The sequence below is a fragment of the Macaca mulatta genome, chromosome 6 (genome assembly GCF_049350105.2).
Source record: "Macaca mulatta isolate MMU2019108-1 chromosome 6, T2T-MMU8v2.0, whole genome shotgun sequence".
NCBI lineage: Eukaryota > Metazoa > Chordata > Mammalia > Primates > Cercopithecidae > Macaca > Macaca mulatta.
In genome coordinates, this window is record NC_133411.1 from 61,063,462 (window position 1) to 61,135,550 (window position 72,089).

At 37.6% G+C, this 72,089-nt stretch overlaps 1 long non-coding RNA gene across 1 annotated transcript; it reads right to left on the reverse strand.

The window, feature by feature from the left end:
- Positions 1-7,441: 7,441 nt before the first annotated feature.
- On the reverse strand, positions 7,442-46,201 carry LOC144341411 (uncharacterized). Its single transcript, XR_013418330.1, has 2 exons — positions 45,995-46,201; positions 7,442-8,501 (listed from the first exon to the last, which is right to left on the reverse strand). It is a non-coding gene; the product is annotated as an uncharacterized LOC144341411 (long non-coding RNA).
- Between the last annotated feature and the right edge of the window lie 25,888 nt (positions 46,202-72,089).

Below are 72,089 nucleotides of genomic sequence, written 5' to 3' on the forward strand. Positions count from 1 at the left end.
TGCTCCTATTTGGCCATGTTGCTCTGGGATGCTACATGTACATTCTTATGCCAACTATCTCAATTGCTATAGCTTTAAAGTAAGTCTTAAAGTCGTGTGAGTTCTTGTATATTTTTTTCCAAATTTGTTTCAACAATTTCAGGTGCTTTGCACAAATATCCGTATTTTGGAATCCATCTGAACATTTCTTCCAAAACATCTGCAAATTTTCATTGGCATAAGGTTAAATAAATGGATCCAATTGGGAAGAACTGATGTCTTAACAATCATAGACAGCGTTCTAATCCATCAGTATATCTCTCCGATTATTGAGGTCTAATTTTCATAAAAGTATACAGGTCTTGCATATATTTTGATAGATTTAGGGCTAAGTATTCCATGCTTTGAGTCTACTAAAAATCAAATTGCTAATATGTGCAGTCACAATAGACTTTTGCATATTCAGCTTCTATCCAACAACCATGCTAAATTCCTTTCTTGGTTCCAGAAGGTTTTTGTAGGTTTCTTAGCGTTATCTGAATGTAAAAACAATTTTGCTTCTTTTTCCATTATGTATGCCTCTTGTTTCATAGTCTTGACTTTTTGCCATGGCTAAGATATTGAATAAAATGATGAATAGAAGTGGTAAAACTGAAGAACCTTGTCTTATTCCCAATCTGAGGAATCAGTCCTTTAAATATGATGTTCACTACAAGTTTCCATAGATGTCCTTTTTAGTTTGAGAGAGTTCCCATCTATTCATAGTTGGCTAAATAATTTTATCATGAGTCATGTAAAACCTTGTCAAATATTTTTTTCTGCATCTATTGCAATAATCACATCATTTTTCTATTTTATTCTGTTTGTATAATGAATTATGATTGATTTTCAAATGTTAAACCAACCTTTTATTTCTGAGATAAATCCCAGAATAAAATGATCATGGTATATTGTCTTTTTTAGACATAACTAGATTTAACTTGCCAAAATTTTATGAAGAATTTTTGTTCTTGAAAAATATTTGACTTTAGTTTTTAAAATATTGTCTTTGATTTGAGGTTAAAGATAATGCTGGCCACCTAAAACAAGTTGAGAAGTATTCCCTTTCACTCTATTTTCTAAAAGAGTTTGTATAATTAGTGTTATTTCATGTTGAAATATTTGGTAGATTTCACCAGTAAAGTTACCTAGGACTGGAGTTTTCTTTGTAGAAAGAATTAATTACAAATTCGATTTCTTTAGTAGGTGTAGGGTTATTGATAATTTAACATTTCTTTTTAAAGCTGTCTTAGTAATACGTTTCTTTCCAGGAATCTGTCAATTTCGCTACACTGTTGAATTATTGGCATGATGTTTTAATTTCTATAGTATCTGTAGTACTACCTTCTCTTTTACTCCTAATATTTATAATTTATATCTCTTCCCTTTCTTCTTGATCAATCTAGCTAGAGGTCTATCACTTTCATTAATGTTTCCAAGCATTCAGCTCTTGGTTAAATTGATTTTTAAAATTTGTTGTCCATATTCTGTTTCACTGATTTCTGCTCCATCTTCATTAGTTCTTTTCTTCTACATTGCCTTTCATTTATTATTATTCTAGCTTCTTAAGAGGGAAATTTTGATTATTATTAATTAATCTAATTAATGTGTATTAACTTCCTAGTATTTTTTTTCTTTTTCCGTGGCTATTTTTAAGGGTCTACTAATTAATTTGTAAGAATTTTCCAGGTATTATTTTATTCTTGATTTCTAATTTAATTTTGTTGTGGTCAGAGAACACACTATTATTTAAATCATTTTATATTTATTGAGACTTATTTTATGTTCCAGCAGATGTTCTGTTGTATTGAACATTCCGTGTGCACTTGAAAATGATTTATAATCTCCTAATAGTAAATAGAGTGTTCTATAAAAATTTATTAGATGTAGTTTGTTGATGGCATTATTCAAGTCGTCCAGACCATTATTGGTTTTCTGCCCATTTTCTAATACTTTCTATTTTTCTTATAATCTGTCAGTTTTTATTTCATATATACTACATCTTTCTTAGTAAGTATACACACATTTGGAATTCCTTCTTAATAAATTGATCTTTTTATTAATATAGTCTCACCAATATATTATGATTAATATTTGCATGCTACCTCTCTTTCACATTTGCAATTTGAATCTGTCTTTATACTTAAAGTGTGTCTCTTGCAGACAGAATATAATTTGGTCTTGTTTTTATATCTAGGGTGACAACCTCTGTATTTTAGTAAGAATGTGTAGACAACTTGCATTTAAGTAATCATCAGTTTGGTCAAGTTTAAATCTCACTTTGCTCTATGGTTCTGATTTGTCCCCTCTGTTCTTTGTTCCTTTATTCCTGACTTCTTTTGTAGTAATTGTTTTATCACCACCATTTACTTATTAGCTATACATCTTTATTTGTGTGTGTGTATGTGTTTGTGTGTGTATGTGGCTGCTCTATGATTTGTAATATATCATTTATCTATCACATCTACCATCAAATAATATTCTACCATTTCACATGGTAGACCCTGCAAGGTAAGAGCCTGCAAGGTAATGCTTCCAGTCCCTTCTCCAATCTTTTGTGTAAATCTCATCATACATTTTCTCCTACGTATGTTTCTTCTGCAATTTGTTGTTTTTGTCTTAAGATATTGTCAATTATCTTATTAAAATTTAGAAACTAGGGAAAATATATTTGTTTTCTTTCATGTAGATCCAAATTTTTATTTGCTATGATTTTCCTTCTGTTTGACGAATTTTCCTTAATTTTTTTTTAGTAAAGATACTATAGTGTTACATCTTCTCATCTTTTGTTTGAGAAATTGCCTGTTTTATTTTCTTTTTTGAAAGAAAATGAAATTTTCTAACTTACCAGATTTATTCATTGTGAAGATTTAAGAGCCTAGATTTTTAAAGATTTATTTGTTTTTTTCTTATTTATGGTGAGAATTTTATGCTAATTCTTACCTTGCTTCTCAGTAAAGTATCTTGAACACTGGTTTCTTTTAAGATTTTTCTTTTTCTATCATAAGTTTTTAGCAATTTGGTTACAATATGCATCATTGTGCTTCTTTAAATATTTATCCTGCTTGGGTGTAATTAAGATTCATCAAATGTGAAAAAATTTTGGTCTTTTTCTTCTATTACTTCCACATTGTTCTTTTTTTCTGGGATTTGTATTACACATATGTTTTGTGTATTACACATAGGTATTACACATATGTTAGATTGCTTGATATTGTCCTAGAGGTCTCATCATTCTTTATGTACTGCAGATCTAATATGAATCCTATACAGTGAATTATTTCAGATATTGTATTTAGTAGTTCTTGAAGTTTGTATTAATCTGTTTCACACTGCTGATAAAAACATACCTGAGACTGGAAAATTTATAAAACAAAGAAGTTTATTGGACTTACAGTTCCACATGGCTGGGGAAGCTTCACAATCATGGGAACACAGAACCAAACCATATCATTCAACCCTGGCCCCTCCCAAATCTCACGTCCTCACATTTCAGAATCAATCATGCCTTCCCAACAGTACCCCAAAATCTTAACTGATTTCAGCATTAACTCAGAAGTCCACAGTCCAAAGTCTCATCTGAGACAAAGCAAGTCCCTTCCATCTATGAGCCTGTAAAATCAAAAGCAAGTTAGTTACTTCCTAAATACAATGGGGGTACAGGAATTAGGTAAATACAACTGTTCTGAATGGGAGAAATTGGCCAAAACAAAGGGGCTGCAGGCCCCATGCAAGTCCAAAATCCATTGGGGCAGTCAAATCTTAAAGTTCCAAAATGATCTGCTTTGATTTCATGTCTGGTATCCAAGTTACACTGATGCAAGAGGGAGGTTCCCATGGTCTTGGGCAGTTCCACCCCTGTGGCTTTGCAGGGTATGGCCTCCCTCCCAGCTGCTTTCACAGGCTGGTGTTGAGTGACTGCAGCTTTTCCAGGCACATGGTGCAAGCTGTCAGTGGATCTATCATTCTGGAGTCTGGAGGATGGTGGCCCTCTTTTCATAGTTCCACTAGGCAGTGCCCAAGTAGGGACACTGTGTGGGGGCTCCCACCCATATTTCCCTTCCACACTGCCCTAGAAGAGGTTCTCCATGAGGACTCTGCCCCTACAGCAAATTTCTGCCTGGGCATCCAGGCATTTCTGTACATCTTCTGAAATCTAGGCAGACATTCCCAAACCTCAGTTCTTCTGTGCACTCATAGGCTCAACACCACATGGAAACTGCCAAGGTTTGGGGCTTGCACCCTGTAAATCCATGACCCAAGCTCTATGTTGGACCCTTTCAGCTATAGCTGGAGTGGCTGGGATGCAGAGCACCAAGTCACTAGGCTGCACACCACACAAGGAATCTGGGCCTGGCCCATGAAACCACTTTTTCCTCCTAGGCCTCTGGGCTTGTGATGGGAAGGACTGCCTTGAAGACCTCTGACATGTCCTGGGGACATTTTTCCCATTGTCTTGGGGGTTAACATTCAGTTCCTTGTTACTTATGCAAATTTCTGCAGCTAGCTTGAATTTCTTCTCAGAAAATAGGATTTTCTTTTCTATTGCATTGTCAGGCTGCAAATTTTCTGAACTTTTATGCTCTGCTTCCCTTATAAAACTGAATGCCTTTAACAGTACCCACGTCACATCTTGAATGCTTTGTTGCTTAGAAATTTCTTCTGCCAGATACCTTAAATCATCTTTCTCAAGTTCAAAGTTCCACAGCTCTCTAGGGCAGGGGCAAAATGCCGCCAGTGTCTTTGCTAAAACATAATAAGAGTCACCTTCATTCCAGTTCCCAAGAAGTTCCTCATCCCCATCTGAGACCACCTCATCCTGGACCCTATTGTTCATATCACTATCAGATTTATGTGAAAATCATTCAACAAGTCTCTAGGAAGTCCCAAACTTTCCCACAATTTCTTGTCTTCTGAGCCCTCCAAACTGTTCCAACTTCTGCCTGTTACCCAGTTCCAAAGTTGCTTCCACATTTTCAGGTATCTTTTCAGCTGCACCCCACTCTACTGGTACCAATTGACTGTATTAGTCTGTTTTCACACCGCTGATAAAGACATACATGAAACTGGGCAATTTACATAAGAAAGAGGTTTATTTAACTTACAGTTCGATGTGGCTGGCAGGGCGCCTCACAATAATGGTGGAAGGCAAAGAGGAGCAAGTCACATCTTATGTGGATGGCAGCAGGCAAAAAAAAGAGAGCTTGTGCATGGCAACTTCCATTTTTAAAACCATCAGATCTTGTGAGACCCATTCACTATCATGAGAAAAACATGGAAAAGACTTGCCCCCTAATTCAACCATCTATCACCAGGTCCTTCCCACAACACATGGAAATTATGGGAGCTACAAAATAAATTTTGGTGGAGACATAGAGACAAACCATAGTAAAGTTCTTTTTGTATCTTTGTTATATCTTTCCTGTGTCTCCTCATGATGTTCATACTTTCTTTTTAATCTATTATCTTTATAATTTCATTTTCTCTAAGATTTCTGGGTCTATTTTCTCTGATTGATTTTTCTCTTGACAATGATTTACATGTATTGGCTTCTTTGCCTATCTACTAATTTTTGGTTGGATGTTGGACATTTGTGTGTGTGTGTGTGTGTGTGTGTGTGTGTGTGTGTGTGTGTGTCTGACATGCTAAGCATCTGGATTTTGTTTTTTTCCTTTAAAGAGAGATGGAGTTTATTTTAACAGGCAGCTAAATTACTTGTATATCAACTGGATTATTTTGAGGCTTAGCTTTTAGATCTGCTAGAATGTGTCTAATGTAGTGTTTACTACAGGGCTGATTCGGCCCATCTATTACAGCTTGATCTTTCTAGGTTATCTACTTAATGCCTCAGGTGTTTAATAAAAACTTTCACTCTAGTTAGCCTAATCTTAAAACTTTCTTGCCCTCTATAAGTTCTAGATATTGTTCAACTCACAAGTCCCTAGTAGTTTTTTGCTCATTTTCATGTAGATTCATTGCATGTACAAATGTCTTAGTATTCAGCAACAGATTCAAGGAAACTCCTATGCAGGTTTCTGGAGCTCTCTCTCTGCAAGATATTTTCACCTCTGGTACTCAGTCCTGTTGCTTCAACTGCTGTTAATTCTCTGTTTCCTCAACTGAGTGAAACTGATGTACTTTTTTGGTCCTCCTTCCTATGCAATAATCCATAAGTACCAGGCAGAAACCACATAAATCATTAGGTGTTTTAAATTTGTTTCTCTTCTCATAGAGATCATAGCTTTGTACTATCCGAAAAGTGCTGTTTCATATATTTTCTCAGTTTCCTAATTGTTTATATCAAGCTATAGAAGTGATAAATAACAGGCTAGAACTAGGGTGGGGTCTTTAACACGTTACTTTAAAGGAGACATTCACTCTTGAGGTGGTGCAAGTGCAGGATCATCACCCAAAAGTGAGTGCTTCCTTAAATTTTGCGCCATAAGCATCTTTCTTGCCACACGTTAGCTCTAGTTTTAGTGAATACATTATGAAAAAAAGCAAAATTATCCAAATATTTGTAATATACATAATAACCAAAAGATGGTATCCATCACATATAAGGCTCTTATAAATCTAAAAGAAAACTATAAAATTAGCTAAGTAGTGCAAAAACAAAACAAAACAAAACGAAAATGAAAACAAAAACAAAAAAAAACACGGGAATCACTATTACTCCATCATGATCAGAAGTAAAAGTCTGCACATGTAACATTTTAAAAATTTATACCAGTATACCCCTCAGGAAATATTATACCAATTTAAATTTCATCAGCACTACATGAAAGTTCTCAATTCTACATTCTTACAGATAAGTTTCTCAGTCTTTTAAATTTTTGCTCATTTGATAGGTAAAAATGTCTGTTGTTTTAAGTTATATATCTTGAGTTACTGCATTTGTTTTCAAGTCAAATGTATTCTTCTTTCTACAGTTGCTTGCTTAGGATTTTTTTGCTGATTTTCACAGGTGTTGGGCTTGTAGAGAACAAGACTAGAAGTTTTGGGACAGGATGGTTTGGAGAAAAAGTAAATGAATGAAACTATGGGAGTGTACATAAAGCATTGCCTACCAGAATTATTTCTAGAGTGTTAAATTCTATATCAAGGAAGAACCCTCCCTTGTCCAGTAGTACCCTGTGCCTTCCTTAAACCAGCATCTTCAGGATTCATTCCAATGTATACTCTTCCAAACCTGCTGGCACACATGCTTCAGCTTCTTCAGCATAGTATGCCTCTTCTTTTTATAGCAGACTGGCATCTTCCAGTCTGACTATGCTGGGTTTGATTCTTGCTCCTAGTCTCTGAAATTTGACTCTGGTTACCTAAAAGGGAATTTTATCTAGATCTTGATGAAGAAGAAACTCTTGTAAGCTCTGGCTCATTTGAGGCCTTTGCATGATCTTAAAACAAGGAAAAATCACCATTTTCTTTTTTTTTTTTTTTTTTTGAGATGGAGTTTCACTCTGTCACCCTGGCTGGAGTGCAGTGGTGTGATCTTGGCTCACTGCAACCTCCACCTCTTGGGCTCAAGTGATTTTCCTGGACTCAAGCAATTCTCCTGCCTCAGCCTCCCAAGTAGCTGGGACTACAGGCATGTGCTATCATGCCTGGCTAGTTTTTGTATATTTAGTAGAGACAGAGTTTCACCATGTTGGCCAAGCTGGTCTCGAACTCCTGACCTCCAATGATCCACCCGCCTTGGCCTCCCAAAGTGCTGGATTACAGGCGTGAGCCACTGCACCCAGCCGAGATCACTCTTTCCTAATGGGAAGCATTGACCATTTCCATAGGACCTAAGATTTCGAGAGACTCTGAGAACTCAGGATTCTGAAGTGAATCTACCCAGATTGTCCCATCCTAAGTCTCAGAGTCCCATTCCTTTCCTATCAATTTCCTGAGCTTGATGTAAAATATCTTCTGGAGGTAAGAATTCAACCTTCTCTCAAGTCTTACTACTCTTATATTAACTCTAGACCTGGTCCTCGACTCTGTCCTCTGGCTGCAGGAGATTAAGGATTTCCTTGAATGCTCGCTAGGAGACAATCTGGCTTGTACATTTTTGTCATGAACTGATGAATAATCGCTCTATGCCTGTCACCACCTCTCCAATGATTCAGTGGTATTCAGGAAGGCCAAACAAGACCACGGTTATTATAGTTATCATTTTCCTTATATACCTCAAGTGCCAAAAATATTGCATCACCTGGTGTGTCCTCTTCCAGCTGTATGCCATCTTAGTTCATCCCTGGTGAAAATTTTAACAATAGCACTTAACTTACATGCCAAGGATTATCTTCATTCCACTTACCACCAGTGATGATGTTCACAATGTCAACCTACCAGTGAGTGGTTCATCTCCAAAATTCCATTTTAGAGTATGATTTCCAGGATCCATCCTATTCCAATGGCTTGCATTCATTTTCTGAAGACAGAGATGGAAGGTTGCATGTAGGTTGCTAGGGGAGTACTCCTGTGAGATACACCTGTAAAGAAGTGAAGAAGACAGGAGTGGAGGAAAGGTAAAGGGTTGAGCTGATCTGCCACACAGTTTAACTGAGGACCGCAGACAATCTTCTGAGAAGCTCTGGAGCCATGATGGTTCTTCAGAATTGTATTAAGACAAGATTTTTGGGCTTTTAAATGTCTGAACTTTGACTGCAGGGCACCCCGTGGGAGAGAGAATAACCTTGAGTAAGGCAGTTTCCTTTTGCCAAGGGCAATTCCCATGCACAAATCAATTGTGAGGCTTCAAAAGCTGAAATGCTGAGCAACTGGGTAAGGACCTTGAAGAGAGGATCTAAATGGAACAACAAAGGATGTTTCCCCTTTTTCCTAATTTCTGCCTCTCTGCTACTCAATCATGTGGTAGTGCCTAAGGCTGTGTTTTAAGGATTTATTTTAAGACAACAGAGTAAGACACAGAGCAAAAGCATAAATTATACCAGTTATTTGACTACTGTCTCTCCAAAAACTACTTCCCATACTCTGTTCTACAGTGTTGGTACTGAGACTTCGCAAATATATTTTTTCCAGATTTCTTTGCCAGCATCTTTAGGCTGTTATCTCAACTTCATTGCATCCTTTAAGAGGTATTGGCAACACCCAGGTCACACTCCCTCTTCAGAAGTCTGAGCTCCACAGAACCCCTTCCTTGATTTTTTTTTTCCTTTTTTCTTTTTCTTTTTTTTTTTTTTTTTTTTTTTTTTTGAGACAGAGTCTCACTCTGTCACCCAGGCTGGAATGCAGTGGTGTGATCTTCGCTCACTGCAACTTCCACCTCTTGGGTTTAAGTGATTCTCCTGCCTCAGCCTCCCGAGTAGCTCAGATTACAGGTGCCAGTCACCACATCTGACTAATATTTGTATTTTTAGTAGAGACAGGATTTCACCATGTTTGCCAGGCTGGTCTTGAACTCCTGACCTCAAGTGATCCACCCACCTTGGCCTCCCAAAGTGTTGAGATGACAGGCATTAGCCACCATGCCTGGCCTCCCTTGATTTCTTACCCCTAATTTTTCTCTTTTGTTTCCTCAGCCTTAAGAGATGGTGATATGGACAGGAGACAGGGAAATACTTGGTAAAAGAGGGTACCCATGGATACCCATGGCCCTAAATGAGGACAGGCATTCCTGTTTTCAAATCCAAAAGGTTGCCTTTTGGCCCACCACACCCCCTATCTTGTTCCCACATAAACCCTGAACCCCAGACTCCAGAAGCAGACGAGGAGACAAGAGACAAACAGATGAAGAGCAGAGTGGCACAGCAGAGCAAGAGAGAAGGGAAGGAGCTTTTGAGTGCTGAGAGGAGTCAGGCTGGGGATGATCAAAGAGTGGTTCGGCCACTGGACAGCCAAAGTCCAGGGAAAGATCATCTTCCCACTCCATCCCCATTCCAGCTCCCCATCCATCTCATTAAGAGCCACCTCCACCACTCAATAAAACCACTGCATTCATCCTTCAAGTCTGTGTGTGACCCAATTGTCCCAAGATGTTGGACAAAAGCTCAGGATACAGAAAGCCATCACACTGGCCTTCTGCCCTTGCAAAAAGGCAGAGAGGGTTTACTGAGCTGGTTAAAATTCAAGCCATCTGCAGATGGCAACGTTGAAAGAGCCCAGTGTAACACACCCACTTGGGCTTTGGGAGTTACAGATACCCACCCCTAGACACTGCTGGTGGTGAAGGTGGAGCCCAAGTGCTTGCCTGGCTCCTGCACCTTGCCTGTTTGTGTGCTCCCCCTCCCATAAGAGGTTTGAGCTCCTGGAGGCTGAACAGAGAGTCACACCCCTGTCGCAAGTCCTGCAAGGGTAGGGGGGATGCAGGGAACTCTCCCATCTCAATTGGGCTATTGCTGAGTTTCCCTTCCTTTTTTTTTTTTTTTTTTTTCAGCTTTTCAATTCCTCTGAAATTAATCTCTTATATTCAATTTTCTCTGTCAACATACTTCCTGTGATTTGTTTTCTTGGCATATTCTGCCTGAAACAGTTGTTTGTAAAAAGGAAAGAAGGTAGCAGTGTTCCTTGTGCTTGAGAAGAATGTTGATAATTTGGAACAGCTCCTTTGGTGAGTTAGTGCAAGAATTTGTTGTGCTGAACTGAAAACTATCTACATATTTTCAGTAGCACCATTTGTATAATGGTATCACTGCTTCTGGCAGCCAAGTTTTAAGAGGAGCAAAGGCAAACATTTGAGTTGACTAACGGTTTGCTGAGTAGATACATATCAGAAGGGCAGGGGGCAAAGTTATTGAGGATGCTGTCAGAAAGCAGTTTTAGGTCAGATATCACCTTGAATACAGTCCAGTACACAATAAAACTTTTTTCACAGAGAAATTAAACTGTATAAGCCATATAAATGGAACTTGATATCTAACCTTTCTTATACTAGTGCTTAGAAGTGAAAAGACTATACTGTTTTTTTCATATCTGTCTAAAGTTTCAATGATGTATTTGTATTATCATATGATCAACTATTTCATAAAATATTTGTTAAGCAAAACTAGTTCATTGCTATGGAGTCATCATTTGGATTCTGTTTAGGTTACGTGCAGTTAATAAAGAAATAAATAGCTGAACTCTCTGTTTTGCCTCTTATCTCTCACTTCCTTTGCCAAACACTCAAAGCTCAGGGAGGGTCACTTGAGCACAAACTGCTGCAAATTTCCAGAATAACAGCTGATTCTGTAATCTCAAATTGTGTAATAAGACTCTGGAGAACTACCTTGTCAGAGTTAGGACTGTCTCAGCAAAACTTGCCATTTGCTATTGCAAAATATGATTGAAGACAACTCATAATCTTAGGGTACATAATTAAGGAAACTTTTTCAAATGATCTTCCTGACAAAGATTACAGCCCCATGAGCCACCCTTACCTATACTTCAATTCCTTTAAGGAAGTTAAATCATATGTAGGAAATAATCTCTTTAGGACACAGCCCAGTAGTTCCTCCTCTAATACAGACATTGTTCCTTCAAAGAGCTTGGTTCTTCCCATGGCATCACTTATCACTTATTCCTAGGATGGAACTGAAGATGTTTCTAAGGGTTGTTCCCACCTCTTATCTAATTAATTGCTCTAGGGGAAGAAAAATGTCTTGTCTTTTATTATCCTGAGAAAGCATGCCTCCTTGTTGGCAATAAACACAATTCTTTTAATCAATTAGAGACATTTCTGTTTGGTTGTGGTATTTTGGGTTGGAAAACAACAAACTCCATTTAAATAAAACCAAGAAGAATATTGCATCTTGAATTGGGCTCTTCCATACTCCCTTAAGTTCTTCCATATTCAAAAGTATTTCAGACCAATGAGTCTTTGCTGAAACTGGGCAAGGTGGGAAAGCAAGAAAGCATACTGGAGAACGGCAAAGTCTCCACACCATGAGCAACCTGAAAGATAGTAAAATGACACACCCTGTGAGATTTTTCATGTGAATGGCACCATAGACTGGGTGTTGGAAGGAACTTGAACCTGGATTATTATTAACCCAGGTGTTCATGTTATCCATTAGTGTGAAACAAACTACCCCAAAACACGGTGATCTAAAACAACAATCATCTGTTCAGGATTCTGCAATCTGAGGCTGAATGCAACTCAATGTTCTGTTGGTTTCATCTGGGGTCTCTCACGCGTCTACAGTTGTCTGCGGAATTGACTGAGACTGGAAAATCCAAAATGGACTCACTCATACCTCTGGTGCTTCATTTGTCAGTGGATCTCCATAGATTGTAAATATTACATCTTCTTATAATTCTATGTTTTCTTCTTCCTCTTATTTCTTAGTTTCATTTAAGTGAACTATCTCACCTGAGATATTTTTTTCTACCCTAAGTATTCCAAAGCACCCTGTGCATTGGCCCCAAACCCCAGTATCATGGCTGCATTTTAACTGCCCTTTACCTCTCTGTATCCTCACTTCCCACCTGTCCTACTTTGGCTTCAGCTTCTATCCCTACCCTTCTGCTAAGTAAAATACAGATTAGATGTCAGTTTCTTAAGAGTAGACTCTTTTTGTTCATGGTTTTATTCCCAGTTTCTGACATAGTGGCTGGAACAGAATAAGGGATCAGTATGTACCTGTGGAGGAAGTATTACTAAATATCAAAATCATGAATAGAAAGTAAAAATGAAAATTACATTCCACCCAAATGGAATTTCCACAAATAAATAACAGAAGTCATTCAAACAGATGTAAAGTCCAGGGGTTCAAATGCAGAGTCATTACAATGAGGTAATGGCAGCATTTGATAAAAATCCATTGTTTCATAAGCATATTTGATCCAACTAGTTTTCTTCAAGAAAAACAAAAAGTACAGAATGAATCATTTAATAGAGATGAAGCAATAATATTAGTGTAGAATTTTCACCATGTTTGAGTATATGAAAAACCTAACAATGTCATTTTAAGCCAAAGAGGTTTTTTTCATCTAAGCTTATTTTCACCATTTATGTGATTATAAACTAGTCTCTAATTCTTATTTTCTGGACATCATGATATATAAAGCAGTGAATGAAAAAAAAAACCAGTAAAACAAGAGAAAGCAAGTGGTTATTGTCCAGTCTTTTACTCTCTAAAGTTATAAAACCTTCCCAGGATTTTATATTTTGCACTGAAAGCCTTTTCTCCCAGCTACCTCTTTACCCACTTAGTTAACTTATATTCTTTCTTCAATATTCAGCTAACTTTTCATCCATTTTAAGAAGTCTTCTAGAAATTATTCTGACTGTATTAGGTAATATCACACAGGCTCCCCAAGTACTATCTCCTAGCATTGTGACACCCTGTTAAAATGATATATTCACTCATCATTAGATTACAACCTCCTTGAATGCAAGGAGAGTACCTAATATGCAATAGACACCCAATAAATGTTTGTGGAAGGAAAGATTGATGGGAGACAGACCATGTACGGACCATGTACGGACCACATACGGACATGGTTACTGGGGAGACCATAGGGTGGTACACTAGGGTACTGATAATCATTCAGTACAACTGGAAGGATGTCTATGAGTCATGGCTTTTGTTCATCTTGCCTGAATGTGTTGTTCTGAATGTAATTCCACATTCTCCCATCCAATCATGATCCATGAGTCTGCTTTCACAAAGAATGATCCCCTCAGGGGATGAGGGAGAGCAAGGGCATAGGGAATGAGAAGACTGGGGAGGGAGAATGAAAAAGGAGTGGAGAATAACCCAGGAATCATCCCCTCCTAAGTGAAGATTACTTCCAACCCTTACCAATGATGATAAATTAACATTTATTTATTGAAGACTTCTGTAACATACACTGTGCTAAGCAACCGCAAGCCTTGGTTCTTTTCATCCTCATGAAATGCCTATGAGCTACATGTGCATGAGAAAAACAGCATTGAGTTATATGTTGGGGAAGGAGCAGAAACTTGGATTGAGTTTAGTTCTGGCTGAATCCATCAACTTATGGTCCCTTTTTGCCACTACACTATGTGGCTCCAGCATCCCTAAGGCAGCAAGGAAATTCTTATCTTGCTACTAAATGCTGCCCGGAGTCTAGTAATAGCAAGTAAAAAAGTTTTTCAAAATATTGGGATTATTATTCTATTGTTTCCTAATAATTTATTTACTTACTTTTACAACAAACACACCCTCAGACTTTGAGGTCTATAGTCTATTTAAGAGATAGAAGGCAAAATTCTCTGTTGAAATTTTAGTCTATTTCCACTTCAGAAGGCAGCACTAGGGTCAATAGTGATCAAATTGTACTTTGTTATTGGTACAGCTAGATTGGAGAACATGGCATGGAATCAAAAGTCTACTTCCCCATCCCAGTACTGAACTTACCACCCAGTCACTGGCAAAAGAGATGGACAACCAGGCAACTGTGGCCACTCTCCTAGCCCACCCCCAACTTCCCATCTCACCTATTCCCAGAAAGGGTGGCAGTGTGCTTGTTTGTTGATCCTTTTGCCAAATAGAGGTAGGAACAGGATCAGCTACACAATTTGCAAGGTCCAGGGCAAAATAATATATGAGACCCTTTGGCCAAAATCAGGAAGAAGTGCTGTTAAAGATAATATACAAACCATTTTTCTTTCTTCTGAGACATCGCTCTTAACTTGTGGTTTTATTTGCTACTTAATATATTTCTCAGTAAAGAAAAATGAGAATTTTCTATTATTAGCAGTGCCAAATAGTGATCATTACCAAAAATTATTTTGGTCTATGAGCTGACAACTTGTTTAAGAACTCCTGAAATGTTGTTAAATGCAAAGAATTGAAAACATCTGATTGCAAAATCTATTACCAGTTCATTTGAGTCATTCATTTTCTCATAACTAACATTTATCAAATTATTAATAATTAAATCTGTTATCCTTTCAGCTAGAGGCCTCTTGTATAGCATGATACATTAAGAGAGAATAGAAAACTTAAATTATCATGAATTGTATAATCTTTTTACAATATAATTTTTATTTTATTTATTTATTTATTTGAGACAGGGTCTCACTCTGTTGCCCGGGTTGGAGTGCAACTTCAAACCTCCAAAGCTCAAGTGATACTTTCACCTCAGCATCCCCAGTAGCTAGGACCACAGGAATGTACCACCAGAACACTTGGCTAATTGTTGCTGTTGTTGTTGTTTGTAGAGGTGGAGTTTCACCATGTTGCCCAAGCTGGTCTTGAACTCCTGGGCTCAAGCTATTCTTCTACTTTGGCCTCCCAAAGTGCTGGTATTACAGGTGTGAGTCACCATGCCTGATCTCCAATATAATTTTTTAAATAGATTCTTCTTATTTTATATATTTTGAATACATTTTTGTCATGTCTTTAGAGCTGCTGATTTATCATTTTTATCACATAACTTATGTAGAAAGTCTCCAACATACAACTTTATTGGCAAACCCAATAATGGTTGTCAAGTGCTTCCTCTAAGTCAGACTTACTTTCTTGCAGAAAAGAAGCTAACTTCAAGTAAAAATAAATATGTTAATATGAGCTTTATAGACTATAAAATCATGGAGAAATAAATATAAAGGGAACATATTAAAGGTAGATTACAAAAAGCAATTAAGTCAAACTTATTATGGTATAATCCAATGTAAGAAATTCAGCCATTTATAATATGTTTTTAAAAAGATTAATCTCATGACTTCATTTGTAACACATGCAATGTTTTGTCTAACTAAAGTATAAGTTGTTCATTAATCAGGGAGTATAATTGTGTGTGTTTATGTATCACACTTCAGTGTTTGCCTTCAAGGAATAATTAAATGAGAACCATTTATAAAAATCAAAAATAATTTTAGTAATTATATATCATGATCAAAACCTTTCCATGTGGTAGTAAAGGATAAAGGTATATAGAGTTAAAAACTGTTAAGATTAGCACATGGCAGGTACATTTTTTCTTAATAAAAAATTGAAAATATTAAAATATTAATAAGGGATTGAGAATATAAAATGAACATTGTTTAATGTTAGTGTGTTAAATAAATGTTAGTTAATGTTAAACATTAAATGAAATTCATTTTATAAAATGAAATAAGAAAATTGACTAATTGGAATAAGTATTTTATGATAAGATGTGTTATACAAATGTTAACTACCATGTTAAAAAGACACACTGAATCTAAAATAAGTCACATAAGATTTTTTATCTCTTGGTTTTAGTCAAGTTATCTGAAATATTTCTGTAGTCTTATAAAATATCTTACTTACATGTAAAAGAACTACCAGTATTGACATCTTTGGCATTGACTATGCCAAAATATCATTCCAACAAATATCACATCCTAGAGATGAACATTGAGACTAAAGAATAATTGCTTCCATTTATTGGTATTTCCCCCACAAGAATGTATGTTCCACAAGAGCAGGGATCTTTGTTTTTGTTGTTGTTGTTGTTGTTTCTTGAGACAGAGTCTCACTCTGTCGCCCAGCTGGAGTGTAGAGGCACCATCTCGGCCCACTGAAGCCTCCACTTCCCGGGTTCCAGTGATTCTCCTGCCTAAGCCTCCTGGGTAGCTGGAATTACAGGCACGCACCACCATGCCCGGCTAATGTTTGTATTTTTAGTAGAGATGGGTTTCACCTTGTTGGCCAGGCTGTTCTCGAACTCATGACCTCAGTTGATCTGCTGACCTCGGCCTCCCAAAGTGCTAGGATTACAGGCGTGAGCGACTACACCCGACCAGGATTTTTGTTTTGTTAACTGATGTTTCTCATGTGCATAGAATATGCCTGACACTTAATCAGCAGTCAAAAACATTTGTTTAAAGAAAGAAGGAATGTCTTTAAATATTCAATATATTGTATCTATGAGATCAATTCTTAGCAGTGAGATCCTGGTTCTTTAGGTTATTTAAATTTTATATTAATAGAAATGATAAATTAATAGACATATCCAAAATATTTTTTAAAGTTTGTATCAATCTATCTACAGGACTGTAACAGTTTATAGTCCTTTCAACAAAAAGCTAAATTATAATTTTCCTACATCCTCATCAATATTTGGTACTTTCACTTACTTTTTAATTTTTTTTGCCAATCTGATAAGCACAATTTTTAAAATGGCATTTCATTCTGGCTTAGATTTATTTTTCATTACTTATTACTGATGTTCAATCATCTTTTTATATGTATATTAGTCATTTGCATTTTTCGATAACATGTTTCATGTCATGTTCTCTTTCTTAACGTTTTTGAAAGCAGCCTTGATATTCAGGTTTTATATATTTTGGTACTACAAAAATTCTTTTGCCTAAGTCATTTGTCTTTTTATTTTGTTTATGGTTTATCTAGTAATGAATAAATATTGTTCCATAAAAGGTGTTTTTCCACTCCTCTTTCTTTTCTCTCTACATCTTTCTTCTTAGGGTCATGGAACTGAGTCTTTGGTTAAATGAAGAAAAGAGACAAAGATTGTGTTAGAGCAAATAATTCATCAAAAGTATGTTGTAAAAGTTTGTCAGTATTGACAAGAGAAAGTTTTGTGTTATCTATTTTCAGTCTGAATGACTTTCAGTCTTATGACCCTCACCAACAATGCAGAAGAATTGAGGAACCTTAAATTACTCCTGCTGCCAACTCACCCACTCCACTGCAGGGAGAGAGAAAAATGAGATGAAGCTGATTGGGAGCTGGGAGGCTGCAGACGGGCATGTGGCAAGGAAGAACAGGGAGGGATATCAGAAAGAAAGGTGATGTTCTTGTCATCCTAGAAGGAGAAGTATACATGCTGATTGACTCTAGCTTTTGACTTTTTTTTTTTTTTTTTTAACTTTTATTCCAAGTTCAGGGATACATGTGCTGGTTTGTTATATAGGTAAACTCATCTCATGAGGGTTTGTTGTACAGACTATTTCATTACTGAGGTATTAAGCCTAGTACCCATTCATTATTTTTCCTGATCCTCTCCCACCTCTCATCCTCCATCCTCCAATAGGTCCCAGTGTCAGTTTTTCCACTCTGTATGTCCATGTGTTCTCATTGTTTAATTCCCACTTGTAAGTGAGAACATGTGGTATTTGGTTTTCTGTTCCTGTGTTAGTTTGCTGAAGATAATGGTCTCCAGGTCCATCTATGTTCCTACAAAGGACATGATCTCAGCCTTTTTTAATGGCTGCCTAGTATTCCATGGGATATATTTACCCCATTTTCTTTATCTAGTCTACCATTGTGGGCATTTAGGTTGATTCCATGTCTTTACTGTTGTGAATAGTGCTGTAACAAACATACTCATGCATGTCTTTATAATAGAAAGATTTATATTTCTTTGGGTATATATACCCAGTAATGGGATTGCTGAGTCAAATGGTATTTCTGTTTCTAGGTCTTTGAGGAATCGCCACATTGTCTTCCACAATGGTTAAACTAATTCACACTCCCACTAACTGTGTATAAGGGTTGCTTTTTCTCTGCAATCTCTTCAGCATCTGTTATTTTTTGACTTTTTAGTAATAGCCACTCTAACTGGTGTGAGATGGTAGGTATCTCATTGTGGTTTTCATTTGATTTTCCATATATATTTAAGCATACTTATTAAAGACTTGAGGTTAATCACTGAGAATTAGGATACCTTACTCTCAAATCATTTGGAGGACAAAAAGGAACAAATAACTTAATCACATAAGCAGTTAAGAAAAAGAGACAGCAAGAAAGCATATAAAAGATATATGGCTCTGCCATAGTCAATTTTATCAGTAATCAATGTACTCTTTCCTGGAATAAATTTATATTTTAAAAGACAAAGATTCTCCTACTGGAGAAATGTTACAGCCATATGTTATTTTTCAAAAATCCAAATCAACATAGGGAATTTGAAAATAAAAGAAGGCAAAAAGGTATTGAAAGCAAAGGCTAACAAAAGGAGAGCATATATAGGGACATTAAAATGAGATAAAGTAGAATTCAGGATAAAAATTACTGAAAGGGGACAAAGATGGATATTTCATATTAATAAAATGTAAACGCCATTAAAACTTTACTATTGTCATGAATATTTGTGCTCCTAACAACTTAATTTTGAAATAAAAATCTTATTAAAAGAAAAATAAAGCAATTTCGTAATCACAATGAGAAAATTTAACAAGTGTATCTTTAAATATTAATTAACAAATTAAAGATATTGAGAATTAAGGATGCAGAATTCAATTGCTTGATCTATAAATTGTGGTAGAACTTTGTACCAAGAAACAAAATACATGTTATTTTCAAACAGATGGAACATTCACAAATTTACCATATATTGGGAAAATTTTAAATGATGACAAATTTTCAAAGTAGAACTCATGCAGACCCTTTTAACTTATTGAAATATAATAAAATTTTATTAAAATCCAGTAAATTAAAATCCAATTAAAATTCTAATTTAACGTCAAAGGGTCAGGAACCAAAAGCTAACAACAAAAGACCGGCAACCATTCCAAAGTATCAGCAGGAAAACTAAGGTCTTCTAAATACATTTTGGATTCAAGAAGAAACAAGGCAGAATTTTTAAAAAATACTATTTAGAAAAGTGGCCCTATGTGGTACAGATTCCTAACCAGATGTAAGTTCCATATAGGAAGTAGAAAAGAGGAAAAGGTGAGGCAGGCAGATTAACATTGGCTGGGCATGTCTCCTACATGGCCAAGCTGATATCCAAGAAAAAAAAAATGCTTTTATTAGAAAAAAAAAGTTGCATAAAAACCAAATAAGCATTCAACTCTAGAAGCTAAGCAACAAAATAAACCAAAGAGAGATGATAGAAAGTAATAAATATTAAAAGGAAAAATAGTAAAATTGATAACAAATATATTGACAGAATTATCAGTAAAATAGAAAGATGATTCTTTTTTTAGAGACTAGTACAGAATACAAAACAAAGGTCAGCAAGTTTGGTCAAGAAAAAATATGAGAGAAAAAAATAAATATATCCAAAGAAGATTTTTTAAACTTTAAAAAACACTCTGTCCAACTTAATATCAATAAACCTGAAAATCTGGCAGAAATTAATTTAGGTTTAAATCAGAATATTGAAATGGGACAATTTCTGTTTCAGTTTTCACAAAAGCTCCAAAAGTCAGAAACTAAAAGAACAGGTGCAGTATTTCCAATGTCCAAAGTGAGGCACTAAATGACTTGTGCAGATCCTGCAATAGAGGCCTCTTATTCACACAGCCTGATGCCAATGAGAAGCTCTGAAAGGGTTGAAGCTGTTAGAAATGAAAGGGTGTTGGCTCAATGTCAGTTCTTTCCCCTGACCCAATGAGGGAAAATGTGTCCCCTGCAGTCTGGGACACACAGTGGGCTGCTACCTGACTCATTCTTGAAAACAGAGCCCAGTGGCAAAGCTGGGAAATTACTGCTTTCTCATTTATGGTGGGTCGTATGCACATAATTCCTGGACACTGTATGGGAAATGCTCAGTGATAATATCATGATGGAGTCATTGGAAGGGATACCATCCATGGTAGTCTCCCGGACCTGCTGTTACAAAGTAGGAAAAACTGGGTGTTTCAAACAAAACAAATGTGTTCTTTCTGGAGGCTAAAAGTTTGAAATCAAGATGTCAGCCTGGCCTGGCTACTCAGTTCCCTCTAAGTCTCTGACAGAACTCTTTTCCTTGACTCTTCCTAGCTTCTGTAATGGCAGTCACTGGAAGCGGTGCAACTGTATCATACAATCTATATAAATATGGATAGCTCTGTTTCCTAGGGCTGCTATAACAAGAAAACTTGCCACAAACTTTGGTGGCTTAAAACAACAGGTATTTATTATCTTACAGTTCCAGAGATTAAAAGTTCAAAGTTAAGTTGTCAGTAGGGCCATCTTTTCTCTGAAGGTTCTAGGGGAGGGTCATTCCTTAAGTCATCCTAGCTTTGGTTTTGCCAGCAATCCTTTGTGTTTCTCAGCTTGCAATAACATCAGTTCGGTGTCTGCCTCTGTTGTCACGTGGCACGCTCCCTGTGTATTTCTGTCTTCTCTTATTATAAGGACACCAGTCATATTGGATTAGGGTCCACCCTAATGAACTCATCTTAAGTGAATTACATTTGCAAATAACCTATTTCCAAAAAAAGGTCATATTCACAAGTACCAAAAGTTAGGGCTTCAACATATCTTTTTAGGGCACGCAATGCAGCCCATAACAACACCCAAGAGCATGCCTCCCAGGGCTGTAAACCTTAGCAGAAACAGATTTGAGATATCCACGCACAGGGAGATCATATGACCAACTGCTTTAGTCTACAGAGGTGCCACAAAAGGCCCTGCAGCATCTCTGGAAAGTCCACACAGCACTCCCAGGGTAGAGTTTGATTTAAACAATGGCCTCAACTTCAGGAAATGAGTGCCAGATGGCAGCTGTGTCTTGTAAGTATGACTCTCCTTCCCTCATCTTTCATATACCTTGCAGGAGTCCAACACCACCTGGGGAAATGAGAGCAGAGGAAGAGAAGAACAAGGCAGGGGAACTAGAGAAGCCAGCAGCATACACTTCACTCTGTAGGCTGGCCTGAAGCAGCACTAAATTAGGGAAAGACCCAGCCTTTATTTGCTTTTTAATTGTTACAACAGGCATGACATATTAATTCTAAAATATAACTCTTCTTATAACTGAAAAGGACGTGATTTCTAGGAGTCAGTGGGGGAAAATATGGGGCCAAGGGCAGAGAAGAACTAGACCTACAGAATGGGGTTTTGCTGGGAGCATGTCAAAATGATAATGTTGTTTTGATGATAAGCCATGAGTCCCACTTTCCAGTACTCTGGCATCATATGTTATTTTACTAAATTGGCTCAAGAGGAAGTTGAAATCCTGAAGAGCCTTATAATTCCAGGAGAAATTGTACATGTTTCCAAAAAACTGGCTCAGCTATTACAAACTTTTAAGAGAAAAATTAACATTAAAAACAAATTATCTTTAACTGGAAAAAATGAAAGTACTGAGATACTAATGGTGAGTAATAATACATAAAGATATCAAGTACTTAGAATTTTACATTGACATGTAACCTTCCTAGTCTGTAGGCAGCATATTGTAACACTTAAATATCAACCGAGATTATAACAGCCTTTGATTTCACAACCAGTAAAACATCCACTCTAGAGCCTTCCAGTAATCCATTCAGTTATTCAGCCAGCATATTTGTCTCTCACAGAGCCCAAACTGCTTAAAATCTTTTACTAGTATGTTTATCAAAACAAACGTAACCCATGTTAAGATGGTTAGATAGGAAGATTAAAGGCTTCTAAGCCCAAGAGGCTTTGACAACCAAGTTTTATGTCTAGAAACAAACCACAGAAATTCAGCTTCTAATGACATGCAAATGAACCTTTAGCAGGAAAAGGAAAAGTCTGATGTCCACTGTAGAGTTGCTGTGTAAAAACTCATTCCTCAATCATATACTATAACCTTTTATTATAAAAATCCTAAGTGGTTGAAATAAGGTTAAAAGGCAGTATATCCACAGTCATGCAATAGCCTCAAGAAACTCTGCCAGTATTAATAAATGTCCTTGCACTTCTGAGTTAACCTATAGGAATACTGAAGATCAATTGTAGTACTTTGCTCTAGATGGGCCCAGATTGATAGCCTGGAACCTTATTAAAATAGGCACGTGGCACCAAGATGTTTCCTAGAAGTGCTCTCACTTCCTAGTGGATGTATTTCATTGTAACTCAGGACACATCAATGATTCAGAGTACTGTGGTTTCGAAATGATTAATATGTAAGGGTTGTAACAATGTGAGTCAGATGAAGAGGAAAAGGTGTGAGGAAATAAAAACATTATAGGAAAGTACACCACACATCTGTGGATATAGTCAGTGAAAAAGAGTATAATAGAGCGTGCAACCTTAGTCATTCACATTTTCTCCTAATCTGGCAAATGCAAATTACTTAGAGGATTCATGTAATGAATCACAAATGAAAATCACCATTGATTTTACTTTACATTATTTTCTTAACATGTTTATTTAAGTCCCAATATGTGCCAGAAATTGTGCTAGGTTCACAATTGGATAGATGATAAGTAGGTAGGTAAATAGATAGGTAGATTAATAGTGTCAGGGTTTGAATGTGTCTGCAAAATTCATACATTGTAAACTTCATCCCCAGTGCAACCACGTTGAGATGTGGGACTTTCAAGAGGTAATTTGATTATGAGGGCTCTGCCCTCATGAATGAATTCCTGATAAAAGGATGAGGATGTATTCAGCCCCCTTTCCCTCTCTTCCACCCCCTCTCTTTCTCTTGCACAAATATTCTCTTGCCCTTCTGCCTTCTGCTATGAGATGACACAGGAAAAAGTTTCTCATCAGACGTGGGTCCCTTCATCTTCTACTTCCCAGTTTCCAAAGTTGTAAGAAATAAGTCTCTGGTTTTATAAATTACACAGTCTCAGGTATTCTGTTATAGCAGCACAAAATAGACTAAGACAGATAGGTACGCAGATAGAATATGATAGAAGATAGATAGATAGATAGATAGATAGATAGATAGATAGATAGATAATAGAAAATAGATAGATAGATAGATAGATAGATAGATAGATAGATAGATGATTGAGGATAGATAGATAGATAGATAGATAGATAGATAGATAGATAGATAGATAGATAGATACTCTTGGCCCTCAAAGAATTCCCAATTCAGGAAAGGCTTCAGACAAGTAAACATTTTCTACTGACTAAAAGTCCAAAGACATAATTAAGCATTCAGGGCCAGAACATGGATTTTGAAACTCCCCTGAGGAATTTATGTGCCCAAGCCATTGAATTGGATTGGTCCTTGATATATTTATAGCACTCAGTGTCAATTTTTTTCCATGAGGCACGAAATAATATTAAGTTCTTAAGTCCCTTAGGGATAACTTATTGCAAGTTAGTAATGTGAATTTAAAATACTCCCTCATTTTGTTCACCTCTAAAATGATGGAATATGGGAAAAAACTCACATATTTTATGAAAGCTGTTTGGCATAGCTAAAATGATAAATTTTTAAACAAATACTTTTAACTCTTTAGTTGTGTAAGATCATAGGTTACTGAACAGCATGATGAGTTATTTTTTTCTTTTTGAAACTGGTACACAGAAAATTGCAATTCATCTCTAACTTAGGAACCACTAAAACTAAGGTCATTTAGAGCAATAATTGCGTCTTTATTCAATGTGATATACCTGTAGTACTTAGCACAATCCCTTATTTATATTAAGTACTCAGTAAATATTGGATGAATCAAGTAGTAGAAGTTTAATACTAATAGATCATGTGACTATAATAAAGTAACATTTCGGACAGTGCCAGCTTGCCAAATTTTCAGATCAAAAAAGGAAACTTGCTTTATATGAGTTTTCATTCTTCTCTTCATTCATTTGTTTCTTTGTTAATATATTGATTCATTCAACCCATGGAGTGAGTGCCTATTGTATGCAAAATGCTGTGCGGGGGAAAAAGACAAATCATACAGGGATCCCATCCTCAAAGTTGACAGTCTAATGATAACATATCTGTAACACTTACATAAATACTTCAAATACAAGACACACACATGAAAGGTATAAACCAGTGTTGGCCAATACTGTAGCTACCAGCCACATGTGGCTATTGCACACTTGAAATGTAATGTACCCAAATTGAGATGTACAGTAAGTGTAAAGTATGCACTGGGTATTGAAGATTCAGTAGAAAAAAAAAAAAAAAGATGTAAAACAGCTCATTAATTTTTTTTATTATTATACTTTAATTTCTTGGATACACGTGCAGAACATGCAGGTTTTTACATAGGTACACACGTGCCATGGTGGTTTGCTGCACCCATCAACCCGTCATCCACATTAGGTATTTCTCCTAATGCTATCCCTCCCCTAGCCCCCCACCCCCCAACAGGCCCCATTGTGTGATGTTCCCCTCCCTGTGTCCATGTGTTCTCATTGTTCAACTCCCACTTATGAGTGAAAACATGTGGTGTTTGGTTTTCTGTTCCTGTGTTAGTTTGCTGAGAATGATGGTTTCCAGCTGCATCCATGTCCCTACAAAGACAATGAACTCATCCTTTTTAATAGCTACATAGTACTCCATGGAGTATATGTGCCACATTTTATCATGTCTATCATTGATGGGCATTTGGGTTGGTTCCAAGTCTTTGGTATTGTGAATAGTGCTGCAATAAACATACATGTGCATGTGTCTTTATAGTAGAATGATTTATAATCCTTTGAGTATATACCCAGTAATGGGATTGCTGAGTCAGATGGTATTTCTGGTTCTAGATCCTTGAGGAATTGCCACACCTTTGTCCACAATGGTTGAACTAATTTACACTACCACCAACAGTGTAAAAGTGTTTCTATTTCTCCACATCCTCTCCAGCATCTGTTGTTTCCTGACTTTTTAATAATCACCATTCTAACTGGCATGAAATGGTATCTCATTGTGGTTTTGATTTGCATTTCTCTAATGACCAGTGATGATGAGTTTTTTTTTTTTCATGTTTGCTGGCCTTCTTTTAAGAACTGTCTGTTCATATCCTTTGCCTGCTTTTTGATGAGGTTGCTATTTTTTTTCTTATAAATTTGTTTAAGTTCTTTGTAGATTCTGGATATTAGCCCTTTGTCAGATGGATAGATTGCAAAAATTTTCTCCCATCCTGTAGGTTGCCTGTTCACTCTGATGATAACTTCTTTTGCAGTGCAGAAGCTCTTAGATCCCATTTGTCTGTTTTGGCTTTTGTTGCCATTGCTTTTGGTGTTTTAGTCATGAAGTCCTTGCCCATGCCTATGTCCTGAATGGTATTGCCTAGGCTTTCTACTAGGGTTTTTATGGTTTTAGGACTTACATTTAATCCATCTTGAGTTAATTTTTGTATGAGGTGTAAGGAAAAGGTCCAGTTTCAGTTTTCTGCATATGGCTAGCCAGTTTTCCCAGCACCATCTATTAAACAGTGAATCCTTTTCCCATTGCTTGTTTTTGTCAGGTTTGTCAAAGATCAGATGGTTGTAGGTGTGTGGCCTTATTTTGGAGACCTCTGTTCTGTTCCATTGATCTATATATCTGTTTTGGTACCATTACCATGCTGTTTTGGTTATTGTAGCTTTGTAGTATAGTTTGAAGTCAGGTACTGTGATGCCTCCAGCTTTGTTCTTTTTGCTTAGGATGGTCTTGGTTATATGGGCTCTTTTTTGGTTCCATATGAAATGTAGTTTTTTCTAATTCTGTGAAGAAAGTCAATGGTAGCTTGATGGTTACTTTGGGCAGTATGGCCATTTTCATGATATTGATTCTTCCTACCCATGAATATGGAATGTTTTTCCATTTATTTGTGTCCTCTCTTATTTCCTTGAGCAGTGTTTTGTAGTTCTCCTTGAAGTGGCATTTCACATCCTTTATAAGTTATATTCCAAGGTATTTTATTCTCTTTGTAATAACTGTGGGAGTTCACTCATGATTTAGCTCCCTGTTTGTCTATTATTGGTGTATAGGAATGCTTGTGATTTTTGCACATTTATTTTGTATCGAGACTTTGCTGAAGTTGCTTATCAGCTTAAGGAGATTTTGGGCTGAGATGATGGGGTTTTCTAAATAGACAATCATGTCATCTGCAGAGACAATTTGACTTCCCCTCTTCCTATTTGAATACCCTTTATTTCTTTTTCTTGCCTGATTGCCCTGGCCAGCACTTCCAATACTATGTTGAACAGGAGTGACAAAAGAGGTCATCCTTGTCTTGTGATGATTTTCAAAGGGAAAACAGCTTTTGCTCATTCAGTATGATACTGGCTATGGATTTATCATAAATAGCTCTTATTATTTTGGAATATGTGCAATCAATACCTGGGTTGTTGAGAACTTTTAGCATGAAGGGATGTTGAATTTTATTGAAGACCTTTTCTGCATCTATTGAGATAATCATGTGGTTTTTCTCATTGGTTCTGTTTATGTGATGGATTACATTTATTGATTTGCATATGTTGAACCAGCCTGGCATCCCAGGGATGAAGCCAACTTGATCACGGTGCATGAGATTTTTGATGTGCTGCTGGATTCAGTTTGCCAGTATTTTATTGAGGATTTTCACATCAATGTTCTTCAGGAATATTGGCCTGAATTTTTCTTTTCTTGTTTTGTCTCTGCTACGTTTTGGTATCAAGATGATGCTGGCCTCATAAAATGAGCTAGGAAGGAGTCCCTCTTTTTCTATTGTTTGGAATAGTTTCAGAAGGAATGGTACCAGCTCCTTTTTGTACCTCTGGAAGAATTTGGCTGTGAATACATCTGGTCCTGGGCTTTTTTTGGTCGGTAGACCACTAATTATTACCTCAATTTCAGAACTTGTTATTAGTCAATTCAGGGATTCAACTTTCTACTGGTTTAGTCTTGGGAGGGTGTACGTGTCCAGGGATTTATGCATTTCTTCTAGATTTCCTAGTTTATTTGCATAGAGGTGTTTATAGTATTCTCTGATGGTAGTTTGTATTTCTGTAGAATCAGTGGCGATATCCCCTTTATCGTTTTTTATTGTGCCTATTTGATTCTTCTCTCTTTTCTTCTTTATTAGTCTGGCTAGTGATCTATCTTTTTTGTTAATCTTTTCAAAAAAACAACTCCTGGATTTTTGAATGGTTTTTTCTGTCTCTCTCTCCTTCAATTAGTTATTTCTTGTCTTAGTTATTTCTGATCTTAGTAATTTCTGATCTTAGTTATTTCTTGTCTTCTGCTAGCTTTTGAATTTGTTTGCTCTTGCTTCTCTAGTTCTTTTAATTGTGATGTTAGGGTGTCAATTTCAGATCTTTCCTGCTTCCCTGTGGGCATTTAGTGCTGTAAGTTTCCCTCTAAACACTCCTTTAAATGTGTCCCAGAGATTCTGGTATGTTGAGTCTTTGTTCTCATTGGTTTCCAATAACATTAATTTCTGCCTTAATTTTGTTATTTACCCAGTAGTCATTCAGGATCAGGTTTTTCAGTTTCCATGTAGCTGTGTGGTTATGGCTGAGTTTCTTAATCCTGAGTTCTAATTTGATTGCACTGTGGTCTGAGATGGTTATGACTTTTTTTTGCATCTGCTGAGGAGTGTTTTACTTCCAACTATGTGGTCAATTTTGGAATAAGTGTGATGTGGTGCTGAGAAAAATGTATATTCTGTTGATTTGGGGTGGAGAGTTCTGTAGCTGTCTATTAATTCTGCTTGGTTCAGAGCTGAGTTCAAATCCTGAATATCCTTGTTAATATTCTGTCTCATTGACCTGGTATTGACAATGGGGTGTTAAAGTCTCCCACTATTACTGTTTGGGAGTCTAAATCTCTTTGTAGATCTCTAAGAACTTGCTTTATGAATCTGGGTGCTCCTGTATTGGGTGCATATATAGTTAGGATAGTTAGCCCTTCTTGTCGCATTGATCCCTTTACCATTATGTAATGTCCTTCTTTGTCTCATTTGATCTTTGTTGATTTAAAGTCTGTTTTATCAGAGACTAGGATTGCAACCCTGCTTTTCTTTGCTTTCCATTTGCTTGGTAAATATTCCTCCATCCCTTTATTTTGAGTCTATATGTGTCTTTGCACATGAGATGGGTCTCCTGAATACAGCACACCAATGGATCTTGGCTCTTTATCCAGTTTGCCAGTCTGTGTCTTTTAATTGGGGGCATTTAGCCCATTTACATTTAAGGTTAATATTGTTATATGTGAATTTGATCCTGTCATTATGATGCTAGCTGGTTATTTTGCCTGTTAGTTGATGCAGTTTCTTCATAGTGTCGATGGTCTTTACAATTTAGTATGTTTTTGCAGTGGCTGGTACCAGTTGTTCCTTTCCATATTTAGTGCTTTCTTCAGGAGACCTTGTAGGGCAAGCCTGGTGGTAACAAAATCTCTTAGCATTTGCTTGTCTGTATAGGATTTTATTTCTCCTTCACTTATGAAGCTTAGTTTGGCTGTACCTGAAATTCTGGGTTGAAAATTCTTTTAAGAATGTTAAATATTGGCCCCCACTCTCTTCTGGCTTGTAGAGTTTCTGCAGAGGGATCTGCTGTTAGTCTGACAGACTTCCCTTTGTGGGTAACCAGACCTTTCTCTCTGTCTGCCCTTAACATTTTTTCCTTCATTTCACCCTTTGTGAATCTGATGATTATGTGTCTTGGGGTTGCTTTTCTCCAGGAGTATCTGTGTAGTGTTCTGTCTATTTCCTGAATTTGAATGTTGGCCACTCTTGCTAGGTTGGAGAAGTTCTCCTGGATAACATCCTGAAGAGTGTTTTCCAACATTAATTTTTATATTGAAATTATAATATTTGGAATAAATAGAAAGTTTAAATAAAATATTTTATTCAATTAAATAAAATATTTATTGAATATAATTGAGTAAGATATTAGAATTACTTAAACCTATTTCTTTTTAACATTTTCATGTGGCTACTAGAAAACATGGAATTACAGATGTTGCTCACACTGTATTTCTATTGGACAGTGGTCATTTCGATATGGTATTATAAATGTTTAGAGATTTTAGCAATTAATTTCAGCATTGAGGAGGTAGGAACAGGGGATCAAAAGGCTTAATGGAAAAGACTTCATTTGAACTGAGGGGCTTTCTAAAGTTTAGATATATGAGGAGTGCGAGTAGAGGATGCAGGAGGAACAAACCTGAGTTTGACTGCATCCACAACCACTTCAGGCAACGTGGTGGAGATCTAGCTTTGACATGTGTAAGGGGCTCCAGGTGGCTTACAACAAACTTCTTTCCCATCTTCCATTTACTTAGATGCTTTCCAATCATCAGAGCACTTTAAGCCACATTTTCACTTTTTTTTTTACTAGATTCTATGACATAGAACATTCCCTCCATTTTAAAGATAATAAAGTAAAATTTAGGAGATTATCAGTAAAGCCCTCAGGTGAAAAGGCCAGTAAGTGGTCTAACTACTGCACTTAGAACACAACACTTATGAGTAGTTTTCCTTAGGATCTCCCTGGTATATCACACTGCTTCCCTCTCACAGGATTGCGCTTCTCAAAGCAGTCTTGTAACCAATACAACATCCTAGAAGTCCTTCAGGTTAAGTCCACCTTTGGCCCAGGCATCTGCTGTAAACTCCTGGGATACTGCCAGGTCCTACAGTGGCACCAGCTGCCCTGAGACAAACCTAAGCTGCAGAGGCCCAAGGCAGGTGTACCTGAGAAACAAAAGGAGAAGTGAACATCTTGCCTTAATAGTTGTTTAAAAAAAAAAGAAGAAGAAGAAGAAAAACTGTTGTTGCTGAGTGCCTACTACAGGTCAAGCAGTGTATTTGTCATGTTGTGTACCCTATGTCATCTATATCTCACAGCAACCTTGGGAATAATTATTATTAAACTGCTTCAGGATTGGAGATTCTCCACAATACCTTCCTGGGCTTCTGGACCCTTCCTGGCAAGTAATCCTCAGAATCCCCTGGAGATTAATACTTACGAGGTGTGGGCTGCAGTTCCATGGTCTAAAGTGGTAACTGTCACATCCATTTTGAATGCATAACAATAACATCACCTTACATTTATCAACAGCTGACTATGAAGTATACAATATGCCAAAGATTTATATGATCCACATAACCATATCATGAGGAAGAACCCATTAATTTTCCCCATTTTTATAAATGAACAGACAGTTTGAAAAAGGTGAACTGACTTGCATAAGGTCATACCATGGTAAATTGCAAAGGCGGGATCCAATCCCTTGACCATCTGTCTCCAAAGTCCAAGTTCTTTACTATTGTATTACACTGATCCCTGTTATTCCTCATTGCCCCAAGCAGCCTGAGAGCCATTGAAGGAGGCCATAGGATCTGTACCAACCAGATGAACCTGCAGGAATGCCACACTACGGTATAAAGAAAGTTGAGTAGCTAGTTCATCATTATTCTCCCACAACATTTTGGTAGGCAAGGTGAGGCTGGATCACATTTTCCCTCTACTGGAATGATTTGTTAATTTGATCCTTATAATCAGAAGACTTTGGAATAAGTCTTTCTAGTTTGCCTTAATATCTATTCTAAAGACTGTTTGCAACCATATTGATAGGCCTCTAAGTGTATGTTCATCTACATACAAAGGAACCATGTGACTAGTTACAGATTAAACCACAGGTCAGTGATAAAAGAACAATTCAAATTTTTAGCCACAAATTAGTGGCCTGCTGCCCAGCCTACAGTATGCTATTGCTTCTCCAGAGATAAGGGGTAATACCTCTGTGTCTGATGCACCATACACTAGACAATCCTGACAATTTACTGTGGTTTCATGCCCCAACTATTATATTACCATCAGCCCTGATGATTGCATAGGCAATGAATTTTGTGGTAATGATATATTCCATACCTAGGATAAGATAAGTAATTCACACCAACCCCCATGTGTGGGCTCTGACTTCATGGACTAGCAGGAGAGTATTCAGACTTTATATGATTCTACACACGTTTCTGCTGACTCAAAAATGGATGTAAAATATAGAACAGCATGCTGGGACATAGCAGTTTTTAAAACTCCTTTGGGGAGGCTTTGTTCCTAAATCAATAACTGGATGTTACATGTTCGCATGCAAGTATATGCCTGTGTGTGTACAAAATGCTTTGGTTTGGGTGATAGAAAAAGTCATTTGGAAATCACGCTAGGATAATCCCATGTAATTGCTAATGTGATATTAAAATAGTGCTGATTGCATAAAGCTCTTTATTTGACTTAGCTTTCACATATCATTATACTTTTAAGAAATAAAGCCCCAGTGAAATTTATGGCCACATCTGGCTTTTTTCCCTGTGTCTGAGATGCACATAACATGGCAATTTACATTTACTTGATCTTCCATGAAATGGAATATTTACCAGTATTTCAGCAGACTGGACCACTTCCTTAGAGTAAACAGATGATGGAGATTACTTAAAACTTTCTTATAGTATAATAATAATTGTTTTAATTGTAATAAGGTTCACAGGTTTACTGAGTGCTTAGCAGGTACCAAGCACTGTGAGAGGCACTTTACAGACTCCACAAAATAACCTTATGCTATAGATATAATTAATAGCCACGTATTACAAATGAGAAAATAGAGATCTTGTAAGTAGGAATACCAACTCACAAAATCAATTTCTCTAACTACAGAGAACACTCTTTAAATCACTGTGCAAAAATGTTCAAGAAGGTCAGATAATGATATTTAGTCTCTTAGAGATAGATATAAGAGAAGCTGGACTTCTGGAATTAAAATGTTTTAAAATATAATCAAAGACATAATTCCTACTTGGGCATGAGGTGTGCTGTATTTTGAAGATTTATGTTTGGAAGTACAGTCTGATGTACACTCAGTTGCATGCCTCCAAGACAGGACCTACAGAAAACTAACACTCAGACTTCTCAGTTGAAGGCTCAGATCTGATATCCCATGCTAAAAAGGCCACTACTGTCCTATAAATGATACCTGAACAAACTTATGAGCTGTATGTGTCCCAGAACTACATTAAATACAATCTGATTTGCTTACATAAGGTAGTAAAATGTAATAAACTAAAGCATACATACCAAAACAATAGGGTTACCAAATTAGAGTACACACTGTCCTGAGAGCTTCTGAATTTCTCATTCTAGCTACAACTAGTTTACAAATAATTTCTGAATTACAGTCATTTGTTGGCGAGAAAAACAAAAATGCAAATGACAACCCACAAAGTCTAGCTTGTGTTAGAACCATGGCACCATTTATGAGGAGGCGCATGCTTGTGCTTAAACACATATGCGTGCATTTACTTAGATCATATTTATAACTAATAACTCATGAGCATGTTTTCCCAGATCTAGGACTAGGCAATGCAACCACTCAACCAACAGCCAAATCTGCAGTGCAGATGTGACCAAAGAATGGCCAGAATAGTGTTAATTCTGCATCCTCCTAACACGCAAGATTGTTCCTTTTCTAAAAAACAAATTTGAGTCTGAGTCCATAGTTTGTAGTCCTTGCCAAGGTTCTCTCAGTACAAACAGCTCCCAAGCTAAATTATACCAAATTTTGAATATCCCTGTTTACCTCCAATAAACGTCCTCCCAGGAGTCCTTTGGAAACATGCACAGGAGCAATGTTCTCTTTTTTCTTTTCCTTTTCCAAATGGTTTCATATACCTGAGTCCTATTTAGCTGCTTCTGTAACAGTAAGGAAATTGCTAATGCATATCTTACCAACTTATAAAATAAACTAAGTTTTCTGCAGACTGTTATGAACAGTCAGTGAGCTACTGTTCATTCCTAAGGCTAACTATATCTAGATTGGACAAATTGTTTTTCTCTAAGGTTATGCCAAAGCACTCCACTGAGACTCTGCACAATGGAGAAGGGGAGATAGCAGAGACTCTTCCGCCTTAATTTCCTGATCCTATAGAGGCCTCCAATCTAGAGAGGTTTATATGAATAGGCCTGGATTTTCAAAGGATTGTCTCCATTGTCATGTTCCCCATTCGTTTTCATGCATTTTTATGTCACTATTTGGCCTCACGCATTAAATATTTCAAACACTTAAAATGAAATACTCTTCACCATCAGTTTCTACTGGATCTTTTATTTTTTTAAACAGCAGACATTCTCAAAAAGCAGATACTAAATGATTTCTCCACGTGTTTTGATCACACGGGAATATTTCTCCTAGAGGTCACAGGTTTATTTTTCAAAATGGTCTCACTGTTGTAATTTTCATATTGGCTTCCCAAATGTAGACTGACAATGCATATTATGAAATCATGCTGATGTTGCAAAAATCAAAACTCTTTGAGCAGGACTGACCATTGCACATCCTTGATCAATTTCAGGGTTCAGAAAAGAGCACCAAAATAATTGCCTAGTGTCTTATTCATTCATTCATTCATTCAACAAATGTTTCTTAGATTAGTATATCCCATGCCTCAGGTAATGTTCCAGAAACATGATAATAAATTATAGACTTCTATCTTCTAGAAATAAATAGAATAAAACGTGATATGTACATAAACAAATACAGTGAAGTGTTATAGTTGTTATGATTGAACCTCAGAAAGCAATGGGATCCCAAAGGAGATAATAATCAGTCCTATCTTTAAGGAAGGAGAAATGTATCATACAAATGTGTCTTTAAGGAAGGAGAAATGTATCATACAAATGTATCTGAAAGTAAAAAACAAGCGAATACCTAGTTACCTCCTCTGATAAGAAGCAGAATAAAAACTTGATGTAACCCAATATAAGAGAATAGTATAATTTCAAAATTTTTGACATTTCTTTATGTAATCAAAAGAAGAAGTTAGAAGATTATTCTGTTATCTATTCAAACTATTAATCAATTAATCTGTTATCTATTAATACAATTTCTTGTGTATGGGTTAGACACAAGATGGAATGAATCCAAAACATCAGAGAAGGGAAGTTGAATGTGCTCTGCAGAATTATGTAAAGTGCTGCACACAGGCAGATAACATTAACTTGAGGAAAATATTTTTCTGCTTTCATAGATAATTAGACTGCACTGCCTCTGAGAATTATAGTTTGATCAGGGAAAAATTTAAGTGTGTGTGTGATTGTGTGTGTGTGATTATGTGTGTGTTTCATCTGGAGTCGCTGATAGAAAACTAGATGTATATAAGAAGAATGGAGGCAGGAGGACATATCTTTATCACAAAACAGTATAGAGGCCCTGAAGTATCCATGGGGAAATGGTATAATCACATATGGCAATGTAAGATGTGTAATGCAAAACTCCAGGGCTTGCTTTTCATGATATGACATTTTTAAAGTGATGAAAGAAAACAACTGCCAACCTAGAATTCTATGTCCAAAGAAAATATTTTTCAAAACTGAAGGCAAAATAAAGATCGTTGAGACAAACAAAAGCTAGGATAATACATCAACAAAACACTTGTACTACAGGAAGTTATTCAGGCTGAAGGAAGATGATACCAGATAGAAATCTACACTTACACAAAGGAATAAAGAACACTAGGAATAGTAAACATGTTAGAAAATATATGAAAATTTAAAAAATTTTTAGAAGATAAATAATTGCTTAAAAGAAAAATAATAACAATATATTATGAGTCTTATAATATGTATAAAATACCACAAAAGATAGGTGAAAATTGACAAATACATTGTAAAGTTCTTACACTAAATATGAAGTGCTAAAATATTTTTTGAAGATAAACTGTTGTAAGTGAAAGATATGTATTGTAAATCTTACTGCAACCACCAGAAATACAAAACAAAGAGTTATTACCAATAAAACAATAATAGAAGTTACGCAATCATACAAAATACTAAATTCAGAAGAAGGCAAGAAAGGAGGAAAGGAGAAAGAAAGGTGTTATAGGATAAACAGAAAACAAATAGCAAGGTGATAAATTTAAACAAAACCACAACAACAATCACATTAAATATAAATGGTGTAAACATTCAATTAAATTGCAGAGATCATCAGATTGGTTAAGAATCAAAATCCAACTACATGCTATTTTCAAGAAACTCACTTCAAATATAAAGGCTCAAGTTAAAAGTAAAAGGATGGAGACTGGGCACAGGGGCTCACACCTGTAATCCCAGCACTTTGGGAGGCCAAGGTGGGCAGATATCTTAAGCTCAGGAGTTTGAGACCAGGTTGGGCAACATGTCAAAACCCTGTCTCTACCATAAGTACAAAAAAATTAGCTGGGTGTGGTGATGTGAGCCTGGAGTCCCAGCTACTCGGAGGCTGAGTTGGGAAGTTTGCTAGAGTCCTGGGAGGCAGAGGTTGCAGTGAGCTGAGATCACACCATTGTACCCCAGCCTGGGTGGCAGGGTAAGACCCCATCTCAAAAAAAAAAAAAAAAGTAAAAGGATGGGAAAATTTATACTATGCAAACACTATGTGTAAGAAAGCTGAAGTAGTCATATTAACACCAGAGAAAGTAAACTTCCAAACAAAAAATATTATCAGGATAAAGAGAGACATTTAATAACTATAAAGAAGCTTGAAAGACATACTAATCATGAGTGTGTAGGCATGTAAACCAGTGCTTGAAAATACGTGAAGTAAAAACCAACAGATTAAAAGGAGAAACAGATAAATCCACAATTATAGTCAGAAATTTCAATACACCCTCTCTCAACAATTGATAAAATAAGTAGACAAAACAACCATTATGGATAAAAATGAAGGGAAATAAAATACATTCAAGAGTGTGGGCTTGTCTCATAAAATAATTGGGGAAAACAGATCATTTGAATGGAACAGTAGTAGATTTGGTTATGAGATGAAAGGCAATCCCTGGAGTTTGGCATTAGAGAGTCTACATCACCATATGTGACAACCCCATTTCCTAGTTCAGGCGTACATTAAGCTTTCTCTGTTAGTAAGGTGATAAAGATATGTCCACATTTCCCAATTTTTCTTGAATCCCTCTAGTTTCCTATTAGTAACTCTGGACACACACACACACACACACATACACACACACACACACACACAAGTTTCCCTTTTCCTTGGGCAAACAATCATAGTACACTTCCCAATCAGGAAAAGTCATTAGTCATATTACACAGCAATTCACAGTAGTGCATTTCCCAAAGGTAGATATGATATTGGACTTCCAATCACCACTTGACGTAAGGGCAAAAGGCCTAGACAGGGCTCTGCTTGAGATCAACTGTAACCTCTGTCGTTCCTAAGAGCACTCTCCAATAAACTTACCACAAGCAAATCTCCATTTTATTGTCTGTTTCTTGGGGAACTGAACCTAAGATACAGGAAAACGGGAAAGATACACAAAATATAGTCAAAACTAGAAAGATCAAACATATCAATATTTAAAGAATTGGTAGGAAAAAGGGGACAGAAGACCTATTGAGAGCGAAAGGCCATAAAGGTAAAGAAGAAATACGACAAGAGAAGGAGAATTATAAGACTGATAGCCAACTATTCAGTAGGCATTTGAATATGAGGGTTGGGAGAAATTAACAATGGATTTGGAAATTCCAGCATAGAGATGTGGCAAAATGTCATGGCAACTTAAAATCAGGATGCACTGAACTCTTGTCTATGTTAAGAATCCTGAGGTGCTTGGAAGTATACTGAAGTCTGCAAGTTACTTGGAATTGCAATTTTTTAAAAAATGGATTTATAGATAAAGAAAATATAGTAAAATATTAATTATCAGATATAGGTATTACATATATAGGTAATCACTGAGCAGTGCTTTCAGTTTTTCTGTATAATTAAAAATTTTATAGTAAAATTTTGGGAAGTGGGGAGGACCCATTTGCTTTGACATTGGGTGGTCATTGATGAACTTTCAGGGCAGGTTTAGTGCAGTTGGGAGATGTGTGTAAGAGAGAGACTGCAGTAGGTTAAAAAAGGAGTAGAATGCCAAAAATTGAAAATAGTTGACTTTTTTTTTCCAAGGAACTTTCCTGCTAAGGGAAAGAAGTAAATAGGACTAGAGCTGAGGAGGGATGCAGAGTTGAGAGAAGGTGCGTTTGGTTTGTTTATTTTCTTGTTTTCTTTGCTTTATTTCATTGTGTTTTGTTTTAGATGAGAGACTTAAACGTATTTATGGTTTGTGGGGAAGGAATCAGTAAAAAGGCAAATTATATATTTTTGAATTTAATTTTCTCAGATTTCCCTAATTCTTAAATTAGAAACTTTTCTATGGATAATACACTGCCCGTGTAGGGGTAAAAAGGTAATATCTTTCCCCACCCCTCACAAGGGTCATGGCTGACACTCCTATAATCAAAAAAGGTTAGCAACAGAAAATCGTAACATTTATTAAATTTGTATTACATAAGAGCCTTCAAAAGTGAAGACCCAGAGAAAACTTGTATTTCTATGCTTAGGTTTGATGAAGAATGGACAGCTGAGTAGAAACATGATTGGACAAAAAGGACATAATGTAATGGTAATAGGCTGAGGTAGAAACCTAGCGGGGCCTGTTTGTGAAGGAGCTTCCGGTCCTCTCTTTGTGTAGCATTCCTTCCCTCTGTGCAGCATCCTTCTCTGTCATTTCTTCCCTGTACCTGTACAGGGCAGAACACCTGTTACATGAGAGTTTTTAGGGAAGAAGGGAGAAGTCAAAGAGTAGTATTTCTAGTTTTATGGCTGGCTTTGAGGAAGAGCAGTTGTAGTTTCTATGATCTGCCTTGGGAAAGAGGAATTCCAGTTTTTATGATCTGCTTTGGGAGAGAAATGGGGAAAGGAGAGAGGAGGGCAGGAGAAGGTCTTGCTTCTGAGGCCCTTTCGATCTCTTTCAGTTCAAAGTACTCAGCATACCAAAGCACTGTACTTTAGGGTATCATGTTCTGAGCCCCAAGATTGGTGACATTTATTGTTAGGGAAAGGAAGAGAGTTAAATAGAGAATAGCAGATCTGGGTTTAGCTCTAACAACTCTGCAGCTTTGGGCAAATATCCCTAAGTAAGGTCTGACTGTGAAATCAGGACCAGTAATGCCCACCTTCTAATTAATAGGAATGTTAGAACTTTATGCAAAGTCTGGTAGGCTTAATTGTGAGTCTTTTAGTCGCATAAGCTTAATTTCAAGCACCAATTCCACATTATTTTGTCATGTGCTTTGGGCCAAGATATTCTCTAAGCCCCAGTTTTCTCAACTGCTAAGTGGGAAAAATAATAATATCTTCTTAAATAGCAAGAGGCAGGTACATAACTTAATCAGTTCTGGCACATATGAAGTTCTTAGCAAACAGAGACAATTATAAAGGAGTTTTTAAAACTCAGTGTTCCCATTGTCTAACATGAAACCAGAAAGGGACTTTGTGAAGATACATGTGAATGGCTTGATAGAATACTTGGCACTGGAACATGAAGTCCCAAATTGAAAATTGCAGGTGCCCAGACATTATTCTTCTTCTCAGACATAATTAACTTGGGCTGGGTTGTAGCTTCTGCCAAGAAAAATGACTACAAGTTTCTCCCTGTCTGCTCATCCTGAAGGTGTCAACGAAAGCACTGCCTGCCCAGACTAGTACCCAGTGGCTGAGATGGGACACCCTGAAGGCAAAAGTATCCTTCTAACCTCCTTCAGCCTCATGATTCTGATGTGAATCTTTGTTTCGAAGAAGAACCGCATTCTCTGAACCATCCTCCTCCTCCTTCAGGAATGTTACAGCTGACCAGATTCCTGCAAAGTGGCATCTACTTCACAGGCAGTTTACATGAAACCTCCAAATCAGACATGCTTTTACAGTCATGAAGTATCAAGAAAATGCTTTTATTCCCTAAGACTCTCAGAATATGAACTCCAGATAATATCAAAGGTAGCTCATTGGGTGAGAATCGGAAATATGAGACTGGCATCTTCAGTATTATGTTGTTAATACTCTAGGAGCAATGAAAATCCACATGTAAAAAGAAACACTCTTGTTAAATAAAAGACCCTAAATTGTGGTTCTCTCTATTAGCTCCCAATGACTCTCTCCCTTCACTCCACCCTTAAACTTTGCAAAAGTCTTAGAGAAAACGGGATTAGACATATCCATTTTAATTTGACCCATCAGAGGACAAAAAATTGTCATGAAGTATTATTGATTGTGCATTGATTGATCTGCTAATTCAGATAACAGAAATTGCATGCCCCACCTCCTGCCAAAAAAAAAAAAAAAAAAAAGTGGCTTCACAAAAGCCAGGATTTGGATTTTTTTCCCTTTATGGTAAGAAAAGGGAGAAGAGACTAAGCCAGGGTGGGCGATAAGTGAAATATAATCTATACATCTTGGCTTACAACAAGAAAGGGCCCACTGGTTTGAAAAATACTGGTCTTTCCCAGTTCCTGGGGAGATTTTACATATATTTCTTCTGATTTAGGGCAAGGTATTAGAAGGACTTTCTGAAGGAGCGGAACTGATTAACTCAAGCTCTTAACCCAGACTGATCCAGAACAAAGGATAAACATACAAAAGAATAAGTTATGATGTTGAGTATGGAGAGAAGGGGAAGTTTATGGTTTCATGGTAGTAATAAACTTAGGACTTTTATTTTCAGCTAAATCCTTGAATTTCTAGGCTAGAAGTTTACCAGCTTGCTGGTCCTCGCCAAAGGGAAGGTGATAAGACATGTTACTAGTTAGCATTTCCTCCCCAATTCTGTAAAATCAGACAGCTGTTTATCTCTCTCTTCTATTTTTTATTAACTTTGTATTTTAATCAAACTTACAGAGAAGTTGCAAAGTTGTTTTATCTGTTACTATCTCTATGTGCATGGTTTTTAAAAAGACTGTCTAAAGAGTTAATAGCATACATTATACCCCTTTCCTGCTAAATACTTCTGTGTATTTTTTAACAAAAGCATTCTCTTACATAATCATAATTATTAAAATCAGGAAATTTAACACTGATATAATTTTATTTTTGAATTCAAAGTCCATAATCCAATTGTCCTGTTTGTCCCAGTGACATCCATTACACAATTTTTTTCAGTCCAAATTTTTTTCAGTACATGCAAGATCGTGCACTGTATTTACTTTTCATCACATCTCTTCAGTATTATCAGAATTGTGTTTAATGAAGGTATCAACATTTTCCCTGTTTTCAACTGAGAAGCTGATATACTCCAGCATATTAAAAAAAAAAGTCTTCCAAATGAGATCTCATTTTGCCAAGTTTGGGTCTCTGTGAGTAGAGTTTGTGCTCAGTGGCTGGAGACTCCCACAGCTCTCCAAGCCCAAAATTATTACCCTATATACTCACTCACTGAACGAACCTCTCTTTCCTTCAAGTCATCCAATAACCATTTGTCTTAATCAGTCACGGTCTGCTATAGCCACAAAAGTGCTGACCCATAAAAAACAATCTGTTCAAAAATCAGATTGTTTTCCTTTCAGATGCCATCAACACCCTTGCTATGTACAACAACATGTCTGCCTATCTGGCCAAAAAGGAGAGATGAAGGGAACAAAGTCATGATTACAATTGCAACACCAAAATATTGAGAAATAAACTGTGTGTTCTTGAATAAAATTAAAGTTACTCCCAGCTTCCCATAATCCATGTACTCCTCATTTCTTTGTGTGTGTTTAATAGTTTACTAGACAAGTACAATACTTAATTCTTCGTGAAATACTTGGAACCCCACACTTTTCCCCTTAAATAAAAATTTGTATTAATATGTAATGTTATATTTCCTGACTTCTTTCCAGTAGCAAATGAATTTGTACCAGAGCATTCTAGAAAATATTAACAAGAAATTATTAGTAGAATAATGTATATATTATTCTATATTCCTATATTTCCTATAATTCTATAGGAAAATCTTTAGTTTGGGTTTTTTGGTTGTTTGCTTTCTTTTCTTCCCAGAAACCAAATGGTATACAGTTAGATCATAGAATTTCACACCTGGTAGAAACCTTAATACCTCAAATGCCCAATCTCCTCATTTACAAATAATGACCATGGAATCCAGAGAGATTAGATGAGTTGCCCAAGGATACACATTAGCTAATGGGAGAGCCAAGACAAAAACATAAATGTTTTGACAGGCTACTCAGGACCCTTGCCACTGTAAGATACTGCAGAAGACAGGTAGGGCTGATTAACACTATGTGAAAAACAAATTTTTAAAACTTAAATTGCATTTTGGATGCACTAGAAAACACTTTAAACAAAATGAAAACCAGGACTTACTCTTTTGTTCAGAGAAGATAGGCTTCCCTGATTGACTTGGTTTTTATAAATTTCTATTTTCAGGTCATATGTTTCTTCAAAGGTGGAATCTTAAATGTTTACAGTGATTTATATTAAGTTCCAGGGCCCTTAATAGTTCAGAAAACCTTAAAAGGAATCCCTGGGAATTTAAAGTTAACCATTGTAAATTAACCACTGCATTAGACTGCTATTTCAACTCCACTGAATCAGACCTGGAAATTATTTTCTGAAGGTTCTAGAGAGAGAGAGCAACCCTCTGATCTATACCCAACCAGTAAACATAGTTTGGAAGACATGGGTAAGGCATCCTTAAGACAACAGACACACCTACAGAGGAATGAAAACATTGTACTTGTTGAATAGGTCTGAAGAAAAATTTCAGTCCTAGAAAAAGCTATTACATAAACACAAGTTACATTATTAATACTGATCTACACCCAACTGGGCATTTACCTGAACGCTCACTTTCAGAGAGTGAACTCTGCATCAAACTTCTGAGTCTTCTATGACTGAATATTGCTGCTTTGAGTTTTCCTTGAAATCCTTAGATCTCTCACTGTGGTTGAAACTTTGGCACCAAGGCTGTAAATAGGACCCGCACCACAAGTTTTTCTGGGGGATAAAATGAGAGCAAGCAAGAGGATAGATGCTGGAAAGAACAAAATTTTCTAAGTCCATGCACTTGGTTGTGAAGCCCAGCCAAAAAACAGTCTTGATTTTCACCTATTTTCCCATTAACCTGTTAGGAGATGCGCTGTGGGGAATTCTGAAACTAGGCAGACAGGAGTCAAGTTCCAGCACTAGTACTAACTGGGTAATCCTGAAAAATTATTTAACCTTTCTCAGGCATAGTTTTTGTGGTCAAATGGCCACAAAATATCTGTCTATCCTATAGATTTGTGATAAGAAATAAATTTCATGCTCCTGGAAAATACATAACAAATGTAGTTTCCCTGGATTCTATAATGAGCTTTTTCTAGGTTTATGAGAGATCAGAGGGAGGAGCAAAACAGCTGGTACGATATCACATAATGAGTTAAAAATGATAGATGGGATTGTTACTCCGGTATTACTCTGTTACATACAGCCTTTGACTTTCCCTGTGTACCAAAAATGTGACTTTTCTCTCCATTCTAGAAAAATTCTCTTCAGTGATTACATCATTAGATTTCTGTTTCTGGAGGGAAAATCACAAACTCTGAAAAAGTGAATTCTCACTCCATTAGCCATAGCCTCAATAGGGGATTAATGAGTTCAATCAAAATACCGAATAAGATTTATACCTGAGGAAAGGATGAGGTTGGGGGAGAAAGAAATACACGTCTCCTTAGTTCTCTTTACTATGTAAAACATTTGCCACCCCTGGGTTCAAAGATCCTGGAAGTAATTTGCATACACCAAGTTTCCATAAGCATCCTGTGCTGCCCACAGGGCCCACTGACTTGAAGCCAACTGGGAAAATCTCAAGTTACTACAAAGATTGGCGAGTACTGGGAACCTGTTAGATAGCTGAATACCTGTGATTCAGGCTTGTATTCTCAGAATATGCAAAAGTCAAACCGCAAACACAGATAAATTTAATGTAACATTATCTGATGCTAGGTAGTATCGGTTACTAACCAGCAGTATAGAAATACATGCCTTGTCGGGAAAAGCTTTAGTGCTTGATAATTGTCTATGGAATTTTATTTTGACTAAGAAGTGTTCTTTCACATATGTGTTCCCAGAAGCAATGGGATGAATAACCTCAGGAATTTTTCTCCTAGAATCTAGTTCTCAATAGAGGGGAAGAAATACTTCTCAGTGAAAAATCTTTCAATTAGCCTTGCCCAGACAACACAGTGATCTGTCAAATCACATCCCAGCCAAAGTCACTGACTAGACCTTTGAGGATGTTGAGTATTCTCTCTGCAGGATGTGGTCTGGTGACTGGAGTTTAGGTCAAAGTTCGGTTCAATCTATGGCTGTGTCAACCAGTCAGTGACCTCAGGGAAATCTCTTAAGCATGCCAGTCTTCAATTTCACTTTCTACCAATGCCTTTTCAGACTGTTGGGTCAGATCTTTCCTGTCCTCACAGCTGAGATTCAGGTCAGTCTGTCACTAACCTCTAGCATCCACCCCATCCCCTTTGCCAAGACACTCCTCCCTTGGCCTGTCCCCCAACTTCAGCTAAAGTAACACCTAGTTATAAACTAAGTGTCAAACTATTGCCTGTCTGAAAGGAAGGTGCCTTTGCTTGTTGGGACACACCTTTTTCAGGCACCCTGAGGCCCAGCAGCCAGGTGGAAGGATCATTGCTACTAAATTCTTGGTGGTCCAATCAACTAGATTCATGTGTAAGGCATTCTTAAAACAACATACACACCTACAGACAGATGAATAGATTGTTCTTGTTAAATAATGTTTGAAGAAGGATTTGAGTCCAAGAGAAAGATACTATATAAATGCAAGCTATAATATGATGAATACTGATCTATAACCAGTTCTGTAGACACTGATTTGCTACCTAAAGATCCTCCTACCAAACACCAAAGACACTGAGCAATATCCTGCCAGATCATTAATTTTCTATTCAGACTAATTCTAATGATCCGGATGACATGAGGTATTAAGATATGGTGAGTAGAAAGGAAGCGTGTTTATACCATGTGGAAAAAAAACATCCAGAGACAAAAAGCACACACAACAATGAAGTTAAAAATATAGCAAGAAATGAGTCCCTCCAGAAAGGTTATTTGTGGAGATGCTTACTATTCTTTTTAACAAACATTTATTGAGCACCTCTTGTGTGCCCAACACTATAGTAAGCACTAAACACCAAGATAAACAAGACATGGTTCCTGCCCAAGAAGAGTTCATACTCTTGTACCACATTATTTACACTTTGCAAAGTATGAGAATCACTTGACTACTTGATAAAACTGGAGATTCCCATCACTACCCAACCACATGCCCATTGGATTAACGGTCCAGCAATGAGGCTTGGGAATATTTATGGTTAGCTGGTGACTCTAATGATTTGATGATTAGCCAGGTGTAGGGAAACACTGGTCTAGTGAGACAGTGAAGCATCTAGTGAATATAAGAGCAATTTTCTTTTTGATTGTAAATAATAATAACTTATGCAATTTCTCAGCAAAGTGAAGATCACTCATCCAATCTCCCATATAAAATGAATGAATGAATGGCTGAAAGCCCACCTTAGTCATATATTCTCCTTGGTCACCAGTACTTAAGACTACACAAAGAACAGAATCAATAAATATTTGTTAAATAAACACTGAGAGAGAGAAATGTCATTCAAATTATTCCATTAAGAAATAGTTCCTATGGAGAATGGCATAAACCCGGGAGGCAGAGCTTGCAGTGAGCTGAGATCCGGCCACTGCACTCCAGCCTGGGCAACAGAGCCAGACTCCGTCTCAAAAAAAAAAAAAAAAAAAAAAAAAATAGTTCCTATGTAGTTCAGAATCACAATTTTTAAGTAACATACTTTGATTTTTTTTCCATAACAAATCTTTTAAATATTTCAAGCATATTCTTTTCTTGGGTTTAAATCTTTTTGGAAAAAAATGTGGGACATAAATCAATCAATAAATAAACAAAAACTCTTGACACTTTTTACCATCGCCACTTTCTATGAGAAGTTTTACTTAACAATTTTTTTAAAGAGTGGGGGGGTTGTGTTTGCCTTGTACAGGTAGTAAACAAGGCTTCTCTACCTAGAAGGCCAAGTAAGAAATGTAGTTATTTCTATTCATTTTTGCCCTTTAAGCTCTGAGCCTTGATTCCTTCCAGAATTAAGCAGATATTATTGCCAGTAATTTTTTAAAAATATTTTCTGATGACTTCTTATTTCCTTCAAATGTCATAATTATATTACAAGGAAATTGTAAGGAAAGCATCCAAACTTTGTTCGGGAGAAAAATTGATAATCTGGCACTGTTAATGGTACAATTCAAGAAACATACTTCATTTACATAGAACATGGGGGAAGGGAAGAGAGGTTAAAAGTGCACAAGAGGTCTTTAGTGACTTTACATTTGAAATCATTGCAAAATTCAAAAAGTAAGTCATTTCTTGAGCCCTGGTTAGTTGAATTCCTTAGAAACATATAAGGCAAAAATAAAACTCTGTAACTGTTCTTAGTATCTATTCTTGAATTTATTGCGGAAGTGACCCATCAATGATTCCTGGGAAATAGAGTCAGTACCATCATTTCGTCTTTCTTGAGGCAATTAAGGAGCAGCCTTTTCAGGAGCCAAGAGAGATAGCTGTCTCATGAGTTTCATTTTTTTCAAGTCCCTTGTTGCTATAATTTTAGGGAAAAATGTGTTTAAGGTCACTTACGTTCACGGCAAAACAAGAGCATGTGTGGAGGCAGTGAGTGAGCTGCCCCGCTGTGAGCAACTGGGCCACCAGCTTAGCTTCTGCACTTGGTGATGCTCTTCATCCGCGATCCCACAGAAATGAAATTTAACTGAATCTGAGTCAAATGAGAACTAGAACTCTTGGATCCCTTTAAGCATTTTGCTTGGAGCACCCACCAACTAAAGTATTTTGCTCACTTGGATCAGCAAGGTTGCTTGCTTACTGATTTCACAATGTTCCTCCTCAGAAACTAAATTTGTTTTTGGATATCATCCAGAACCATGTCTCAGGAGACCAGCTAGCTGCCAATGAAGAATCAAAAGCTTATACATATTGTAAAAACATGAAATCAGTATATTTCCATATTATCTGTTTGTTTGTGTGGGGGTTTTTTGTACAAGAATTAGAGAAACTGAAGAATGACCTGCAGCCTAGAGAGAGCTTTGGAGACTCCTGAAGTTTGGCAGTAAGGCATCTTATTATCAAATGATGTCCATTTTAGTGGCACACCCAAGTTTAACCCCATTCCTTGCCTGTACAAACTGACTGAATAAATCAGCCTTAACTAATAGGCTTCCGACTGCCATTAACTCCAACATAGAAAGAGAATATAAATTTTAGGGATCCATGGCCCTTTGGAGAAAGGATTGCCTAAAAAAAGAAAATACGTTAAAATGTACTAAAGTCAGAATGTGGGAATTTGAAAATAATAGCATATTCTTCATCTGAACTTTTCCCTGAATATTTTATTATCTCTATTATGGATCTACTTGATATTTTGTAAATATAGGAATGTTGCTGTTTGAGATTTTCTATGAAAGGTCTTTTAAAAGTGTTATCATTTGTCCACTCCACAGCACTCCTTAGTTATGTCTAATCCTTACCGATGGTACTATTAATGATAAATATTATCAATCAAAATCAAACATCTCTTCATGAACATGCCCTATTTCATGTTTCAATGCCAAACTCTGGTGACATACCTGTTTAGAACTGAGACTCTTATTGGTGTCACATCGTAGTCAATGCTAAGCATTAACTCCCAACAGTCCTCTATTTCTGTTCCCCAGATGCTTTCCTCATGTCTATTGTTATTGTGCACCCTTGCCTTTGGCGACTTCATCTGCACTCACTTCACCTTAGTATGTGTGATAATTTATAATTCTATTCTCTGTCCAGACCATTATTCCATAATATCAATTGCCCATTACTAGGCTGTCTCTGCTGAATAAGCTACAAGCTCCCAATTCCTCTACCCCCTATATTTCCAAGCCTTGTTATATGGCCATGAGTCTCTAACTTAGATGTCATTCTCTCTCTTCTCACTATAACCGCCTTATAAGCTTACCACCATCTGCATCCCATCAGAACCAAGGTCTCATAAACTCCTTACCTTAAATACCTTTCAAATTTTATCTCTGTCCTTTTTTCTTTGCTTCCACTATTCTCTTCTAGACATTCCTCACTCTTTCCCAGATGACTGCAATATCTTCCTATTATTCCTTATCTCCACTTAGGTCTTAATCAGTTCTCCCATCCCCACTGCATTGCTGCCAGAGTTTTCCTCCCGAAAGGAAAATCTGATCATGTTACTCTCTTCATTAAAACTCACGATTCAATCTCCTACAGCCTTTTCAGAATTGTCTCTTACTACTTACTGCCTTAAATCATATGTTCCAGTCATGTGAAACTGCTTGCCATCTCAGCATGTACAATGCTGTTTCATGTCCATCTCAGCATATACAATGCTGTTTCATGTCTTTGCCTTCAAACAAGCTTAAATGCCCTTTCCTCTTGATTGTAAACTCCTCTTCTATGTCAGATCGCACTCCTGCTCTGAGATTAAAGACATAGAATCACATCCTCTCTCTGAACACTTCCCTCTAGTCAGATAACATTGAACATTCCTTCCTTAGTATTCCACTATACTAATCACAATCAGAATAGATTCCCAAGTTATTCAATAAATTCAGTCAATAAAACTTGTTTACTATGTACCAGGCACTGACTGAGTGCTGGAGCAAAAATAGCAAGCAAAATAGACAGTATATCTGCCCTCGAGAAACTTAGATTCCAGTGGGGAAGATAGATAATTAAACACGTTACAATGTGATGATGCTGCCTTGCATTTGTTTGCCTTTCTGTCTGAATTAACATGTATTTTTCTCATTAGATCGAAAGTATTTTGAAGGCAGGGCTATGACTCATGCACTTTTGTATTCCTAGAAGCTCACACTAGGGCAGCGGTATAGTAAGCACTCAAAGATTTAGTAAGTAAATGAGTAAATTAAGCCTGCATCTATGTCAAATTTTTATGAATTTTTACATGCTCTTGTAAAAAAAAAAAGACACATTCCCCAACTCCTTTCACATTCCTATGCTTGAATACAGCTTTCACTATAATTTCAGAGATGGAGAGGTCTCAAATTTGTTTGCTTAGTCTTTGGACTATTCTATTTATCAGACATTTCTTGCTAATACTGAACCAAAATCTTTTTCCTTATGTCTTCAATGTTGGTTCTAATTCTACCCATTGAAAACATACGGGATGAGTCTAATCTCTCATTCAGATGACAACTTTCAAATATATGAAGACAATTACATTCATTCTCTTTTCTTCTGTAGTCATAATATTCCTAGTGCGTTCGATCATTTCTTGCTCCAGGATTTGAAGTCTGTTTTCAGATACGGACACTTAACTTCCTTGGCATGTCCTCCCTTTCGGTTGTGATCTTTTGCCTTTCCTTTAAAGAACACAACATGGTTTGAAGGGTCTGTTAATGATTTTCTTTTTTTTTTTTTTTTTTTTTTTTTTTGAGACGGAGTCTCGCTCTGTCGCCCAGGCTGGAGTGCAGTGGCCGGGTCTCAGCTCACTGCAAGCTCCGCCTCCCGGGTTCACGCCATTCTCCTGCCTCAGCCTCCGGAGTAGCTGGGACTACAGGCGCCCGCCACCTCGCCCGGCTAGTTTTTTGTATTTTTAGTAGAGACGGGGTTTCACCATGTTAGCCAGGATGGTCTCGATCTCCTGACCTTGTGATCCGCGTCTCGGCCTCCCAAAGTGCTGGGATTACAGGCTTGAGCCACCGCGCCCGGCCCTGTTAATGTTTTTCTAAAGAGTGTTAGGCATTCGGGGATCACCCAGCAACTGGGCTTGGCAGTTGGGAGTAGAGTGCACTATTATTGCAAGAAAATGTATTGTTTGAAGACCAGGCACGAAATAAATTGCTGTAAATTTGTCCTGAGACACTCCAATGGTTTGGGAAGTAGGCTTCAAGTATTGGAAGACATTTTTTGCTAAAGGAATATCTACCAAATATGACTGTAATGTTCTTGAGGGTAGTATCTGCATGTGAGTTTAGTCCTTTCAAAGGTAATTCCATGTGACCAGAAAATTTGGCAATGATTTACAATTAAAGGATAGAAATGAAGCAATACGCATAAACCTGAAGTTTTTTCAAGATGACCTTCTAGATTTAAGGGAAAATTGAAGGCATTGCTTTTAGAGGATGAGGTAAAGGTGGCAGGTGAACCATAAAACACCTCAAATGATTATAGGTGATCTAGAGTACATTTTGAGGATTTTTAAGAGAGCAATCTTATTCAAAGTGCCAATGGTGACAAAGATGAATTTGTCCTAAAATTGCAGGTCTAATTATCAGCCTATAGATACCTACACAGTAGAGGAACTGTAGCATCTCCGTTTATGGGTTCTACCAAGATCCAACCCAACAAATTGCATATGGAACAACAGAAGTCCCTCTGAAGATTGTTTAATATCTGAATATAACATCACAGTATAATAAATATGCCAATTTCTTTCATGGTTTTATACAGTTTGAATATGCTATTGCGTTCGTTTGGAATGCTCTTCTATTTTGTCTCATATGGGTTGAGTTAATCATTCAAAATAAAGTCCACATACTGCCACCAAGTGCTGACACTGGGGAAGATTAGATGACAACACAGAGAGTTCAGTGTCCAGAAAGCCAAAAGCCAGTACCAGATGTGCCCTTAAGGCTGCCTTGGGTTAACACCTAGAAAGCCAATGTCACCACCAGCTTCTCCTATTTCTGGCCATGAGCAAGAACATGGCCAGAAATAGGAGAAAAGGCCAAGAACATTAGAGCAAGAAGAATGTAGTGAGCAGTGAGAAAACAGAATGAAAGCAAAGGGAAAAGAAACAAAGAGTGTCCAAGATGGCTACCACCAAAGAGGTTGAAAGCCTCATGGCTATTTTTGCTGGGTATGAGCTTCATTGTTGGCCTTGTGTACAGGCACAGTATTAAGACAAATTCTATTTATATCTTTACCTGTCTATTCCCCCCATAGGGTCCACATAATACACAATATGAAGGAGCCCTTTTTTTTTTCTGTATTATCAAGGAAAGAAACACAACTTCCTTGAGTCCAGTCTTGTCAAGTCACACTGATTGTGAATGAGTGAGTATCGTGTAGTCATAACCTAAATGGGCTCTTAAAAGTCATCTATTCTTGCTCTTACATAATGGAGATAGCATGATTGATCTTCTACCACCTTTGACCTTAGGCAACTATCTTTCCTGCCCATCTGGAAATCTGCAACAGTTTTGTGTAAACTTTCAGTTTGCTATTTAATTCTTTATATATCTATGCCTTAATTCCCAAATCCAGCTGTAATCTTCTTGTGGGTAGTGTCTGCATGCAAGTTTAGCTTGATCTAAAGTGACCAGAAAATCTGGCACTGGTTTGCATGAAACTTTTGTTCAAGATATATTTTGAAGAGAGAAATGGAAGTTAAACATGAAAGATTTTTGTAATGGTATGAATTCAACTTAGGAAAGAAAGCTTCAAAAAAAAAAAAAAAAAAAAAAACCCTATGAATTCCATTTATTTCTTCTGGAATTAGTTGTTTTTATGAATGGGAAAAATGTAAAAGGTGATTGTTATTACAGTTGAATGTAGAGCAACATGCTCAAGGAGATTTCCATGCACATTTTCCAAAAGCTGAAACCTTAATTATTGGGAAAATGATTGTTGAAAATATGTCTGTAATTATATGCTATTGCTGATAGAAAAATGTGTGTATGCTTATAAGTTCCCTGCCTTGTTATTATTCTATTAGATCATTCTTACTGTTTAATTTCATCAGTGTCACAAATTAATTGTATGTGAAATCTAATCACTCAGTATCCAATATCTTGTTTTTGCTCTACAACAAACAGTCAGACAAAGTCATTGCGACTTTATCCAAAGTAAATATAACTTAGTAATTACTGGAAAAAGATGTTTTCTTGTTTGAAGAAATAGCATTTTAACAAGAAGCAAAGCCACCAGTGATACATTTATGTTTCTGCCTTGGGCAGATAAATGAACTAAATGACCTCTTTCTATCATTTTCAGCCCTATGATTCTATCAGCAAAAGGCTTTCAGAGTCATGTGATAGCATAAGCCAAGACTTCTGGTAATTTCAAAGTCTTTCAACTATTTTCCCAGGAGTTTATCCTCTCTGAGTTGTAAGCTTCATTTCAGAAATATGGGGGGTGACTATGACAAAGCAAAGAGGCATCCCCTTTGGATCAACTTGGAAGGCTGTGTGGGCATGTGTAGGCAGACAGCAGAAGTCACATCCTATAGGTTCCATTTAGCACTCACCTGGTGACTCAGTCCAGGTACTCACTTAATAACAAAGTTCAGGTTCAGGAAACAGTCAAATATCAACCAATGTAGATTTTCTACCTTTAACAGTACCTGACAAATTTGGCCTACTGTGTTTTTGTTTGTTTCTTTGTTTCTTTGTTTACAAAACCCCAAACAGGTAACTTTTTTACTGGATTCTAGTTTCATCAAGTAATCTGCTTTTGTTTACACAAACAACATGGGATGCAAACAAATAAAAAAGACAGACTACATTTTGGCTAAAAAGAACTTTGACCTCATCGGCGTAAGCCAAACACATTCAAATATAATGTACTTATAACCTTCTCACCCCTATTATTGGCTTTAATTCTTTTTTGGTTCTATAGACAAGTACAAAAAAAAAAAAATGAAAGAAAAAGTTCTGGGAGCAAATAATATTATGGAGTTAGAGTTATACTTTTAGTAGTCCAAAGAAATGGTTCACAGATGTACTGCATAGCCTCTTCTGACAGAAGCTCCAGGCTAATATTGATGGAAGAATATATCCCTTCTTTTCTAAGATGGCCCAAGGAATGCACAGCACCATGATATTCTGAGAGGGCTTTCAACAACTTTTAGTCATTTTGTTTGACTCTATGACAGTCAAAAAATTTTTGTCCCCAGAAAATTTCCTTCAGTATAATCGTGCAAGAAGTTCAAAGTGAAATAGTTGTGCTTTCTCTAACCTATCTAGTCTTTCCAACGATTTGCTAGCAAGATAATGCATAATTCATTTGCTCTGAAAATGTTTCCACTTCTGCCATAGCAAGCAGTCTAAAGAGGCATACATTTTACAACTCTTTCTGTTTGCTAAAAAAAGTGAGGAATGATATCGTTCATTTATTGATGAATAATTGTTTTAAAAGCCATCAACCAGCACTTATGGTACAATTTTGTTTTGGCAAAATATAATATACCTGTGTGCATACACAGAAAAATAGACTGTTAGGCTATAAACCAATGCTGCTTATCACTTAATGCTGATTATCACTGGTTGGTAAAATTATAAATAATTTATGTTTCCTTCCTTATATGTCACTGTCTTTTCTGAAATATTTGCAGTAGCATGTATAACTGGGTTCTTTTCCTGATGATAATAATTTTTTTAAGTTAAACATTTACTTAGTAACTATAAAGAAGCAATAAAGCTATTTTCATTTTTCAAACAATAAATAAAAATATATTTGTCAAAATAAGTCTGTACTAATGGGGCATTTTGTTCCTTTCTCTAATATAAATTTCAGCTGGAATTCAGAGTTCAATCTTAAATTACAGAGTTATACTAAAAGCCCATAAGATTTATTCACTAAAATGCTCCTATAGAGTTCTGTAGCATCCTGTAGGTGTGGCAAATGAATGAGTAAAACTCATATCCAAATTCAGTATCTCTCACCTCTGAACATTTGCTTTACTTATCACCACCGGGAAGTACACCACTGGCCAAACCTTAAGCTATAACTCTATCCCAAAAAAGGAGATGAGTCACAAGTCATTTTTAAGAAATACAATAGCATTTTTTTCTTGTAATGAATGCTGAAAGGGAAATGTTTTACTTGTCCTGACAACTCTAGCAAGCCATAGCCCAAAAATATGAGTAGGATATTGAGCCAAAAGCTTTTTAAAGGCTAGACAAATACCAACAGCATTAATAAAGGACCAGAAAGACTTCTATTGCAGCACTCTTGGGTTTACAATGTGATTATTGTTTTATGAGCAGAGAAAGTATCTTGAATACCATGACAATTTTATGTTTCCTAGGTGCTGGAAAAACTAGAAAGTGAGAGGGGGTGATATCTGGTGAGGTAAAAGTACAGTGGCTGAATGCCTTGTCAATGAGGCTTTTACAAAAATTTTTAATCTCTTGAGTCAGGATTTTGTTTCTCTGGCAATGAAGATGTAGGCATTGGGAAGCTGGGGGTGAATTTCTGTGGTGCTGTCTTGCTGGGGATAGCCTGGTGACAATCTGCTCTGCTCATGATGAGAAGACTTTCGTCCAAGTTTAGTCTTTTAATACGCCAACAGTAATGTGCCCACATCTCTCCCTGCCTTATGAAACATGTTTCCTCCATTCTGAGTTTATTTAATGCCAATTCATGCTGTGCTTAACTATATGAAACCAGTCAGCCTCAGGTCCAAAACGAGTGATACTCTGTTCCTTTAACAAGATTATAACTAGAGGTTAAATAACATTCTCCAGCAGCTCCCTCCCCAACCCTATCCCAAGCTTGAGTAGGAGCAGTCTCTTGTATTTGAGGCTAGGGCTTTAGGTTTTCTTCAATGCCCTTGTAAGTCTGAACTCTTCATCTGACTCTACTATCCTAGGAAATATGGAAAGAGATAGATTCTAGCTCTCACCACAACCTTGGGTACTCTGTCCAAAGACCAAACCATCTGATCCTTTCTTTCAAACCAGAAATATAGAGCCCTTGATTGGGTGGAGAGAAAAACTTTATTTCTTGCTGATTTCTCCCTTCACCCAGGATTATACCAATGAGAAAGAACAATTAGCAGGCTACTCCCAGAATAGTGCCCTGCCAATACATGGTACACATGCTTTGTGTGTTTAAAAGGAGTTGCTGATAATGGTGAAGAAATCCAGAAAGCATCTGGGAAAATCCCTGACAAGGCACACCTTTCTTTCAGCCTATATGCCAGGTGTCACACACAGGACCAAGCATCGTCTTTCATGGCCCAGTACAAACTTGTACCATGGGACCTAAGCCAAGCATGATTCCTTTGAGCTTGCCCAGTTTAAACTTGTAAGGTGCACCGCCACCACCCTCCAACGTCAACCCAACTCTACCCCCAACTAACATACCCATACACATGCACAAATTCACATGCTATCTCAGGCCATCCCATGTATAACTCATCAGTCATAAGGCAAGCATTTTTAATTTTTTCACTCTAAAACTACATTACGTCCTGCAGGTTGTTTTGTAACTTTTGGATTATGGCACCTAACCATAGTATCATGTAGTTGACAGGTTTGATTCATTTCCTATTGTGATAGAGCCACAAGGTTAACATTTTTTAGAAAGAAGTATGCTAGCTTCCACATTTCTTCAGCTGTGAAGACTGTGCACGGAACAGGCTTTGAGACTGAACCCCTGGAACAAAAAAAAGAGGGTGAATGTTTTAAAGGAAAAGAGTACTAGTTGTGTTGTACTAAATAAAATTGATTTTGCCTGACTCTAATGCAATAACAGTAGTTAAACCACTGAAGTTTTTGTGTGGTGTATGTAATGGCAGCATTTTTTCTTTTCTGTTCTACATGGTCTGAATTTTTAAAAAACTGTAAGACTGAAAGGCAATCTTTTAGTTCTTGTGGAGTCTATTGATGCCTTCCTGTTTCTGCCTGTTGTGTGGACCTTGTTCAGTGGATGCTGTACAGCCCTGACCCCTGCGGGACAGAGGCCCTCACTCCCCTGCTCCTATGAGTATTAGCTGTCACTGCTTCCAACTAAGTCCTTCTCCAGGAATTGTCCTCAGCTGAAGGAGAATATCTCACCAAAGGCTATGATCTGATCTCTGGGAGCAGCCTGTGAGCCATGACTAATCAACGCGAAGGTAGAAAGGCACAGGTCCCTTGTATCAGTTGGAACAACTCTGAAGACCATCCCAGCTCTAGAGTTCCACGTAAGATCATTCAAAAGTCCTGTCCCACATTACAATGCAACTTCCCCTTCTGACCTCATGCTTCCCTTGGCTTTCATAGACAACTGCAAGATCATACCCATGTGCACCTGTGAGCACATTTCCTTCTTAGAGCTTTCCCCCTGGGTAACCAAATCTAAGATAGTTTTCATTTGTTTTCCTGGGACCTAGAGCCTAAAATGAGATTACAAAGCTGGATCTCTCACCAATGGACCAGCAACAAAGACCAGTGGTAGGTGGTATACTGATTGCCATTAGCATACAATGCAATTGTGAAAAACTTCACAGTAGTGAAAGAGGCCCAAGAAAAATCCCTTGTACCTTCTGCTATATAAAGACACAGGGAGAAGCCACCATCTATGGATCAGAAACTGGGCCCTCACCAAACACTTAATCTGATAGCACCTTGATCTTAGACATCCCAGACTCCAGAACTGTGAGAAATAAATTTCTGTTAGTTATAAGCCACACAGTCTATGGCATTTTGCTACAGCAGCCCAATGGACTAGAACACAGTGAAATTACACAACTCATATTTCCTTTTTTTCTTTCAATTTTCATTTTTATTTTAGATTTGGGGGTACATGTGCAGGTGGTTACAAGGACTTATTGCATGGTGTTGAGGTTTAGGTTTCTATTGATCCTATGCAGTGACTCAGATAGTGAACATAGTACCAACAGGAAATTTTTCAGCCCCTGCCCCCTCCCTCCTTTTGGAATCCCTGGTCTATTGTTCCCATCTTTACATCCATGGAAATTCAAGATTTAGCTCCCACTTGTAAGACAGAATATTCAATATTTGGTGTTCTGAATTAGTTTACTTAGGATAAGGGCCTCCAGCTGCATCTATATTTGTGCAAAGGACATGCTCTTGTTCTTTTTCATGGCTGCATGATATTTCTTAGCTTATGCATGCACATGCATTTCATTCTTAGCAGAATAATGGAAACACTGTACATAGCTAACTCAACTGTTTTCATTTGACTTCTTAATGCACATACTTCTACAAACTATCTTTCTTTGGCTTAGTGATGAGTAAGGAAGGACTAGAAAGAAAATAATCTATGTCCTATCATTCTCTTTTCTTCTGTTATCATTTTCAGTAAGTGGTTGGCTAATACAAGGAAATAACACAAGTACAAAATTATATATAGTAGCATTCATTCGTCTTTCGGGTTTTTGTCATTACCTTCTTTCTGCATTTGAAGCAATTTGGGTTCAAATGGAAATTATGGCCTGTCAGTTGCAAACTTAAATGTTTATCTTTTACTTGCTTTGAAATTCCTTGAACTCCCATGTATGCTGGGAGAATTCTCATTTATGAACATCACAAACTCTTTATGCGCATGAAATGGCAAGGAATGATGGGCATGCATATTCAAATATCTCATCACATCGTTCATGCATATCTCCATTGTCCCAGCAGACTTTACTTACAAAACACAGTTCAAAGATAAAAGTATTAAAAATGTCTACGTGGTAACTGCACAACATTAAACTAAGCATGGGCCTTCTGCAGCTCCAGGTAAATCCTGGAAACCAGCCTTGAGTGGTGAACTGGATTGGGATATTGAGAGAAGGAAATGCAATGGCAGACAAAATGTCTCAAATATTTGAGATGTTCATGAAAAAGAATAATTATAAAGACTATGAAAAGACTATGAAATTGGATGGCTGTTCCTGAGAGCCATCAATCCATCAATATACCAATGATCTGTGCACTGGAGAAAGACAATGAAAGGCTGAAGGTGATTAGTTACCAATGTAAAATGTGAAAGACAGAATTTTGGCATATAAAGAGATTCTCATCTCCTGTAGCCATAGGGCAGAAAAAGCTGAGGATTAAGCCAAGTACCTAATGACTGAGAAAGCTTCCCAGAGAAAGCTGAATTCTCAGCCTCAGAGGTCTACTGGGCGAAGGTCAAGGTTCTTATCAGGAAAGAGTGGAACTCTGAAAATTGGGAAGGGGATATATGAGTTAATTCAGTCCAAAATCTTGAAATCCCAGGTTTCCGTCAGCCAGGGCCAGCCAACTTATTTGTAAAAGGCCAGATGGTAAATATTTTAGGCTTTGGGAGCCCTAGGATTGCTATCACAACTGCTTACCTCTGCTGTTGGAGTGTCAAAGCTGCCATAGACAATAATTACTTGAATTATTATTACCAAGGATGTGGCCATCTTACAATAAAACTTTATTTACAAAAATAACCCAGATTTGGCCTGCAAGCCATTGTTCTTTCAGACAAACCAAATGAAAAGCATACGACAGAAGTGGAACACTAGAGATCAGGCACAACCAGGGCCAGAAAGTACAAACAAGCTGCATGAGCAAACAGCCAGACTCCATGTTTCCGCAGCTGCTGCCCCCATGCCTCCTCCTCAGCTCACACCTTGGCCCCTTTGCAGGTGGGAACCTCTTTTACCAGATCTTGGAGGAGAAAAAAAAAGCACTTTATTTACCGATGAGTCATCTTGGTATGTGATACAAGCCAAAACTGGCTTATTACTATGTTATAACACAACTCAAGGTGAGGGGTTATCCTTCCAAAGGACAGAATTACAGGCAGTGCTGATCATCCACTTTGTGTAGGAAAAAAACTGACCCAAGGTCAGCATATATGTAGAATCTTGGGGTGAGATGTGCAGGTGAGAGAAGGGGGTTCAGAATGGTCAAGGGTTTAGGAGGAAAAAGAATGAAAGACTGGATTCCAGGAAGTCTGGGGAAGAGGCAGGTAGATGGACCCCAGATTCTCAGAGCCCATTCATTTCCTAGGGATCATGACCTACCATACCTTACTTTGTCCTTATTTGTTCAATTGGCTTTTTTAGTTCTCACAAGATTGACAGACATGGGGGTAAGTAATGATATTACAAAAACAAATCAAACTCGGCCTCCATCCTTGAGGAGCTGACTCTCTAAGGAAAACAGGCGTGTAAACAACTAACTGGAGTACAATGGGATCCATGATACTATTTAAAGGAGAGGACAATGTGCTACAGGAATACAGACTAAACAGTGAGGATAAAGAAAAACTTCATGGAAGATGGAACATTCTAACTTATATAACACATCAAGTATAACATTTTTAAGGGGAAAAAAAAGTATATTCCTACCTTCTTTTTAGCATTAATCACATCTGTTTTTGGTTTTCCATCCAATCACTATTCTCTACTTTTTCCTTACTAACAAAAATCAAAATTGAGAGTGACTATAACACTACTTTAAAATACCTACCCCAGCTTCCTTGTAGGTAGGTATATATGGTCATGTGACCAATTTATGGCCAATGAGACATAAAAGCAACCCTATCAGGTAAGATTCTAGAAAGCTTTTAAATTATTATTATTATTACTAAAAATAGACAGAGTAATCTAATATGTGTCTTTTGTTTATTGCTTTTTGTCCTTCGCCTGAAATTTGGACTTGATGCCTAGAAGTAGAGCTTAAACCCATGAGAATGAAAGCCATATATTAAAGATGGCAGAACAAGATAAAAGAAGGGTCCTGCTTCTTTGATGATGTTATTGAATAGTGACACTGGATCCTTACCTTCATACTCCCGGCTAAGGCTGAAAATTCAACCTGTTTGGTTAGCCACTGTAGTTCAAGTGTAAATGACATGCAGCCAAACAAAATCTTGACCAATAAGCTATGCAAAGAGTAAACCAAGAGATCTTCCAAGCTGATTCTTTTTGGTTTGTTTATCTTCCAAGAACAACACCATAAATTTCACTGACCATTCTTAAAGTGACATCAGTTGTGTATATTTTTATGCCACTTCTTTCTATGCATGAGGAACCCTAAGATTTCAAGTTCAGAAAACATTTCACAACAGAAGCCTGAATACTCTGAATTACAAGCAAGGAGATGAGAAACATGATCTCTCTCTTTCAGGTTCACAGATACTTTACAGGTAATTCATGACTTTTCATAAACATCCTCAAACTAGATAGACAATTTTGTTCCTTGTGGTAAAAAGCTTGTAGCGTGAGCCAGAACCCTTACTCTCTAACACTCTCTCACCTCTCAACAAACCTCTGACCCAGAAAAGAGTATTGTTTTTATCTCTGAGTCTAGATGATTATATTGGAACTAAATTTGTGGTATCAGAAATCAGCTCTTTAATATCGCCCACACAAAGAAATATTCTATTGTAGGATCTACTTTCATCTCTTTTCTTACTATGATTAACTCAAAAACTAACCACAAAAATGAGGAAAGGCAAGAAACAGTTGCTATTGAAAGTAACTATGGAGAAAAAAGGAACATTAGGAGCCCAGGAAGAGGTATCCAATTTGATAGCTGAAAGCCCCACTAAAGTTTCTAATTTCTTTGTGAGAGCTTCTCCCTTGTCCAAAGCTGTGTAAAATTGAGATTACATCATGCCTTAGAGATCCATACTTGAAGTTTTAAGGATTAAAAACTTAATCAACATTAAAGTACATTAAATTTTAAAAGAATCAAGTGCAAGTGTACATACACATGTGGACACACTTAAGAGTGTCACTGGTCTTTACATAGAAGACAAAGGTTCAAGGCAGAGTACATTTGGTTTTATTTCTTTGTAAAGTATTGAGAGAAGTTGCATAAAATGGCTGTGAGAAGAGAAAGATTTTTTAATGTGCTTTGGATCAGCTGCAAAACATTCCATGAATTTCATGGGAAGCTATGGTTCTGGAAGCAGCACAGTGCATTGGTGGAAAGTACACTCAAGAAATCCTTCCTCAGCCTCAGAGTTTGAAAAAAAATCTTGACTTTCAGATACACCTGGGTCTTCTGGGGCAACAAATGGGAAATCACAGCTCTATCAACAAGCACCAACTTGATGATTTGAGGTTTGTTTTCTTTTTTTTTCTTCCTACAACTCAGACAGGTTTTTTTAAGCCTTAGCAGAATGGCTAGACTAGGTAATCCACATAAGCAGCTGCTGCAATGTGATCTTTTTCTAACATTTTAATGTAGAGCTATGAACTTTTCTGGCTTTGGGTTGTGTTGGGAACTTTTAGAGTAAATTTTCTCAATTTAAAGGTTATTACTTTTAGGACTCCGTCTGATGTGTCTCAGATGGAGTGTCAGCATTGAAAACAGTTCCCCATGATAGCAAATTCTGCTGGAAATGCGCAGTGGCTGATGTCTAAATGATCTTTGAATACTAACGCTACACACTTTAACAAAAACCTTCAGTTTATTTCCTTATTTTTAATTTCCTTAAGTTTAATAACACTCTATTTTCTAGATCTCAGGATATTTACTCATGTACAGTTTTTTAGCACTGTGCAGAATAGGGTTTGGTGGGTGGTCATCAGTGTACTGTAGAAGGTAAGTTCTACCTGGCTTCCAGCCACAGCTCTGCCACTTACCAGCTGCATGTATTTGGGCAAACCACCTCATCTCTACATCTCAATATCATCATGTGTGAAATTGGGGTATCACTGTATCAACTCATACAGCTGATGCCTGGATTAAAAGAAAAAGAATACATGGAAAGTAGCTAATATAGCAGTCATTCATTATGTGTTTATATCTCAGGTCCTAAAATCAAAATCACCATTAACACCAATCTTAGAAGCCTATTATGTTATATACTTCATTTACTGATTATTATTGTGACAGTTGGAAGAGAGGGAAATAGTTTGAGCTGAGGCTTTTCACATACAGCTTACAAGATGATGCAATAAAATTCTGATCATCTTGCAAATGTAGTTTAAGATTACTTAAAGGGTCAAGGCTTTTCACTTTAATAAGACATTGGATCCACCAAGAAGTAGTGATACATTTTCTCTAATTATAGGGAGGACAATGTTGAATATCCCTACTCTATTTGACTAAGATCTATGGACATGTGCCTCTACGTGAAAGCTATGGGTGTGGAAACAACTCTCGGTGCAGCACACTTATTGTAGAGTTCTTGCTTTTCCTTTTGACTGGAGATGGGTAGGGTGCCTGGAAACTAAGGCTGGAGCAGAATCTCTACCTGAAACAGTAAGAGACTCTAGTTACTGACAGACAGGTCAAGTACTCAAGAACTTGCACGCAAAAAATATCGTGAGCATTTTTTACAACAATTGCACAAGAATTTTCATGGCTTAAGACAGGCTGGGCTAAGAGTAGTTATGAAGCCCTAATGTTGGGTCATACTGGTTAGCAGGGGGCAAGAGTTAGGTTTTCTAGTGGATGCTATGATGGACCAACCAGATCTCCACCTCAAGAACAACTCATTCTTCTAACTATAGGGAATGTTGGCTGTGAATGGCTCAGAGCTGTGCCCTTCTTTCAGAATTGTCCTCAGCCAAAGAAAGTTGCCTCACTCAAGTTTACACCACCTTCTCAGACAGCCTGTATCTGATACTTGCTCAAAGCAGAGTCTCCTTTCTTGAAGGGCACTCCCAGCTGCACAGCACTGCTTGGATTGGCTGAGGCCTTTGTTGCTACTGTACTGCAATTCATCTCCTCCCTCTTCCCAATCCTGCTTCCTCTATTCCTTTACAGATAATGTTCCTGAGAATACTCCTAATAAGCCTCCTGTCCACATATCATCTCTATCACAGAATCCATTTGCAGGTATCTCAATCTTACATAGATTCCTGTTAATCTTTGCCACCCAAGCCTCCACCCAAAGCCCCCGAGTCAAGTTCTTTGCAGGTTGGCATACTTCCCTACTAACTCTGTTCCACCTGAAGTTAAAGCCTATTGAACCTCCTTGACTCCCAAAACATACTCCTACTTTCCAGCAATGTGCCCTTCTGCAAGATGTAGAGCTTCTTCCCTACCCCAACAACAGAGAGAAGAATGATTTTCCAACATTTGATATCAGCTCCAAAAGAAAGCTTGTTGATTTTCTGCTTAGAGCATCCTGTACACACTTGGCAAATCTACATCTGCCTTGCCTCTAGCTTTCTACACCAGGTAGACACACTCAATGTCCAGGACCCAGTGGCAGACAGAGGCAGGTTGCAGATGCCCTGAGGTTGTTTGCAGCCATCTTTCTGGAACCTTATCCACGCTAGTTCCCAAACACCCCTCTCTGGCCCCAATCACACATACTACTCTTACCATCAACTAAAGCCAGCCTCTGGCCCCTGAGTTTGCATAGGGATAAAGATTTTCCCTAATGGGCTGGGCTTGGCTTGGCTTCTTGCTCCAAAAATTCCAAATTTCCTTTCAGGAGAATTCTGTCCTCCACCAGCCTTTGGGGAACCAACCCCAACCCATCCACTTGACAGACATGTTAGAAAGGCCAGCATGGACACATCTTAGAGCAGGATTCATAGACATTATCTTACTTAATTTTGCATATAATCCTTGTCACAACCTTGCTCAGTGATATGGTTTGGCTCTGTGTCCCCACCCAAATCTCATCTTGAATTGTACTCCCATAATTCTCACGTGTTGCGGGAGGGACCGGTGAGAGATAATTTGAATCATGGGGGCAGTTCCCCCATACTGTTCTCCTGATAGTGAATAAGTCTCATAAGATCTGATGGTTTTATCAGGGATTTCTGCTTTACTATCTTCCTCATTTTCTCTTGTCACCGCCAGGTAAGAAGTGCCTTTCCCCTCCCACCATGATACTGAGGCCTCCCCAGCCATGTGAAACTATAGGTCCAATTAAACCTCTTTTTCTTCTGAGTCTTGAGTATGTCTTTATCGGCAGCATGAAAATGGACTAATACACTAGGTCAGCATAACTTCACTTGACGGCCATGGGAAGTCAGCACAGCAGAGGAAAGAGACTTGTCTTAAATTATACAGTAATTGACAGAAGGACCCGTCTGCGGATGCAATGCCTATGTTATTTTCATTGGGCCACCTTGTTTTCCCACATATCAGGCTGCCTCTCGCTATTGTAGTCCAGAGATGAGGAAAGTATGAAAGCCCAGTCACTGGCTATTGTCCAAGAAACTGCCTGAAGGAGTAACTCATCAAGGGGCTTCTGGCATTGGAATACATACCATAAGGTGTGCACTTCAACTGAGAATCATGCCAGGAGAGCAGAGACAAGCCAGCAACCAGCTAATAGAGTGAAGTTCTGGGACTGAGGCATCTGACTCACTGGGACACTTAGCTGAACGACCCAGCAGGGAGTAGGTTTATGAGATAAAACAGAGGAGAAGGATCCAGTGGCCATTTAACTACTGTCTGTAGTTTGGCCACCTCAACCAAACATCAGATTCTGACAGGAATATTTTCTAATTTCCAGAGATGCTATATTTTTACAGCCCCGTCTCTTGGACCACAAAAGAAACTCTCCTTCCCTGTACCCACTAAATTCATCTCATTGTAGCGCCTTAAGATTTTCAGGAGTGTCAGACAGCTTTCCTCCTATCTCCTGTCCCCCACTTCACCAAGTCATTAGAGTATGCTGTCAGTGTTCTTGATTCTATATGTCTCTGAGGATCCGTTCTGAGACCTGTCTTCCTGTGGCCATCTGTCTGGGACTTTCCGGGGTTTCCATTGTCCGTCTCAGCAGATAACACAGTCTTGGGTGGAGCCTCCAGGTAATTTCAGATAGACCAGGCCCCAGTCTGCCCAGTGCTGCAGGCCTCAGGAACAAGCTTCATATCTATAGCTTACTAGTGAAAATGCCAAAGGAGCCCATTTCAGGATGGATTGGTAGAAATCACTGCAAACCATCACACCGTGTCTGTCCTGCCCAGAGTTCTCAATCCAGGCCTTCCACAATTAGGTGAACAGAGACACAGATCAGCAATTCTTCCCTGGCATTTGGGCATTGGCCTTTTTGACAGATTATTACTTGGGCAGCTTGCTCTAGTGTCTCCTACTGCTTCAGGAAGGGATTCTTTCCAGTCCTTGTCTTAAGGTACCCTACTCAACCCCAGCCAGCCTTCAGCCAAAGGAAAAAGTGAAAAGAATATTTACTAAGTATGATGGTTAATATTGAGTGTCAACTTGATTGGATTGAAGGATGCGAAGTATTGTTCCTGGGTGTGTCTGTGAGAGTGTTGCCAAAGGAGATTAACATTTGAGTCAGTGGACTGGGAAAGGTAGACCCACCCTCAGCCTAGGTGGGCACAATCTAATCAGCTGCCAGTGTGGCCAGAATGAAAGCAAACAGAAGAATGTGAAAAGACTAGACTGGCTTGGACTTCCAGCCTACATCTTTCTCCCGTGCTGGATGCTTCCTGCCCTTGAACATCAGACTCCAAGTTCTTTAGCTTTGGGACCCAGACTGACTTCCTTGCTCCTCACTTTTCAGACTGCCTATTGTGGGACCTCACCTTGTGATCATGTAAGTCAACACTCCTTAATAAACTGCCCTTTATATATACATCTATCCTATTAGTTCTGTCCCTCTAGAGAATCTGACTAATACACTGAGTGTGCTATACCAAGGTATGTTTCCATACCTATGACTCTCACTTGAGAGCACACGTCCATAAGATGCCAGTCAAACTTAGGATGGATATTCAACCTTGCCATACCTATAACTAGGTAGAACTTATTACTACTCCTTGGGAGAGGCCAACTCATGTTAAAGTGAAGAGTGTTGGATCTCAGCAACTCCTCTAGTTTATCTACCAGAAATTTGGCTCCCATATTTAAATATGCCCTGGAAAATGAGTAGACAAATTCAGTTTCTGTATGACTCTGTCCCATACTCATTATGCACTAGGACAAGTAGGTAACATTTAGATTATTATTTTCCAAACAATATTCTTTCTATCTCTTGACACCATAAGTTTCTCTTTCCAGGATAGATAATAATAAATAATACCTTGTTGTAAAATCCTTCTAAATAAGGAAAGAGGACAAATAATTTTTAAAGATAAATTCTAACATAAAAACAGCAGCTAAAAAATATCACAGTGAAATTACAATAATTAAGTCTTCCTTGGCTGAACTGAACCTGAATGGCCTGTTTCATTTCTCTCACAATAATGTTTTCTGAAGTTCACTGAGAAGTTGCCATGTATCAGCCACTGTTCTAAATGCCCATACCTTATTTGATCCTCATAACAAGAAATAAAGTAGGTGCTATTATTATCCCTATTTTATAATAATCTGAGAAAACTGAGGCACAGATAATTTAAGCAACTTTTCCAAGATCACTTTCTCCAAACATATATCTAAATTTTTGGTTAAGTGAAAAATATTTGGCTAGGCACAGTGACTCATGCCTGTAATCCCAACACTTTGTGAGGCCAAGATAGGAGAATCATTTGAGGCCAGAATTTCAAGACCAGCACTAGCTACATAGCAAGACAGCAAGACCCCATCTCTACAAATCATCATCATCATCATCATTAAGTAAGTGTCGTGGCATGCCCCTGTAGTCACACTACTTGGGAAGTTGAGGTGGGAGGATTGCTTGAGTCCAGGAGTTCAAGGTTACAGTGAGCTATGATTACCCACTGCACTCAGCCTGGGGAAAAAAACTGCACATACATTTATGTATTACAAATATTTATTTCCAGGCTACAAAATCTTATACAGACAACTTGCCAAAAAAAGGAAAAATAGAAAGGGACAGACATCGAGAACATAGGGCATGGAAGAAGGGGCTTTCTAGGGACTTAATTTAGTAGGTGCTCATTTTTTTAAAAGCTGACTAGAAATGTTTTTTGGAAGTTAGAGGTCAGAAATCTATCTTCTACTAATTAATAGCATGCCTCAGTTAATTTATTTAACTCTCACAGTCTCGTTTTACTTATTTTTTTTTTAATTCATCTGAAAAAGTTGAGTACTAATTTATTCCCTACTATAACAATAGCCACTATGTCAATGAAGACGTTTTAGGCTGCAGGTGAAATACTCCACCATCAGTAACAAAATAAAGAAAACATTTTACTCTCTCATATAGTAAGAATCCTAGGAGTGGCATTTCCAGATGATGAACTGAGCCAGTTCAGTGGCTCAGCCAGGATCTTCTTCCAATCCCACATTTCCACTCTTCTCCATGAATTGGCCTTTGGCCTTTAAGCTTGTCACCTCTTAATCAAGAGATGACTGTCTGAGCTCTAGATACCATGTCGTTACATAGCAGCATCTAAACTAGGAAACAAAGAAAGAAGGTCAAAGGAAAGAGGCATCTTCTTTTAAACCTTTCATGCAAACCCCAAACAAACTTCATGTTACATGTAATTAGCAAGAAGTGGGTCACATAGGCACTGTAGATAATTCACTGGGAAAGAGAAATGGGATTGGGCACTTTGGGAAGGTGGGTGGATCATGAGGTCAGGAGTTCAAGACCAGCCTGGCCAACATGGTGATACCCTGTCTCTACTAAAAATAGAAAAATTAGCAGGAAATGGTGGCGCATGCCTGCAGTCTGAGCTACTGGGGAGGCTGAGGCAGGAGAATTGCTTGAACCCAGGAAGCAGAAGTTGCAGTGAGCCAAGATCACGCCACTGCACTCCAGCCTGGGCAACAGAGAGAGAGAGTGAGACTCTGTCCAAAAAAAAAAAGAAAGAAAGAAAGAAAGAAAGAAAGAAAGAAAGAAAGAAAGAAAGAAAGAAAGAAAGAAAGAAAGAAAGAAAGAAAGAAAAAAGAAATGGGATTGTCAAAACAGCCTTATATGATGTATGTTTCATGAGTCCCATTGCAGACATGATCATGTAAGGCTCAGTGGGAAGAAGTAATCAGCAAATATGAGAGTCAAACTTTGACCCATATGACTCCAAAGCTGCACTAGTAGTTATTGTTTGCTCAGAAGTTAGAGAGGTTCTCACTGGAAATCTTTTTCAAGTATAAGAAAAATGCTAAAATAAATTTATGGCTAAGACATCAAAGACAATAAATATTGCATTTTAAAAGAGTAAAGAACTTACAAAAATGTCATCCACAATTGTGTTAACTAACTCCTAAACACCTCACCCACAATGATGGTGTGAAAATATGGGGACATTAGAAATTAGGAGGATGTTTGCAGAGTATTTCTTTGGAATGAGCAGTTCTGTGTGCCCTTCTACCCTTCATCTTGCCTGCCCTCAAGTTCAGTGTGAGGGAGTTGACTCCATAGACTCACTCAGAGAGCTCCATATATGTCTTCTGCGGTTACAGGGACCATTGAACTAGTGTTCGGCATATATATGGAAAACTAAAAAGCTGGTGTGGTGGATTACAAAATATGACCACAAATTCCTTTCTTCATATATTCAAGCTCTTTTGCATTGTGCTTTTGTTACTTCCTCCATCGAGACATGAAGTCTACTCCCTTAGCCCTTGAATCTGGGCTGGTTTTTAGACTTGTCCTGACCAAAAAATTTGCTAACAGTGATGTAATGTGACTTAAAAGCGTGGGCCTTAAGAAGCCTTGCAATTTCCACTGCCAGCTCTTGAGCAGTGCATCAAGACCACCATTCAGGAAATAAATCTCACCTGCCAGAGGATGAAAAACACAGGGTGGGGTGGGGGTAGGGGGCAAGGAGAGGCACCCCAGTCAATGGCCAGCACTAACTTTAGATGTATAAACTAAGAAGGTTCAGCCCAGCCAATCCTCCAGCTGAATGTGGCTCATCAGTAAGCTCAGGCAAAACTGGTAGAAAACCCACCCAGCCAACCCAAAGAACTCTAAGACATGATAAGTCACTGTTACTTGAAGCCACTGTGTGAGTTGTTGGTTACACAGCAATAGGTAACTGAAACAGCTGGCTGGCTAGCTCAAGGTAAAGGAGAGGCTGCAGCTATACTGGGATCTGCCTACATCCTCAGAATTTGTTAAGGTAAAAGAGGCATGCGCGTTGACACAAATAGAAGAAAAAACTGATTTCTGAGCCATATAAAATACTTCTCAAGAGGACAGTCTCATGGTAAGCCAGTCTGGGTGGAGTGATCCAACAAGGAAAAAAGATTCTAAAATGAAAGAGAGGAAGAAAGGAGGAAAAGGGGAGTTCAAAAAAGGAGAGAGGGGAGAAAATCATGGACTAAGGAGAGAACAGACACAGATGGGAGAAAAATGCATCACCCATATCACAACGCATGCAGTCAAAGGTGCCCAGTGGCAGTTTCTGAAGAACTAGATGAAGTATTCCAGGTTCAGAATGCCCAGCCATCTCAGAACCATACCAGTCAAGTAAGAATCTTCCTAACCCTCTTAATTCTCCAATACCCCCTTGGCCCAAGCCTGGCAGGATAAGAAATAGTCGTTATCATGCTAGGAAAGAAAGAGAAATGCCAGATGAGAAAAAAGAAGAGAAAGGCGACTCCAAGCAGATAGCCCAAAGCAAGGCCTAGCAGGGAAGATAGGAAGATTTAGTTTTAAATCAACCTCTAAGTTTTGATTATTACATGAAACTAGACACAATAAATGACTCCATTGAGACTGCATTTTTTTTTTTTTTTTCACTTAAAGTACCAAATAAGTCATGGAACTGTGCAAGTTTTCCTCTGGTGGAGGAAAAGAATTTTCCCTAATTCAAACCTTTTAAAGAGACAGTGGGAGTTAAAAGCTTGCTGTTGTAGTGTTTCCTCACCCTTATCCAGGTTCCTGCTTCCAAGGACTTTACACAAAGTGACTTAAGAAGAGCCACCTGGAGAGTAGGTAAATTCAGTTGTGAGTTCTGCTAGCGATGTGATGGTTGCTGGAAAGTTTCTCTGGCCCCCAAAACTCCGTTGTCACAGTGGCTTAAAGTCCACCATTACAGAGGCAGTCATTACAGAGGTGGTCATTTAGGCTATCCTCAGCAGTCCTGTTTGTTAAAATACACAAATCAGGATGGGCAGCAAATCAAGTTATTGATGCATTACAGAATTGCACATTGAAGGATGGAAATAACAAGCAGAGGTGCAGAAGGCAATGGAGGAAAACAAAGAAGCGGCCAAACCTCACTGAAGACAAAGCCTACTGCACAATTTTGCCTGGGGTCCACTCCGCACTTAGGCCAGTAGCTCCCAACTTTTCACATTCATAAGAATTACCATGGGAGCTAGGGAAAATGCAGATTTCAAGGCTCAAACCTTCTAATTCTATTTCATTGGTTTGTTTTGGAGTCCAGGGATCTGAATTTTAAGAAGTCCAAGGAACGGAATTTTAAGAAGCATTCAAGATGATTCCAAGGCAGTGGGTTCATAAACCTTATTTTAGAAATACTACTTCAATATAAATAGCTAAGAGTTGAAAACCAAAGCTGGTCACAAAATTCTGATATATATTTCTCTACAAAATATATTCTTTCAATAAATGAGATAAGGTGGGAACAATTTCTGAGCTCTTAGAAACATGTTATCTCCCATGCTTCCTTGGGGCTAAGTTGATTGTTATACATACCATCAATCTGGAGGAAAACTGGGGAAAAAACTGGAAAGTTAACTCATTAGAAGCACACATCTATTATAAGATGGATTCAGTTCTAGAATTATGAAAATGTAGAAACTTACAAGTAAGAAAAATATTTGTTAGAATGAACTTTTAGTTCAAAATAAAAAATTTCTTATGGTCCCAAAATTCTAAGGTGAAAATGTCATTTTCTGGGGCATAACCCCTGAACTTCATTTTCATACTGTTTTATCCCTTCATATATTCCAGCAGCAGTGAGTGAGTATTTACTATGGACAACACACTCTTTTCCTAGAAATGCGAAGGGTTACTAGAAGTTGTCTAGGCCTCTTCCATGAAGGCAAGCATCAGTTAAACAATTCCAGGAAGACAGCTAGCCAAGCTGTTCTTCAAAGCTTTCAAGTTTTTAAAAGCTTTCCATAACTTCCCACGGAATAAGCACTCACCAGGAAGACTCTGGATGTTATTGTTAGAGGATCGTATACACAGGGAAGTGGATAATATAATTAAATGCCAGGAAGAAGTAAAAATCATCAGAGAGGGCCACATGCTATTTTCCAGAATTCCATCAACCTGCCACAAAGAGCCAACTCAGTCAACTCCTAAAAAGCACCTCTAATATCCATATGCAGAGAGAGCCACAGTTTAGCAGGAGTTACGGGAATTTTCTAAAACTTAAACACATTTTGCCATACATCTTGGGGAATGTTTTCTGAAAACTGAAAACTGAGGCTTTTCTAACAGATTGCTTCACATCTCAGAAAGTGGAATAGAAAGGAAGTCATTTTGTAAACTAGTATGAGAAAAAAAACAGCATGTAAATCTCTCTAGGCAGAGAAATTGTTGGTCCTATGAATTTAAATTCATAGACTAAAAATCTGTCAGCCTTTTCCAGATTCTCTCACAACATCATGCCTCCTCCAACGCTCAAGCACTAATTGATTCATTTTCTGTTTTATTGGATTTAAAGTCATTTTAGTCACTATTTTTAACTGTTTTCTCATTTACGGTCCTCCTCCCTCCCTTTGCTTCAAGGCCCCACATTAAATTATACATTCTCTCACATGGCTCATTATCTTACATTTTTTCTGTCATTCTGCAGCTGCTCTCCTGCATTCCTGCCTCAGCTTTGTTTAGTGCCAAAGAGCTGTTTTTTCTAACACTTCAAAAACACATGGCATTTTTTATGGGCACAAGTATCTTCACTTCTGTCAAATAAAAAATTGATTCATAAGGAAAACATTTTAAGTATGTAGGTGTTTTGCAAGAAAATTAAGTAGCTCATTAAAAAAATAAGTATGTCTGAGGAAGGATAAAACCATTACCTGAAAATGGAACACAAATGTCTTTGCTTTGAAGAATATTTGGATATTTGTAGATTTCCTTCATGATTTTTTTGTTAGTTTGTTTTTACCCTTCGCATGATGTACCTTTTACAATATTCTCATTTATAAGATTCTGGACACCATACAGAAAGAGCAGGTAGCTTTTTTCCTAATGCTATGTCTGCTTTATAAGTAATGTGAAAAATGTTAAACATACAGACCTAAGAGGGAATGTGAGTTACACACAGTAGCAGATACTGTTGGTGCCCTTTCTTATCTCCTGAAGCTTTGCAAGCAGTCAGACCTGAGGATAAGAAGTGGTGTGTTCTGACAATGGTATTTGGCCTCAAGTGGTTTCTTTCTAAGCCTTGTTTACCATCTTTCTCTCCATGTATATTTAATGTTGACAGTAAGTCATGTCATGAGTCTTCTCACAGTGTATAGTAGCATAGAGTAAAATAGTGTTCCACCCAGATCTCCTCAAATCATTCTCCATTTTTGTGTGCCATTCCCCCTTGGGTATACTATACTTCACTTCCAATAACCAGCACCTACTCTTTTTAGAAGAAATCTCAGGCTACTAGAGTCTCTTCGCATGCATGCTTGGGAGAAACCCAAAGTTCAAGTGATTGAGAGAGAGAGAGAGAGAGCAGAGGAGACAACCTTTAAGGAGTGCAGGGGTAGGAAACCCAGCTCCCTTGGCTGTCTCATGACAACTCTGTGGCACAACTTGCACTCCAGAGCCCCCCTGTGGATAAGGTTGATGAAATGTTCAGCAGAACCTTGAGATGGATCTTTGTTTGGCTTCCTACTTCCTGTCCTGCTTCCCATTCATTCCCTGGACTTCCCTGTGACACTGCCTTTAAAAATCACTCGCCTTTAAAAAATTAGTTCCTTTTAAAATCTTGGTCTTGTAATGTGCAACTGTGGAACCCAACCTAAGACCACTGGCAAGATCACTGAAGTACAGGATTATGAATGGCAAAGATTTACATCATTAATTGTAGAATTATAGGATGTCTAAACGTAGAGGGTTTCAGATATCAGGTATCAGAGAGATGAGTTAGCTCACCTGTATTAGTCCATTTACATACTGCTATAAAGATACTACCAGAGACTGGATAATTTATAAATGAAAGAAGTTTAATTGACTCAGTTCTGCATGGCTGGGGAGGCCTTAGGAAATTTACAGTCATGGA